This window comes from Hyperolius riggenbachi, chromosome 4 (assembly GCF_040937935.1).
Source record: "Hyperolius riggenbachi isolate aHypRig1 chromosome 4, aHypRig1.pri, whole genome shotgun sequence".
Classification (NCBI taxonomy): Eukaryota; Metazoa; Chordata; class Amphibia; order Anura; family Hyperoliidae; genus Hyperolius; species Hyperolius riggenbachi.
Genome location: NC_090649.1, coordinates 299,669,851 through 299,741,939, shown reverse-complemented (window position 1 = coordinate 299,741,939; position 72,089 = coordinate 299,669,851). Strand labels below are relative to the sequence as shown.

The following is a 72,089-nucleotide window of genomic DNA, read 5'->3' as shown; positions in this document are numbered from 1 at the left end:
GCAGAGAGGGGCCTGGAGGGGGGAGATGCATCACAGAACCACAACACTGAAGAACTTGGCAGCCTTCCAGACACAGGGCGACAAATCCGACAGGGGAGAGATAAGCTGATTTATTACAGAGATGGTAATAGAAGAAAGTGCTGCAGTAAGCCAGAGCACATTAGAATGGGTATAGGAACTTGTAGGATGGTAGAAAATAGGATTAAATTTTTGTTACGGAGTCTCTTTAAAAGGCCTCATATTGACAATGTGTGAAAATATTAACTCAGAGAAAACTCAGGAAACAAAGTTAATTACAAGTTGGCCAGAGACCCATATTCAATTCACTTTTTCTTTTAAGTTTTCTTCTAGTTTATATTTTCATATGTGTCAATAAAATGCCTTTGAAGCCACCAGCAAGTAAGAAAATACTCATAATAATTTTGAAAGTACAGAACTTTTTCACCTACATTTTGGTACTTTTTCAATCGCAAAGTGCTGAAAATTTATTTTAAAGAAAAGATGGAAAATTATCTCCTAGGAGAAAACTTAGCCCCATCCAGCAAAACTTTGATGGGGCCCCCTTAATGTTCACAACCCATCAGGATCTTCACACCAATAAAATGTGTAGCCAGAAAACCTCCTGAACTGGAGTATCAGAGCAAAGGAATGTAAGTAGTTGGGACTCACACACACCAAGGAGAAAACTTAAAGGGAACCTGTACTGAGTAAAATTATTTAAAATAAACACATGAGGTAACTTCAAATGAACATTAAATAGTTACCTTGCCATCAGTTCCTCTCAGAAGCGCACCATTTTCTTTTGACAATGATCCCTTCCAGTTCTGACAACATTTTGTCAAAACTGAAATAAATCAGTTGCTGTCAGTTATATATCAGTTGCTGTCAGTTATAGCTGAGTTGACAACTGATGTGCCTGGTAATGTCCATGTTTTCCTATGGCTCAAGTGGATGATGTTACAGTTTAACAGTGTGCTGACCAGAAAGCTGTTATGGGGTAATGGCTATTTTCAAAATGGAGGACGGAGAATTCCCTTGATCACAGTGGACAAACAGGACGCGGCAGAAGAGAAAGAGATTGAGGAGTAGACTACACAGGAGGTAAGTATGACTTGTGTATGGTTATTTTGACTTTTAATTTTCAGTTTAAAGGGATACTGTAGGGGGGTCGGGGGAAAATGAGCTTAACTTACCCGGGGCTTCTAATGGTCCCCCGCAGACATCCTGTGCCCGCGCAGCCGCTCAACGATGCTCCGGCCCCGCCTCCGGTTCACTTCTGGAATTTCTGACTTTAAAGTCAGAAAACCACTGCGCCTGCGTTGCCGTGTCCTTGATCCCGCTGATGTCATCAAGAGCGCACAGCGCAGGCCCAGTATGGTCTGTGTCTGCGCAGTACACTCCTGGTGACATCAGCGGGAGCGAGGACACGGCAACGCAGGCGCAGTGGTTTTCTGACTTTAAAGTCAGAAATTCCAGAAGTGAATCGGAGGCGGGGCCGGAGCATTGGGGAGTGGCTGCGCCAACACAGGATGTCTGCGGGGGACCATTAGAAGCCCCGGGTAAGTTCAGCTCATTTTCCCCTGACCCCCCTACAGTATCCCTTTAAGTTTTCTTTAAGAGAAAAAGTGAATTGACAAAAGACTTGAGTCGGAAGTTTTTTTCTGCTAAGTTTTCTCAGGTGCAAGGGCGTAGCAATAGGGGTTGCAGAGGTTGTGACCGCATCGGGGTCCTTGGGCCAGAGGGGCCCCGAGGGGCCCTCCCTCAACTACAGTATTACCTCTCTATTGGTCCTGTGCTCATAAAAATCACTTCTATAGATACTTTGAATAGTGGTAATCATTAAAAAACTCCTCCCCATCCCCTTCTTGCACCTCTGACACTGTAGTTGCCATTGGCAGATTTTGGTGTGTCGTATAAATTGTTATGTATAGAGTGTTTGGGGGGCCCCATTGTAAAACTTGAATCGGGGCCTACAGCTCCTTAGCTACGCCACTGCTCAGGTGATATTTTCACAACTCATCAATAAAATGTCTTTGGAATCCTAAGCAAGAAAGTACTCAAAATAATTATGATAGTAATTGTTCACCTACTTTTCAGCACTGCAAAGTGCGGAAAAATAATTTTAAAGAGAACATGAAATATTATCTTCTAGGAGAAAACTCAGGAGAAAAAGTGAATTATGTAATGAATGAATCAGAATATGCAAAACCAGTGGTGTAGGAATAATGGTTGTATAATTTACTATTGTGGCAAGGCCAATGCTCCAGGCAACCACACACTTACAAGCCCTTAATAAGTCCAGAGCTGTCAGTAATGTGCTATCCCACTGCTAGGCCCTTCACCATGCAGAGTATCTTAGGGAGTATGTTTGGAGGAGGTAACCTTGCAATGGTATGGTGACGGGGATGGTGCACTTCAGCTTGTAGCATCACCACTATACAAAACTGTTCAAAGTGTGGCATGCCAGTGTAGGTAGCCAAACTTCTACACACATGGGTGGCATACTGCCACGGAATGTATTCTGCATCGGGACAGAAAGGGTATGTGCTCAGAGGAAGCAGACCCTGACTTATATATGGATGCAGAGCAGACTTCTCAACCAAATCAACCAAATTAAACGCACATTCTGTGCAATTATGTGCACACTGTCTCATGTTCTCTCCTAACCACTCTCTCGAGTTATTCAATATACTATAATAGGAATAAGTATGCTAATTGAATTGGAAGCTACATACAAGACAAAAAGAGAGCTGCACACTCATGAAGACATAAGTGGATGCATCCTATTCCAGTTGCATGCTGGACTCAGATACCCTAAAGACTGTTGTCCCTACATTGTTGTGCAGTGATAGTTGAAGAAAATGCCAATCAACCAAAAACAGAAAATATGGCTGACTTTTTAATTCAAATGTATGTACATGTTCTACTCAAGATCAAGATTGTATACACATTTTTACTTTGTGTCTATAATGTGTTATTCTTGAAATATCCTATTTCCCTTTATCCTTGACCACAGTACAGCAAGGAACAGCTGTCAGTCCCTACTCTACCAAATAAGCATGAAGCGTTTGCTTGTGTGAAGGCTGGTGTACATTGAGTACTAGTAACCAAAAGGTAACTTCAACGCTGGTGAATTGGTCCAATACAAAATGAATGTAGTCCATTTTGGAAGCTAGGATCCTCCATTTTTACAAACTAGTGTTTATTTAACCCATTCGCGTTCCATCGTTTTCACTTGAGAAATTTTCACCTCCCATTCATTAGCCTATAACTTTATCACTACTTATCACAATGAACTGATCTACATCTTGTTTTTTCCGCCACCAATTAGGCTTTCTTTGGGGGGTACATTTTGCTAAGAGCCACTTTACTGTAAATGCATTTTAACAGGAAGAATAAGAAAAAAACAGAAAAAATTGATTATTTCTCAGTTTTCAGCCATTATAGTTTTAAAATAATACATGCCTCCATAATTAAAACTCACGTATTGTATTTGCCCATATGTCCCGGTTATTACACCGTTAAAATTATGTCCCTATCACAATGTATGGCGACAATATTTTATTTGGAAATAAAGGTGCATTTTTTCCGTTTTGCATCTATCACTATTTACAAGTTTAAAATAATAAAAATATAGAAATATTTCATCTTTACATTGATATTCAACCAATTTACCCCCGGCGGTACGAATTTCTCCGTCCCTTTTTCCATCCTTTAACCCCCAGGGACGGAGAAATCCGTACCTTCCGCGCTACCGCCGCTGTCCCCGCTCCCGCCGCTCGTGCGCACGCACCTGCCGCTCGTGCACGCCACCGCTCGCTCGCCCGGAGATCAATGAACAGGAAAATCCATTCCCGTTCGTTGATCTAAGCCCCCGCAATGATCCGGTGCTTCTATTAGAAACAGCGCGATCATTGTGATTCTCCCAGCCTCCTACTGCTTCCTGTAAGCGTCCTTCCGGACGCTTACAGGTCGCATGTAAACAGACTCACTGTGGCCATCTTGTGGCCAAATAGTAAACTACACCCTAAAGTATTTTACACATACAAATACATTGTATTACACAATAAATTAACTCATTACCTCCCACACTCCCCAATTTTTATTTTTTTTTGTTATTTAAAAAAAAAATACAGTAAAAAAATAAACAAAATAGTTACCTTAGGGACTAAACTTTTTAAATATTTATGTCAAGAGGGTATAACACTGTTACTTTATAAACTACGGGCTTGTAATTAGGGATGGACGCAAAACTGAAAAAAATGCACCTTTATTTCCAAATAAAATATTGGCGCCAAACATTGTGATAGGGACATAATTTAAACGGTTTTATAACCGGGACAAATGGGCAAATACATTTCATGGATTTTAATTACAGTAGCATGCATTATTTCAAAACTATAATGGCCGAAAACTGAAAAATAATATTTTTTCCCACATTTTTTCCTATTTTCCCATTAAAACACATTACGAATAAAATAATTCTTGGCATAATGTCCCACCTAAAGAAAGCCTAATTGGTGGCGAAAAAAACAAGATATAGTTCATTTAATTGCGATAAGTAATAATAAAGTTATAGACGAATAAATGGATGGAGCGCTGAAAGGTGAAAATTGCTCTGGTGTTCAAGGGGTAAAACCCCTGAGTGGTGAAGTGGTTAAAAAGTTTAGACCCTTAGGTAAATATTTACATGTTGTTTTTTTTATTGTAATGTTTTTTTCTTTTTTATATTAAACATTTTATTTGGGTAGTTTTGGGAGGGTGGGAGGTAAACAATATGTTTATAATGTAAATGTGTGTTGATTTTCATTTTTTTAACTTTAAGTTGTAGTATTACTTTTTGGCCACAAGATGAGTTTGTTTACATGATGTCACTCTAAGTGTAACACACGCTTAGAGCGACGCATGGGGGAGTTAACAGCCAGAAAAGGCGCAGCTTCCGAGAGAAGCTGTCGCTTTTTCAGCGGGGGAGAGGAATCAGTGATCGGGCTCCATAGCCGAATTCACTGATTGCCTGGCTAACGAACCACGGGCCGGGAGCGCGCGTGCACGCGCGATCGGCCGCGGGAGTGCGCGGTAGCGCGCATGGTTCCTGGACGTAGTTTCTACGTCCAGGAACTAAAATGGGTTAAGCTTGCTGGGTGTGAGTTTTGAGTGCATAGGGTTAATCATTGCTTTTGATTAGGTATGAAGAACATAGAACAGATGAGATCAACTGAACATTGATAGTGTAAGGATTCTCGGGTCTGCCTGTCATTGCAGCGATAAGCTAGCGATGAATTTCATCCCTTTTGCATATGTATGTGTAAAGGCTCTCTGCGGCTGCAGACATCAGCTAGCAGCAGGGTTGATCCTATTTGCATATGCATGGGAGTGTTCCATCACCTGCAGGGTAACTGCTCAATTAGTGGAAGCATTTAGCATCCTGAGTTCCCAGCAGGCTTTGCTGGTGCATTGCATTGTCTAAGCCTAGCTCAGTGTAGTTAGACTTCAGCTTCCCCTTATAGCTGATTCATGTCTCTAGTGTCCTGTCATGCATTCCTGTATCCTTGTTCCTGTTCCGAGTGTTCGGCTTCCAAGCCTGTGTTCCTGTTCATGTCCTGAGTACCTGGATTGCATGCCTGTATGCCTGCTCTTGCTCTGAGCATCTGGACTTCAATTCCTGCATACCTGTTTTTAGGGATGGTCGTAGTCAGCCAACTTCGCTACACTGGAACTATGCATTGTTTTATGCAATTACGCTTCGCCAAACTACGGCTTCGAAAGCAAATATTTGTTTCGTATGCATTTCGTACACTACGCGTTAAACTATGCAATTACGCGTAGTGTATGCGGATGCTTATGCCCGTATGCAGAAAATTGTATGCTGCATTAATTCCTCTTTAATGCTTATACCGGTAACTCTTCTATGCGTACATTCCCCTTTCCAATGCGTAAATTTGTAAGCATACAATCGTATGCGGAAAATTAGCCGCGAGTAATGCATTCGTAGTTCACTACGCAACACACTTGTTAGCTACGCATAGTGGGCGTAAAGCTATACGTAGTGGTACTTCACTGCGCGTAAATTCGTAAGCGCAGTTTTGAAACTTCACCTACGAACTACGATGCGTAGATGCGAACTACGATGCATAAATTCGCACTGGCGTAGTTTCTGCTCATCCCTGCTGTTCATGTCCTGAGTACCTGGATTCCTTGCCTGAATGTGTGTTCCTGGTTCACCTGTATACCTGCTCCTGGATTACCTGCTCCTGGATTACCTGCATGCTTGTTCCTGGTGCAACCTGCATATCTGTTCCTGGACTTGTATCCCTTTGCCAGTCTCTGGGTAATATTCCTGCATATTGTTCTTGAACTTGTGTTGCAAAACCTGTTTTTGCATTATGTCCTGGAAACCCTTCTTTGAATATTGCATGTACCTTTCACAGTAAATAAACATCACTTGCATCAAATCCTGGATATCTGCATATATTTGGGAGTTACCGACTGCACAGAGTATGGCCGAGCCTGACAGGCAGGTAGACTCCATAATTCCTGGACTATACCAACTTTCCTGGGGGACAAGGTAGAGGGGGTGAATATATGCATACATGGAAAAAAAGGCACCTGGAAAAAAGGGCACAGGAAATTGCAGCTAGTAAAATATTGCTAAACTTAGCTTAGCGATATTCTACTAATGTATTTTGAAGTAAAATACTGATAATATTTACTAGTATTTTACTATGGCTAAACCTAACCCTGCTCTCACACAGAACCCTTCCCTTGAGGTGCCTAACCCTAAGACCACCCCCCCCCCCCCATGGTGCCTAACCCTAAGACCCTACCTGGTGGTGCCTAACCCTAAGACTCTCTAACCAATCGAGCGATTATTTTTCAATATGCTGGGATCGGGGGAGAGGCAAAATTGAGAATCTCAGGATATGTATTACTCAAAATGTGCCAATGTATCCAAATAATAAATTGTGTCTTCCGAGGCCATGATACTGACATACGAAAAGGTATTCTCTTGCCTCGATCTGGTCTCGAATCATATAAGAGATCTGAAGGATAGCCTCTCTCTACAAACTTCTCCACCATCTGCTTTCTCCGCACCATGGCTACCTCAGCATTAGTACCAATTCTGTTGATCCTCAACATTTGTCTCTTTGTCACTGAGCAGAAAAAAGCAGGTGGATTATGATTATTAGATTATATACTTACCTGGGGGGAGTTTTAAAAGTGTGTTTTAAGAAAGATTTCAAAGGTTGGAGTATAACATATCTAATGTGAAAGCCAATACCAGAGAATGACACAAAGGGCCATATCCTATTCAAGGTGATAAGTAGCTTGCAGATGCGAGCTACTTATCACCTTGCCATCGCGCGAGGATTACCGGCAAATCCTATTGCCCATATCCTTCGCGCGATGGCCGATCGTTAGGGAGCATTACTCAGGCGAAAGCCTGAGCGATGCTCCCTTTTACCGAGTGATGGGGAGTGAGGTTTACGCTGTGGTGCTGTCCATCAGCACCACGGCCTCACTCCCCACACATGCGCACTCGCCGCCATCTTCCGCCACAGCATCTGGGGGTCTCCTTTAATAAGGAGACCCCCAGAGCTCCCCGTCGGGTCGCCGCACAGTTTTGAAGCCCCCGCGCAGCTCTGCACCGGCACCCCTGTTGGCATACATACCGCCGCAGATCACCCGCCGCCTCTCGACGCAAAATCCGTCGCGTAATTACAGTGTATCTAACACTGTAATTACTGTCCACATAGAAGGAGCCCGGGCAAAGCATCGTTGAATCTGCGTCTGGGTTCCCCATTGGTCCGCTGCCTGGTCCGCCGCGGGTGATCTGCGGCGGTATGTATGCCAACAGGGGTGCCGGTGCAGAGCTGCGTGGGGGCTTCTAAACTGTGCGGCGACCCGACGGGGAGCTCTGGGGGTCTCCTTATTAAAGGAGACCCCCAGATGCTTCGGCGACGACGTGCGTTAGCTAGTTTAGACCTGCTTTTTGCAGGTCTAAGCTGACGCTCATGTCTGCCGGGAAGCATCGCTTCCCGGAGACATGATAAGGGTAATTGGATTCGGTGTTAAGAACTCGCTGGGCGATTATATCGCCCAAGCGAGTTCTTTTCCGCCTGGGGGGGGGTCTAAAGTTTAATTAGATTAGGCGATGCCCCCATCACCTAAGTTAAGAACTCGCCAGTGCTTAGCGCTGGCGAGTTCAGCAATAGAATATGGCCCAAAGTGGTTAGTGTGTGGATTCATATTTTTTATTTTTTGTTTTACTTCCTCTAGAATTTTATACAAATGGCTTTTAAAGGAGCAACTGAGTGTTTTTCAGGCCATAAAAGGAAGAAGTAAATAACAAAATTAAAAACACTCAAAAACATAATACTCTACATTAGACATGGTACTCTTCTAAACACTAAGATAAAGAATATTGTTTATGATGAATCTTAAGCAGTCAAACCCAAAATATCATCTATGGCAGTATGTAATTCTCAGTGAATTTTAATAGATGCCTGCCTTTTATTACAAAGCCTTTGAATTTCTCATCAAAATACATGGCTTGAGAGTTCAGACAAGAATATATTTACTCAGGCTTTTGGTTATTTCACTCCTGCAGATAAACACATTGTTCTGCCAAGTTCAAGATCTGACCTGAATTGAACTGATTCAGTGAGTCAGTCAGTGGCTACTCCTATATCAACCTGTGTCACGGACATTCAACTGACTTAATTAGAGAACATCATTGCAATACTGGCTGTCTGGCACTATTCACTATGGTATGACTGCACCATGTAAGTACTGCTAAGAGTGACCAAGCTGCAAAGTGTGTTTGTCCTGCCTTCAGGGGCATAACTAGGGGGGAAGAGCCCCTGCTATAGCAGAGGAGCCCAGAGCTGTGGGGGGTCCCAAATACTAACCTTCCCTTCATAAGATGCAGGGGGTTATACAACCGATCAGGTGTTTCTGTGGCTACATTTGTTATGGGTGTGAAGATCGTTTTGGTCTCACTTGTTCTATGAGTCCCTTGTGAGAAGGGCCCCAAGGCTATGAAGGGCACCAAGGGGAGGCAAGGGAAGGTGTGTAAACATTGGAGGAGCCCCATCAAAGTTTTGCTAAGGGCCCCATGCATTGTAGTTACACCACTCAGAAAAGGATAAAGATGAAGGCAAGATGGCAGTTTTTGCCTTCTGCTTATGATCACCAGGCTTTGGTGGGGACAAGCATCCACCAGGCCCCTAGATTCTCAGGCCCTAAGCAACTGCCTAGGTTTAATAAAATACACAAAAACTTGCGCTGATAGAAAAGTGTGCAACAGTGTGGTGCGCTGGCCACAACCACCAGTATAAGTGAAAAATTATTGAATAGAATCAAATGGCCGTGCTCACAGTTCACAATTTGAGGAAAGTACAAAAATAATAAATGTCACCGTCCACAAAAGTCCTATTACTCCACTCAAGAATCAGGAAATTGGGATATGAGACACTCCAGGAGCTGTATACAATCCTCCAAATCGAACCATCACAACATGCATGTAAAAGAAAAGAACATTGAAGGGATCATAGCGCGATCAGCTTAAACAGCACATCCCTCCACCTTCCTAGTGCCAGAATCCACCTTCACCGTGTTTCTCTCCGTGCCAGGACACACTCCCCCTATGTGCCCGCACTCACCTAACTGGCCTCCAATTTCTCCGGATGTAGGATTCTATCGCATATGGGGGGTGCACAAGTTCGCGTTGATCCGTTAGTCACTGCCTAGGTTTGCCTAGTGGGTGATCCCGGACTTCACTGCCTGCCTCCTTGCCCAGATCATGTTCTTTGCTGACTTTCTCTCCCCCTTGTGATATCGCTCCCATTTGTTTGCAAGTTGTGGACTGATGTGCCCAAAACCTAACAGCCTCCTAGCTTATTGCATGTGAAGGTGTCATCATGTGTACATTGTGGCCTGATGGAAGAAGAGGGAGCTGTAAAAGCTGTGAGAGGCAGTAGTGAGTCACAGTAAGGATGATCAGATGCAGCTTTACTTTTCACTCTAGTTGTTTGGGTATCATTTTTTATAGCCATTCGGTGTTGTAAAATAGTAAAATCTAGTAAAATGAAAAAGTATGTACTGCAATGTTTTGAATAGACAGGGAACTGCTAGATCCCTTACCTGTGCATTATAAAGATTACTAACGCTTGCCTTCCACACATACTCACAAACCTGCCTCCGTGTGTTTTTCAGCGGAACATGGCCCACACACCAGTTCAGCAATGTAGCTATAATTCTAACCCTCTTAAACCAATGTCTGCAACACCCAATTCCAAAGGAAGATTGCACTCCAGATGGAAAAACAGAACTGAAGTCCAGGGATTTCCAGTTCCAGCAAAGTCACCAGTTCCTTGCAATGCAAATGTAAATCAACAAAAAAACCTCTTTCTCAAATTAATTCCCACTACAGCGGTGTAGAAGGACAACCCTGTAAAAACAATTAAAATTTGCACATAGTGCCTAATACTGTTTGCATAAAAACAATGCTCAACACCAGAGGCACTCCACCAGGATGTGCAAACCACCAGGAAAGGCAATCACTACAATTGATAACCAAGAAGAAAAGCAGGTCCGGCACCAGTCTCAATGCTTCAGTGATAATTTATTCCAACAGGTACAGTAAGGTCATATGAGGGTACAGAAAGGCGGCCTGACGGCCTTTCGCAGGTCCCCCTGCTTCGTCAGAGGCCAATAGTGGCCTCTGACAAAGCAGGGGGACCTGTGAAACGGCTGACAGGCCGCCTTTCTGTATCCTCATATGACCTTACTGTACCTGTTGGAATAAATTATCACTGAAGCATTTAGACTGGTGCCGGACCTGCTTTTCTTCTTGGTTATCAAAGTTATCAAACGTGAGTTCATCAAGGTAGAGAGCACAGTTTGCTCAGCTTCCAACTGCATATAGCCAGTGTGCAACGAGTGCCAGTCATTCTTTGCTCTCTATCTTCTGCAATCACTACAATCTCCCCCTTTGTGGATTCGCCATCCACTCAGTCCAAGTAGGGATAAAACAGTTTTATTGCACAAATTCTGGCATAACAGTTCACAGCAGGTATACGGCTGTATGGTGGAATACAGTCACCACTTCCATGCTGCTGCCAATTTCCCAGTATGTCAGCGTGCCTGCAGGGTCCTCACTAGGTGTTTTGTCATGCAATGACTCATCAGACACAATGTCTGCAGCACCTACTGTCTAGCTTCTGATGCAGTGGCGCAGAGTTGCAAGCTAGATTATCCCTAGTTTAACACTCCAGTTTTTCACTAAAAATATGTTTGGTTCATATTTCCTTGTGGAAAACTGTAAAATAAATGCAGGTGAGAAAATGTGAACTTCCTTAAACTGTGCCTTTCAGACAGTTCACATACTTTTTTGCTTGGAGTTGTAGTTCCATAGAAAGATTATAAATTATTTTCTTGGTGATTTTAAAGGTTAGAAGGATGGTTCTTGATGTCATCAGTAGCTTACAGAGATTTGGAATATGTGATCTGCTCATCTAGTAGTACTGGGATGAGCTTTATAAGAGATTGTTTAATCTTTCTCAAAACTACAGTGAATGAAAGGCCACAAAAAGACTAGCCAGTTCTGACTTTTAACACTGAGGCCCATATGCAATTTACTTTTTCTCCTGAGCTTTCTCCTAGGTGATATTTTTACACCTTATCAATACTCAAAATAATCTCGATAGTACTTTTCACCTATTTTTGGTTCTTTTTCAATTGCAAAGAGCTAAAAAGTTATTTTAAAGAGAAGGTGAAAAATTATCTCCTATGTGAAAACTCAGGAGAAAAAGTGAATTAGACATAGGCCTCAATTCACTAAGCTTATCTCCTGTCTTTAATAACTCTTCTAGAGTTGTTACCATGGAGATAAGGCATTTAGTATTCAGGAAACATTTTACCTCAGGCAAACCTAAAGTTAACTCTTCTGTCTTTAAGTTAACTCTTTAATCCTTAAAATAACTCCAGAGTTAAAGACAGGCTGTTCATTAACTGCGTCTGAAAATAACTACAGAGGAGGTAAAATAACTACAGAGGAGGTAAAATAACTACAGAGGAGGTAACTTAAGGAATGAAGAGATAAGATAACTCTCTCTTATGTGGAGGTAAGTTTTATCTTGCCTTATTATCTCCAGCATGATCTTAGTGAATTGAGGCCATAGTCCTCAGTGTCTGTATGTTTATCTGAAGTGTCTGACTGTCTGTATGTTTTTCTGAAGTGACTAAATGGGAAAACAATGACAACATGATTTGTAAATGAATGTTGTAAAAAATAAGCAATTTTATTAATTTCAGTATTTTCTCTACACTCTTCAAGCATTTATCATATTTTTAAAAGGTTTTCAATCCCTTTGCTGTAGTAGCTTCACACTCCACCTATGAGTTGGAAGTGATTGGGGATGGAGGGTTCATGTTTATGCTGTTGAACAGTTACCAATATTCTGCAGTCATATGTCAAGCAGGGCAGGGAGAGAAGATGTTAACCCAACAGATGCAAGTTAAATTACACAGAAAGAATACCTTGCATGGCAGATACAAGCAAACAGTTGTTACTTCCTAAACAACCCTCATATATTGTACTTTGGAATGAAACTGAAGCCATTATCTGTAGCAACCAACCAAACATTAGTATTCACATTCAGTCCTGCACTGAATGAATTCTTGCTTTAATTGAATTTGCTGCAGGAACTATTTATGACCTGCAAATACATACAGTGATCAAAAACATCATAAAACTCTCTTTTTAAACAGCTACATTTTATTTAGCTATTTTATTATCCATGCTATACATTCTTTTTGTTTGCTCCTTATTAGGGGAAGGTATTTCAATGCCTCAGATTCTGTTCAAATAACAAGAGTAGCGCTGTCTTTAAATTTCATATAACTCAGGCAAGTAATGAATGCATCCGATGCTATTTCAGACGTCACAGAAGATCGCTAGTCATACATCATATGTAAGTGTGTGCATAACTTGGACTGATTTGCAGGGGTAGCGCAAGTATGCATGTTTTGGGCAAACTGAGGCTTGGTTGGCGCATCAGCTTGACACACATTATGAACCATCCGTGACAGTGCTGGAATATTTACAGCCTACTAACCAATTTGCTGATTTAGTTTGCATTAATAGAAATAGCCTGAATTTTGATTGCGCATTTCATTATGTTCTCTTAGCCTACTGATATTCAAAAAGGCAGAGAAACAACATTACTATTTTGTATTATTATGTTTTGTGGTAAAGGGTAAATTTACTTAAAATTATGCTATAATTTTCTAGAGACATATTATGGTATAAATGAATGCTTCCTTTTTCTTTCATCTACTGGATGCAAAAAAACACTAACATCACAGTGACTAAGTAATGTGCGAACCTGGTGACTGAGAATTAAGCCTCCTGTTCATTATGGAGTTATCTTAACTATACTATACAGCAATAAAGCTGTAAATGTTTTTCTAGCTACTAAACATGCTAGTTAAATAAGCATGTGGTGTCCCAAAAATATGAAAAACAGTAGATTCCTGCTATCTACTTATTTTTGCCTGATTGGGAGATATCTGTCATGATCTCACATGTAGCATGTCCTGTTAGTTGCAGCTGAACTGCTTCCAGGCAGTTGTGAATTCCATGCACACAAACTACTGCAAAGTGTTACATGCATTTGCAATGAATGTCCCAATCATCTGCAATCAGCCTGCAGTCTTCAATCAGAGTAGTACAGGACTGAGTGATTTTGAGTTGATTTCCATGTCTTCTCTCATTGGTGGAGGTCCACATAAAAGCCTCTTCTTGCTGCATTGCTTTACCTGTCATAGTGATAAGCTTACCCCATAGCTGCATTACTGGGTCTTGTGTGATTACTGTTTGATGTCTTGTCTTGCCTTGCTCCTTTGGGAATGTGTGCTATTGTGGAGAATAGCAGAGTTCCCTCTTACTTGTCTGGACGTTGCTATCACTGTGGTTGTGATTGGCAGACACTCCTTCCAGTCCTGTGTGGATGTTACAATAGTTGTGGTTGCTATTGGTAACGCTCCTTCTAGTCTTGCCTGTCTGGACATTGCCTTCCCTGTGGTGGTGATTGTTAGACACTCCTTCTAGTTCTTTGGTGTGGACATTACAATAGCCGTGGTTGCCATCGATACGCTTCTTCCGGTCTATTCCAGTATTGTCACTTCTATGCAGATGTTTACCATCGCTATGGTAGCGACTGGATTGGTAAATGCTCTGTCCTGTGTGTCTTGTCTTGTTCAGTTTGGTGGTTACCAGAAGCTCAGAGCTGCGGTCGCTCTGATCAACCATCCTTGTCTTGTATACTGTGGCGGTTACCAGAAGCTCAGAGCTGCGGTTGCTCTGAGCAACCATCCTCCCTGTTGCTAGTCTACTACTCCTGTTTTGATCTGTGCTGTCTCCTCCACGAGTGCAACCTGCACTGCTTATTGATATTACCCATTCATACCTGTCTTTGTCTAGTGGGTTCTGGTAGTTCTCCAGCCTTTCCGGCCTTAGTCTCTATACCTTGCATGCTGAAGTCCTGGGGATAAGGAGGAGCAGGAAACAGTTTTTAACATCTTGAAGTGGCAGGTATATATTTGAATGCTTGCATCTTCTGGAACAGTAATCTCAGTGGTGTTTATAAACTAGTTAGAGGTCTCTGCTGCAGAAGAGATAGTTAGTTTTGAAGAGGAAAGCAATGGCTTGCAGGATGCTGATTAGTGCTGGTAGGTCTGGACGCCTTTAGGGGGAGTAGTTTGAACAGTCAACAGCTGTGTGTTTGGCCAAGCACTCTGCTTGTTAGGCCCTGGAAGACAATTTTGCAAACCCAGGCAGCCAGGTAATAAAAAAAAAAAATGTAAAATGGTTAATGTACAATGCACAAAACTGTATGCATAGCAAAGTATAATATATTCCATACAATATGCATAAAAAAACAGCAGGCTGGGCCATAAGGTTTAACAGTCCCAAAAGAAGCAGTGTCTCTTCACTCCTGTATATGAAAGGAGGCATACGTTCCATCCTAAACGGAGTTTGTGTATAGCAGTATATCCTAGTTAGCTGTTCTGTACAGGGCCTTCATTAATGTTCATTAAGAATCTTGAGAATTCAGTCCATTTTCTGGGGCTATTGTGCTTACTCCATGTGCAGGGTGTCTATATTGAATATACTATATATATATATATATATATATATATATATATATATATATATATATATATATAATGTGTATATATATATGTATATATATATATATATATATATATATATGTGTATATGTGTATATATATATATATATGTGTGTATATATATATATGTGTGTATACACTGTATATATATATATATATATATATATATATATACACACACATATATATATATATATACACACATATATATATATATATATATATATATATATATATATATATATATATATATATATATATATATATATATATACATACATATTAAAAAACAATAACTGTTCTTTGAAATGTTATGGCTCTTCATAAATAAATAAATAGCATTCCTGGTTTTACAATTAAATGATTAATACAGGATGGAGCAACCATAATCAGCTGGCAAACCTCATGGGTAATTTAATAAAGCGCAGCAGCAGCTTGTTCCTTGGAGGGACAATATATTAGCATTAGTTACAATGAGGAACATTGACAGTTTTCTGTATGGTTTAGCTGACTCACTTTGCATTGACTGCTGACTTGTTCTCACACTTGTACAAAAACGAGACAGCTAATTTCGACGATGATTTGGGCGCTGCCATAGGCTAGAATGTGAATTAAGGCTATAGCGGCGGTCAGTGACTAATTTGGGCACCGGTAATTGCCAGAGCAAATATTAGGAAAAAAAGAGGTAATTCAGTTACCAGCAATAGCTGTTGCCCAACTTTTGTGCCCCCCCCCCCTTCCCTTTGAGTTGCTACAACTTGGAGGGGGTTAGCATTAACACCACCCTCGAATTTAAGTGTGTGCAGGGTGAGACGTCTTTCAGCTTCACCATGGCTGTGACAAAGTTTGGCCAAGGCAAATTTAAATGTACGCCTAGAAAGTAAATATTTTATGTTTACTTCATTTGTTCCTATTTTCAGTCAGGTAAGCACTCATGTTGCTGTTTTGGTTTGGGCCAAAGGACAAACTGATATAAATGTAAAAAAAAATAAAAAAATGATTAGGTCCAACCATTGCCAATTTGGATGCACTTGTCAGACTCAGACTGCACCATACTGAGAAAAATGTGCAGCTAAGGACTAAGGAGGAGCAGGATACAGTTTTTAACATCTTGAAGTGGCAGATATATCTTTGAATGCTTTCATCTTCTGGAACAGCAATCTCAGTGGTGTTTATAAACAAGTTAGAGGTCTCTGCTGCAGACGAGATGGGTAGTTTTGAAGAGGAAAGCAATGGCTTCTTGCAGTATGCTGATTAGTGCTGGTAGGTCTGTGTCGGTCAGACAGGGGCTACAGAGCTAATGTAATGTGGACCTGGATCATCTTTATCTTAAAGTGTACCTGAGACAAAAATGTAAAGAAGATTTATACATACCTGGGGCTTCCTCCAGCCCCCTCCATGCAGATCTCTCCCTCGCCGCTGTCCTCCATCTCCTAGATGATCTGGCAGATACTGTGTTCTTTAGGCAGTCGGTATTCTGAAACTGAGTTGGGGCTTCCGCAGGCCCCCTCCGCGCAGATCCCTCCCTCGCTGTCGTCCTCCGCATCCTGGATGATCTGGTAGATGCCCCATGTTCTCCGGCCAGTCGGTATTCTGAGACTGAGTACTTTCTTGCTTGCTGGTGGTTAAATGGGCATTTTATTGGGGAGGTGTCAAAATATCATCTAGAAAAAAACTTGGGGGGAAAAGTGAATTGAATCAGAGCCATAAAACCTATACAACTGGGACTATATAAACTAAATGTAAGCTTGCAAATCTAATGAGGAAAAGTTTGTTAGGGCAAACTGTGCTACTAGTGCATATAATTATTTGTCTAAAATGAGTAGCAATGTGCAAATACAATATACAGGGTGGGCCATTTATATGGATTTACCTTTATAAAATGGGAATGGTGATATTAACTTTCTGTTTTTTAGCACATTAGCATATGTGAGGGGGGAAACTTTTCAAGATGGGTGGTGACCATGGCTGCCATTTCGAAGTTGGTCATTTTGAATCCAACTTTTGTTTTTTCAATAGAAAGAGGGTCATGTGACACATCAAACTTATTGGGAATTTCACAAGAAAAACAATGGTGTTCCTGGTTTTAACGTAACTGTATTCTTTCATGAGTTATTTACAAGTTTCTGACCACTTATAAAATGTGTTCAATGTGCTGCCCATTGTTTTGGGTTGTCAATGCAACCCTCTTCTCCCACTCCTGACACACTGATAACAACACCACAGGAGAAATGCTAGCACAGGCTTCCAGTATCCATAGTTTCAGGTGCTGCACATCTCATATCTTTACAGCATATACAATTGCCTTCAGAAGATCCCAAAGATAAAAGTCTAAGGGGGTCAGACCTTGGGGGCCATTCAACTGGCCCACGATGACCAATCCACTTTCCAGGAAACTGTTCATCTAGAAATGCTCGGACCTGACACCCATAATGTGGTGGTGCACCATCTTGCTGGAAAAACTCAGGGAATGTGCCAGCTTCAGTGCATAAAGAGGAAAACACATCATTATGTAACAATTTTGCATATCCAGTGGCCTTGAGGTTTCCATTGATGAAGAATGGCCCCACTATCTTTGTACCCCATATACCACACCGGCATCTCAAGGCAATTTTCTGTGCTGTGAAGATACGAGATATGCAGCACCTGCAACTACGGACACTGGAAGCCTGTGCTAGCATTTCTCCTGTGGTGTTGCTATCAGTGTGTGAAGAGTGGGAGAAAAGGGTTGCATTGACAACCCAAAACAATGGGCAACACATTGAACACATTTTATAAGTTGTTAGAAACTTGTAATAATTGAAAAAACAAAAGTTGGATTCAAAATGGCCGCCATGTCACCATCCATCTTGAAAAGTTTCCCCCCTCACATATACTAATGTGCCACAAACAGGAAGTTAATATCACCAACCATTCCCATTTTATTAAGGTGTATCCATATAACTTGCTCACTCTGTATATCTACTGACACCTACAGAATACAGTAAGGCAATGCAAGTGCAAACTAAACTGAGAGCAATGATAAATATAGTAATACCAAATCATGTCAATCATGCCAGCCTGGGAGGCAGCAGCAGAGAATAGGGAAGACAAAAAGGACAAAAAGATGTCCGATGCATTATGCAGTGACTGCTAGTACAGGCAAATAATATGATTCACACATGCAGATCATGCAGATAATATCAACAACAGGGAGACAATATCAGTCACAAGTAAATAATACTTATAGTAGGCAGACATAGATAGATAGATAGATAGATAGATAGATAGATAGATAGATAGATAGATAGATAGATAGATAGATAGATAGATTCTAGTCAGAGGCTGGTAGTAATAAGTAAGTTCAAGTGACTGTCATATATTGGTAGTTTCTAGTGATCAGGGTTAGGTAAGGTCAGAAATGCCCATTTCCGACTCCACAGAAATTCCGTTTTCCAATATTCCTTTTTCAGATTTCTGATTTCCCTTTTTTTTCCGATTTCTGAGTAGTATTTTATTATTCATTTTTTTTCATTAGAGAATGCAGAAAATGAGAAAAAAAATGGAATCGTTTGCCCCAAAAATGTTCTGTAAAAAAAATTACAATTAAAAGAAAATACATAAAAAGTTACCATAGGGACTGAACTTTTTTAATATGTATGTCAAGAGAGTATATTACTGTTACTTTATAAATTATGGGCTTGTAATTAGGGATGGACACACTACTGAAAAAATGCACCTTTATTTCCAAATAAAATATTGGCGCCATACATTGTACTAGGGAAAAATTTTAAACGTTGCAATAACTGGGAACAATGGACAAATAAAATGTGTGGGTTTTAGTTATGGTAGTATGTATTATTTTAAAACTATAATGGGCGAAAACTGATAAATCATTTTTTCAAATTTTTTTTTCTTATTTTTCCTGTTTAAACACATATAGAATAAAATGATTCGTAGAAAAAAGTACCCCCAAGGAAAGCCTAATTGGTGGTTAAAAAAACAAGGTATAGATCATTTTGCTGTGATAAGTAGTAATATAGTTATAGGCAAATAAATGGAAGGAGCACTGACAGGTGCAAATTACTCTGGTTTTTTTTTAAGGGGAAAAACCCTTGGATCACCCTTGGAGTAATTTTCAAGTGATTTTTAAGTGAAATGAAGTTTATTGGGTTTACAGAAAGTGTGCAATAATTGTTTAAATAGAATTAGGCAGGTGCATAAATTTGGGCACTGTTGTCATTGTATTGATTCCAAAACCTTTAGAACTAATTATTGGAACTCAAATTGCTTTGGTAAGCTCAGTGACCCCTGACTTACATACACAGGTGAATCCAGTTATGAGAAAGAATATTTAAGGGGGTCACTTGTAAGTTTCCTTCCTCTTTAAATTTTCTCTGAAGAGTAGCAACATGGGGGTCTCAAAACAACTCTTAAGTGACCTGAAGACAAAGATTGTTCACCAGCATGGTTTAGGGGAAGGATACAGAAAGCTGTCTCAAAGATTTCAGCTGTCTGTTTCCACGGTTAGGAACATACTGGGGAGGTGAAAAACCACAGGCTCAGTTTAAGTTAAGGCTCGAAGTGGCAGACCAAGAAAAATCTCGGATAGACAGAAGCAACGATTGGTGAGGAATCAGAGTCAACCCACAGACCAGCACCAAAGACCTACAAAATCATCTTGCTGCAGATGGAGTCACAACCATGCGGCGCATGCCTTTTCTCTGCCCACAGCGCAAACAGAGCCACTTGAGGTATGATAAAGCACATTTGGACAAGCCAGCTTCATTTTGGAATAAGGTGCTGTGGTCTGATGAAACTAAAATTGAGTTATTTGGGCATAACAAGGGGCGTTATGCAGAACACAGCATTCCAAGGAAAAGACCTGCTACCTACAGTAAAATATGGTGGTGGCTCCATCATGCTGTGGGGCTGTGTGGCCAGTGCAGGGACTGGGAATCTTGTCAAAGTTGAGGGACGCATGGATTCCACTCAGTATCAGCAGATTCTGGAGACCAATGTCCAGGAATCAGTGACAAAGCTGAAGCTGCGCTGGGGCTGGATCTTTCAACAAGACAATGACCCTAAACACTGCTCAAAATCAACTAAGGCATTCATGCAGAGGAACAAGTACAACGTTCTGGAATGGCCATCTCAGTCCCCAGACCTGAATATAATTGAAAATCTGTGGTGTGAGTTAAAGAGAGCTGTCCATGCTCGGAAACCATCAAACTTGAATGAACTAGAGATGTTTTGTAAAGAGGAATGGTCCAAAATACCTTCAACCAGAATCCAGACTCTCATTGGAACCTACAGGAAGTGTTTAGAGGCTGTAATTTCTGCAAAAGGAGGATCTACTAAATATTGATTTCATTTCTTTTTGTGGTGCCCAGATTTATGCAACTGCCTAATTTCGTTTAAACAATTATTGCAAACTTTCTGTAAATCCAATAAACTTAATTTCACTTCTAAAATATCACTGTGTGTGTCTCCTATACGATATATTTAACTGACATTTTTTATTGGAACAACCAACAATTTATACAGGTAAATCATGACGATTAACAAGGTTGCCCAAACTTTCGCATCCCACTGGAAGTAGCTAGAGGTGCCCTCAAGTATTAGGTAGCTAGAGGTACTCTCAATATTAATTAACTGGAGGAGCCCCAGACTGAAGGGAGAGCTTGTCAGTGGAATGCCGAGAGCAGAATGAGTAACCTCATTTACACTCTCATCAGGACTCTGCACTGGGAAAGAGGAAGGGAGGCACTTGGGGAGAGGAGTGAGCCGCCTTTCCATCATCAGGCGCCTGCAGGCATGTGCCTACAGTGCCTTATAGTAAATCCAGCCCTGGTTATATATCTGACACTTGGAATATCTCATGTAACCAGGAACCTACTCCAGCAAACAGTCCGACTGACCGTAGCCAACATTAGATCAGCAGTTGGTGCACATTCTCGCAGTCTTCTGAATCCATGTGTAGCTGGGTCACCAACCAAGAAGAGGAGATGCACTAAGAGGGAGAAAGGGAAAAATTACATTGGTTGCACCACAGACTAATTTGCATCAATGAAAGCAGGTAAGGTGCTATTTTTTTAATTGAAAAAAAAAAACAAAAAAAAAACAGCAACAGCTTCTCTTGATGAACAATCTATATTGTACTCTATATTGCTTCTTTGCTTATGTACTTAACAAGAGGTTGCTGTTTGGAATATTGGCCCAACACATCAGTCATGAGGTTGTATTAGCTTTTTTATTGGCCCGACACATCAATCATTTGTTGGTATTGGCTTTCTATCAGACATGTACTGTATGCTTTAATTATTCCCCACTGATATTTGTGTATGCTTATTTTGCTGTAACAGCTTTGTTTTTACCTACTGACATGTACAATTGGTCTTGATCACTAAGAATTGTTTTTTCAGTGATTTACCTGTAACCGTTTTTTTTACAATATAAGCAACATTTAGCAAAGCTCTTTTTTTAGTGTCCTTTGTTTTTTATCTACTTGAGGCAGCTGATTATTAGCCAGGAAACCAAGTCAAGTACTAATAGGTTATATTAGATGCAGCTGTGACCAGGTCAACAGAAACACTTAGAGGAAGAAAATGCAGTAGGACAGGAGACAAATGTGCCTAAAGATCAAGCAGAAAGTCAGGGAAGGTGGCAACCAGGCACAAAGCTGATTTAAGATCAGCTAAAGTAACAACAACCAGCAACAGTGTTAGTAATAATTAGTCATAAGTGTAATCCTCAGATTCTACACCATGGAAATTCCAGTGGCAAATACAACATTTCTGTACAGTGTGTGGACTGCTACAAGAGCACTTAAGAACCTCTATGGAACACCCAGTAGGTCTTCCTGTAACTGTGACCTGGAAGTTATTATAGATGGTTATCATTTACTGGGCTTGATTCACTAAATCGTGATAAGTCATATTACGGCCAGTTTTGCATGCATTTTCGTATTTTGAGTGCAATCACGAATTTCAGCGTGAAAATTTGTGATTGCGTGCGAAAATTAGGATAATAAGTCGCTGTCTGTAGGTAGAGAGAAATATGGAAAATTTCTGCCCTTCCACCAGGGGTGGATTGGTACTGTAATTAAGGTAGAACAGAGGCACCAGCAGAATAAAACAAGATAAAACTTTTAAAACATGGAAGTGGTGGAGGTGGATCCATACCCACTCCAAAGGACAAAACAGGAAGGAACGTGTTGTAATATAACACAAACATTTATTCATACACTCCACAAGGGTTTGCAACACGTTTCATGAGCATGACCCCGCTTCTTCAGGCAGTAAGGTAAGGAGTATACAACATAAGTAGTCCTGTGTTAGGTGCTCTTCCTAGACTTGGACTACTTATGCTGTATACTCCTTCCCTCCCATGTTTTAAAAGATTTATCTTTTTTTATCCTACTGGCGCCTCTGTTCTACCTTAATTATAGACAGGCAATTAGGTAAAACCTTAAATCACACTGGTAAAATTCTAAAGCAACCCCAGCAGGCCTGCAAATAATTCACTGTCTCTAACTGTCATTAAAAACAGGATTAGTCTACGCATAAACAAATCCACATTAATCCACATTAAAAAGAATCTGTATTGTTAAAATCGCACAAAAGTAAACATACCAGTGCGTTAGGGGACATCTCCTATTACCCTCTGTCACAATTTCGCTGCTCCTCGCCGCATTAAAAGTGGTTAAAAACAGTTTTAAAAAGTTTGTTTATAAACAAACAAAATGGCCACCAAAACAGGAAGTAGGTTGATGTACAGTATGTCCACACATAGAAAATACATTCATACACAAGCAGGCTGTATACATCCTTCCTTTTGTATCTCATGAGATCATTATACACAGGCAGTGTGCATAGAGGGGCCAGGAGGGGGGAGATTCATCACAGAACCACAACACTGAAGAACTTGGCAGCCTTCCAGACACAGGCTGACAAGTCTGACAAGAGAGAGATAAGTTGATTTATTACAGAGATGGTGATAGTAGAACGTGCTGCAGTAAGCCAGAACACATTATAATAGCTTTAGGAACATGTAGGATGATAAAAAACAGGATGCAATTTTTGTTACGGAGTCTCTTTAAGACACGTCCCGCTTCCAGGTTACACCATGGTCACTACTGTAGTGTCCTTCCAGTAGAAGGTGCATTACAATGAATGATCATGCCAGTCCAAATACTCACATGGAGGCTGCCTACTACTCAAAGGACACAGCAGCAAAGGACAAAAACAAACATGATTCTCTGGACAAGCTTATAAGCCCTGCTGAGGGTGACACCCAGACAGGAAATTACGATAAGCAGGGCCGGATTTACAGCTCAGGAGCCTATAGGCACAGAAGTTCTGGCGCCCTAAGCCCCTCCCACCCACACAGACCACACCCCCAAGTCACGCCCCCTTACATAAAGTAATATAGATATTACCAAAGACAAGTGCAGATATTATCAGTGACATGCAGATTTTACCAAACATTACCGACAGCAAGCAGATAATACAAATCACAAGGAAGTAATACTAACAACACAAAAATTGTGAAAGGTAATTTCTAATTACAGGCAGGTACTAATAAGTAAATGTTTGTGATTTATAGATTCTAGTGACAGGAAGGTGGTGGTAGGCAATATGGATGGTGAGTGAGTTGATGCAAATTTGATTGCAATTAATCTGCAGGTTAAAAGTGAACCCAATCAAAATCAGCTGCACTCTGATCTGACTCCATGGCCTGTATAGTGCCAGTATAAAGTGCTATCAAGCGCTCAGACGGTGCAGTACAATATCCCCTCGATTCTAGCGTCATGTCGGTAGTGATCGGTCGATTCTAGCGTCATGCCGGTAGTGATCGGTCGATTCTAGCGTCATGCCGGTAGTGATCGGTCGATTCTAGCGTCATGCCGGTAGTGATCGGTCGATTCTAGCGTCAGGCCGGTAGTGATCGGTCGATTCTAGCGTCAGGCCGGTAGTGATTGGTCGATTCTAGCGTCAGGCCGGTAGTGATCGATCGATTCAAGTGTCCGGCCGGTAGTGATCGGTCTATTCTAGCGTCAGGCCGGTAGTGATCGGTCGATTCTAGCGTCAGGCCGGTAGTGATCGGTCGATTCTAGTGTCCGGCCGGTAGTTATCGGTCGATTCTAGCGTCAGGCCGGTAGTGATCGGTCGATTCTAGCGTCAGGCCGGTAGTGATCGGTCGATTCTAGTGTCCGGCCGGTAGTTATCGGTCGATTCTAGCGTCAGGCCGGTAGTGATCGGTCGATTCTAGCGTCAGGCCGGTAGTGATCGGTCGATTCTAGTGTCCGGCCGGTAGTGATCGGTCGATTCTAGTGTCTGGCCGGTAGTGATCGGTCGATTCTAGCATCAGGCCGGTAGTGATCGGTCGATTCTAGCATCAGGCCGGTAGTGATCGGTCGATTCTAGCGTCAGGCCGGTAGTGATCGGTCGATTCTAGCGTCAGGCCGGTAGTGATCGGTCGATTCTAGTGTCTGGCCGGTAGTGATCGGTCGATTCTAGCGTCAGGCCGGTAGTGATCGGTCGATTCTAGCGTCAGGCCGGTAGTGATCGGTCGATTCTAGTGTCCGGCCGGTAGTGATCGGTCAGTTCTAGTGTCCAGCCGGTAGTGATCGGTCGATTCTAGCGTCAGGCCGGTAGTGATCGGTCGATTCTAGTGTCCGGCCGGTAGTGATCGGTCGATTCTAGTGTCCGGCAAACAGTAATTGGTTGATTGTATTAACAGTCAGGAAGTACACTAGTGCATTATTTCCCTCCTCCCAGCCAGTGGGAAGCTTCTTTATTGTGCCTCCTCCCCACTCCATAGAAACAGCACACTGTTCAGGTATACCCAAGTGATGTTGCGCTAAGGATTAAAGGATTGAGCTTACAGGTGCCTCATGAGTCCTTAAAGTGTACCTGATATATAAGAAAATAAAAGTTTTATACATACCTGGGTCTCCCTCCAGCCTGTCCACGCAGATCGCTCCCTCCGCCTCCTTGTTTGCTTGGTAGAAGCCTCATTCACTTGGCAAGTCAGGGCCAGGCGGCCCAGTGCAGCGGGAGCACAGTGGGGCGCACGCAGGCGGCTGGGCCACGCATATGCAGTATGCCCTGACTGACCAAGCTACCGGGGCTTTTACCGAGGAAATGAGGAGACGAAGGAAGATGGTGAGGGAGTGATCTGCGCAGAGGAACTGGAGGAAGACCCAGGTATGTATAAAACTCTTATTGTCTTACATCACTGGTACACTTTAACCCTAACTGATCTCCCCACTTTTCTGAACTGTGTCCCCTGCTAAGGCAATCTTATTATGCTTCCCTTTAGTCTTTCAAATGGTTCCCTTCCCTATTTGACACCTATGACCTGGCTTCCATCAGTGTTTCCTAGGAGGACACCTCAGCACTGACCATCTGTCACCTGACCTGATCAGAGCAGCAAATACATCTGATCAGGTCAGGTGACAGCTGGACAGAGCTGAGGTTTCACTCTATGGAGAAACTGGGCAGCATAAGCGATGGTTCACTTACTTATCAATGTAGCTGGCTGCAGAGCTCTCTGTACAAGGCAACACTTCTGTGTAACTGAAAAGCTGGCTGTGAAAAGTACAATAAGTGGAGCAGTAACGGCATGGCCAGCAGGGCCGGGCCGAGGCAGAGGCTGAAGAGGCTCCAGCCTCGGGGCGCAGTGTAGGAGGGGGCGCACAATTCATTCAGCTGTCATTCCCACTTGTGTTTGAAGCACAAAGAAATAAGAAAAGGGCATACATAGCAGTGACTGCAAGCCAGATAACTAGAGATTAAGGTGTTGGGGATGTTGGGGCCCTGGGGTGCCCCTTAGTCTAATAGCAATTAGTGTGTAACGGCTGGGGTGGGAGGGATGGAGGGGCGCACTTTGCTGTCTCAGCCTTGGGTGCTGAAGGACCTTGTCCCGGCTCTCCCTGGATAAGTATCTATTGTTATATGAAGGAATCAAGACACGCTGGAAAAGCAATTCTACACAATGATGGAGTTCTTGTAAGAAATATGTATGCATCAAGGGGTACCTCCAGATGATATTGCTCACATTAGAGGGAGCTTGGCCAACACAGTCTCTAGGAAAGTGGCACATGCTATAATAATGTTGACAGATTTAGAAGAAAATCTTCGCAAGATTAATCTTGAATTTTACCTACCATACCTCCATTTCTCACATCTGCTTTTTTGTGAGTGAATGATTGGTATGCTTGCAAAATTAATCATTTTCTAGTAAACAGTTTAGTATTTTGGTTCAGTGTCGGCAGTATGTTTTAAATTAAGCAATGGGCAATAGCCTGTTACCTTTCCAACTGAGTTTTCTCCAAGGAGATCATTTTTCACCTTGAAAAGCACATTTTTTGGTACTACGCCATTGAAAGATTACTAAAAAAGTAGGTAAAGGGGTAATATTAAACTCATTTTGAGTAATTTCTTGCTTGGTGGGAGTCTTAAAGTATTTTATTGATAAGGTTTGAAAATATTTACTTGGAGAAAACTCAGGAGAAAAATTAATAGGATATGGCCCAATGCACCTATTCCTGAAAGAGTCCTTCCTGTTGGCTGTTGCTGTCTTTTTTAACTGGCCCATCAATTATGCAGGAAGTGCTGGGGCCGTCCTGATGCATGCAGAAGTCGGTCGCCGCTGGTTTAGGGGGAACTATACTAGCTATCTATACTGGGGCAACTAAGCTACCTATACAGGGGCAACTATACTACCTTTACTGGGGGCAACTATACTAGCTATTTATATGGGGGCAATTATACTACTTATCTATACAGGGACAACTATACTAACTATACTGGGGGCAACTAAGCTACCTATACAGGGAAAAGTATACTACCTATACTGGGGGCATCTATACTAGCTATCTATACTGGGGGCAACTATAATACCTATACTTATGGAAACTATACAACCTATACAAGGGCAAATATACTACCTATACTGGGGCAACTATACTAGCTATCTATACTGGGGGCAACTCTACTAGCTATCTATACTGGGGGCTGGGGCAACTATACTACCTATACTGGGGCATCTTTACTAACTACCTATACTGAGGCAACTATGCTACCTATACTGGGGCAAGTATATTACCTCTACTGGGGCAACTATACTAGCTACCTGCCTATGCTGGGGCAACTATACTACCTATACTGGGGGCAACTATACTAGCTACCTATACTTGGGGCAACTTGACTACCCCGACTGGGGGCAACTATAGCTGGCTACCCTATACAGGGGGCACCTATACCTGTCGGACTACCTATACTGAGGGTGAACGTTTTTGGGTGCTGTACCATCATTCCAAATCGGGTGGGCATCCTCACAAGTTTGCTTCAGGCAGCAAAAAGTCTACAACCAGCCCTAGATATAGGGGATACAGTGCAAGGACCACTATAATGGGGACACTACACAGGGACCACTACAGGGAGTCACAGCACAGTAGCAGTTACAAGAGGGGCACAACATGGGGGCACACAGTAAAGGGACCACTATAAGGGGACATTACATATAAAGATTCACTAAGGGGAACACTAAGCGCTCATTCCCATTAAACAATGCAGAGCCCTGCACTATGCCCTATGTGGAGCTGCTCAAATCCGGAACCGGGAGATACCCGGAAATTTGCTATCCGGATATCTCCCAGTAAACCTGTGCGGGGTGGGCGGGGAGGTCAATCTTACCTGTCTGACGTCTTCTTTGTCCGTCCCTCGGCACCTCCCACAATGCGCTCCACGTGCGTCACGTGATTACAAACACTTCCTCCTTCAACCCGGAAGGAGGAAGTGTTTGTAATCACGTGACCGCTGCTTGGTCTGCATCGTGGTAGGCGCCGATGGACGGACAGAAGAAGACGTCAGACAGGTAAGATTGACCCCCCGCCCACCCCGCACAGGTAACTGGGAGATATCCGAATAGAACTATCCGGATGTCTCCCGGTTCCGGAATTGAGCAGCTCTAGCCCTATGCACTCAGGCTTTGAATACACTAGGCGGTGCGTCAAAGGTTACGTTTTGCTGCATATGTGTTTGTGCGGGGTTTTTTTGTCATAATGAAGTGCGTTTTGAGTGTGTTTGTGTTTCATACATGCATTTTGCACATGCCTTTTGCTTGCGTTTTACTGCGTTTTGCACATATGAATGGCAAGTGTGGTTTTGTGTGTTTTGTATACTGGATAGTTTAATGGTTAAGTGGTGGCTGGATAGTGTAATGGTCAAGGGCTCTGCCTCTGACGCAGGTGACCAAGGTTCGAATCTTGGCTCTGGCTGTTCAATAAGACAGTAGGAGACCTTGGGCAAGTCTCCCTAACACTGCTATTGCCTATAGAGCGTGTCCTAGTGGCTGCAGCTCTGGCGCTTTGAGTCCACCAGGAGAAAAGCGTGATATAAATGTTCCGTGTTTTGATTGTATGCGTTTTTGATATGCGTTTTATGCAAATGTTTTGGAATGTGGCTAGTATAAAAACACATTTCCGTCCTCTCTCACCACTAGGAAATTAACAGGAAACGAAAATACATTATCAAACTTATTTTTTTATACAAAAACGCATAAAAAGGGCAATAAAAACGAAATAAGAAGCTATACCTGTGTGTCCCCGTTGACATACATTGTGTGCGTTTTAAATGCGTTTTGGAAAAATATGCAGCAAGTTTTAAAAAAAAATCACATTGCAAAACGCAAACAAAGGCATTTTTTCATGCGGCAATTGACTTACATTATGCGCGTTAATGCTAGTGTTTTAAGTAATGCTAGTGTTTCTGCTGTGTGTTCCTACCGTCGGTGTCAGTCGGTGCAGCTTGGTAGGATGCGCTACCATTTATTTTCTACTTTGCATAATATTTCCAAATAATATATTGTTGCCATTCAAAATACTAGGAAGATCATTTAAATGTTGTGATAGCCAGGACAAATGGGCAAATGAAATATGTGTTTTTTGTCTACAGTAGCATTGTTTATTTTAAAACTATAGGGAATAGAATGTGAGAAATAGTGATTTTTTTCATTTTTTCCTTGTTTTTCCTTTAAAAATGAATAGAAAATAAAGTAATAACTGCAAACAAGTATCACCCCCAAAAAGCCTAATTTGCAGTGAATAAAATGAGATATAGATCATCTAAGTGTGATAAGCAGTGATAAAGTTATGGCTAAATGAATGGGAATAGGAAATTGCTTCATTACTGCAGCTCGTTGGTCAGCTGACCTGCAGGGGAGGGACAGTTGCCTGGCACATGCAGCTGTGAGTCTGGCCATGAGACTAGCCATGAGATTGGCTGTGAGACTGGCCGTGAGACTTGCCGTGAGACTTGCCGTGAGACTAGCCGTGAGACTAGCCGTGAGACTGGCCGTGAGACTGCCAGTTGATAAAGCAGTTAAGAATGGCAGTTGGTCCTCATTCACATACAAGCCATCGATCAGGAAACATCTCAACGGATTTTCTCCTGCTTCTTTGGTTTTCAGTGAATATTTGTGACTTCCAGTCGATTTTTTTTACTCCAAAGCAACATTTCTAGTGACTCACTATCAACCAGTGACATTTTTAACCAGTTTTGGTCATTTTTGCCCAAGATGAGTGCCAGACAAGACACCGAGAGGTAAGTGGAGCCACAAGAATCAGAATCAGAATCAGAATAGATTTTATTCGCCAAGTACAGGATCGTACAAGGAATTGTTGTTGGCACTACAGAGCAGCAAACCTTCATGGACAGGAACATAACTATGATTGACAGCATACATATAATTACACATAGACTACAGGATTTTAGGAGTACAAAAATACAGTACAAAATACACTGGGCGAATGCCCAAAACAAGCAGTTTTACAGCATCCACTATGCAATATGCGACGCAGCCCCGGTAGCAGTTAGCGTGTCACAGGGATGGCGAAGAGGGACGCTGAGTTGAGGGCCTGGGCAGCTTGGGGGAAGAAAGAGTCCCTGTGTCTGGAGGTCTTGGTGTAGATAGATCTGAGGCGGCGCCCCAGTGGGAGAAGATTGAGGTAGCGATTGCCAGGGCCATCAGAGAGCTGTAGGGGGATGGAAAACCAGTGAGGAGAGCCCTGCTACTAATTCTGGGCTGCATGGGGGCCTTTTATTGCCTGATTGTGGGATATTCATCTTTTGGTGACATGTGGAGTAGGTAGGCCTTAGGACTAGCTTTCTCCTTGGTGACAGTTGGAGTAGCCTAGGTAGGGCTTAGGCCTAGCATCAGAGCTAGATCATCCAAAATGTAAAGCTAGGCAGTTGCCTAGGGCATGGAGAGAGTCTAGGGGCCTGGTGGATGCTAGCCCCCATCAAATCTTACTAAAAAAAGCCAGGTGACCATCTGCGGTGTGTAAAAACAGCTATCTTTCCAAGGGCCCAGTGGCGTAGCTATGGATCTTTAGGCCTCAGTGCAATTTTTACATGGGGCCTGCCAAGCATTCGACAACATAACAATTCTTATCTGCAACAATACCTGGCAAGGGCATCCACAGGGGGACAGTTCATTAATGATCACCACTAGTCAAGGCATCTATAGAAGTGATCAGTAACAGCATAGCACCTTAGAAGGGCAAATACTGTGGATGAGGGAGGGCCCCTAGTGGGCCCCTCTGGTCCTGGGGCCCCCTATTGCTACGCCACTGCTAGAGCCCCATTTCATCTAAATGTATTTCTGGTTACATCAAAAACACAGGAAAAATCATTATATGTTTTTATGACAATGTGATACATGCAATGTTAATTTTAGACTTTATAGTCTGTGAGAGCTCGTTCACATTAGAGACGTTTTTGCCATTTTTTAAACGATTTAGCGGCGTTTCTTGCTGATTATTGCGGACATTTTTCGGCAGAAGGGCATAAGCGTCCGCATGCAGCGAAGTTTCTTGCGGATTATTGCGGACATTTTTCCGCATAAGGGCATAAGCGTCCGCATGCAGCGAAGTTTCTTGCGGATTATTGCGGACATTTTTCGGCAGAAGGGCATAAGCGTCCGCATTTAGCGATGTTTCTTGCGGATTATTGCGGACATTTTTCCGCATAAGGGCATAAGCCTCCACATGCAGCGAAATTTCTTGCGTATTATTGCTGACATTTTTCCGCATAAGGGCATAAGCGTCCGCATACTTCAATGTTTGATGTTGGTCGAAAACGCGAATATTTCTGAAGATTTTCGCGAAAATTCGCCGAATTCAAAAACGGGATTTTTGATGCGAAAATGACTTGGGCGAAAATTCGCAAGCAACAGATGCCCATAAACGATACAATTTTAGCAATCGATCTTCTAATAGACAGGGTTTGGATAGTGTTGATGGTGCCAATCAAAAAAAAAAATGTTCAATTAATAAATCATGTAATTGATCTATTTTGTGGATCGATTCTATTTGAAATGATCAGATTGGTTATATTTTGTATCCCATGTATGGGGCCGATCAATTCCTTCTAAACGATTTGTTCTGGTCACAATTATGGAATTGGAAGGTCGACCATTCGCTAAAATGATATTGTCAATGGGCACCTAAACTGTTTTTTACTACAAGTAGGGTCGGCTGTAGGTGAGGAGACGCCGGTGTAGGCAGAACTCTGATCTCTTCACAAGGCTTTATGTTTAGGGATGAGCTCAAAGTAATTGTTGTATCCAAAGTATTTTTTGCATCAAAATTTATATTTTCACCTGGTGCAAAATTTTCAAAAAAAAATGATGGCCAACAAATGTATGTTATATGAAGGTGTTTTCTCATATCTATTGAATTAATTTAGCAACAATTTGCATGTCCATGTATTTTCACATATATTCTCATCTGTGCGCAAATGACATCATCATGAGAGACAAAATCGGAGGGGACTGGAGTGGGTGCAACAGAGGAATAGAAGGCTGAAGAAGCAGAGACTGGGGTAAAGGAGGGAAAGTGGGGAGAGAAGGAGGACAGAGAGAAAAGCAGATGGAAAGCTGCATGCAAAAATCAAGAGTGTGTGGAAGACATGGTTCAGCAATCTGCTATATTGGATAAATAAAAAAGCATCAATAAACAATCACTTTTCATCCTCTCTGGCTCAACACTAGGAAATTACCAGGAAACGAAAATACATTATCAAACTTGTTTTTTTATACAAAAATGCATAAAAAAGGCAATAAAAACGAATTAAGAAGCTATACCTGTGTGTCACCATTGACATACATTGTGTGCGTTTTAAATGCGTTTTAGAAAAATATGCAGCAAGTTTTAAAAAAAAAAATCACATTGCAAAACGCAAACAAAGGCGTTTTTTCATGCGGCAATTGACTTACATTATGCGCGTTAATGCTAGTGTTTTACGCAATGCTAGCGTTTCTGCTGTGCGTTCCTACCGTCGGTGTCAGTCGGTGCAGCTTGGTAAGATGCGCTACCATTTATTTTCTACTTTGCATAATATTTCCAAATAATATATTGTTGCCATTCAAAATACTAGGAAGATCATTTAAATGTTGTGATAGCCAGGACAAATGGGCAAATAAAATATGTGTTTTTTGTCTGCAGTAGCATTGTTTATTTTAAAACTATAGGGAATAGAATGTGAGAAATAGTGAATTTTTTCATTTTTTCCTTGTTTTTTCTTTAAAAATAAAGTAATAACTGCAAACAAGTATCACCCCCAAAAAGCCTAATTTGCAGTGAATAAAATGAGATATAGATCATCTAAGTGTGATAAGCAGTGATAAAGTTATGGCTAAATGAATGGGAATAGGAAATTGCTTCATTACTGCAGCTCGTTGGTCAGCTGACCTGCAGGGGAGGGACAGTTGCCTGGCACATGCAGCTGTGAGTCTGGCCATGAGACTAGCCATGAGATTGGCTGTGAGACTGGCCGTGAGACTTGCCGTGAGACTTGCCGTGAGACTAGCCGTGAGACTAGCCGTGAGACTGGCCGTGAGACTGCCAGTTGATAAAGCAGTTAAGAATGGCAGTTGGTCCTCATTCACATGCAAGCCATCGATCAGGAAACATCTCAACGGATTTTCTCCTGCTTCTTTGGTTTTCAGTGAATATTTGTGACTTCCAGTCGATTTTTTTTACTCCAAAGCAACATTTCTAGTGACTCACTATCAACCAGTGACATTTTTAACCAGTTTTGGTCATTTTTGCCCAAGATGAGTGCCAGACAAGACACCGAGAGGTAAGTGGAGCCACCAGAGGCCATCAGAGAGCTTTAGGGGGATGGAAAACCAGTGAGGTTTTAACCCTGCTACTAATTCTGGGCTGCATAGGGACCTTTTATTGCCTGATTGTGGGATATTCATCTTTTGGTGACATGTGGAGTAGGTAGGCCTTAGGACTAGCTTTCTCCTTGGTGACAGTTGGAGTAGCCTAGGTAGGGCTTAGGCCTAGCATCAGAGCTAGATCATCCAAAATGTAAAGCTAGGCAGTTGCCTAGGGCATGGAGAGAGTCTAGGGGCCTGGTGGATGCTAGCCCCCATCAAATCTTACTAAAAAAAGCCAGGTGACCATCTGCGGTGTGTAAAAACAGCTATCTTTCCAAGGGCCCAGTGGCGTAGCTATGGATCTTTAGGCCTCAGTGCAATTTTTACATGGGGCCTGCCAAGCATTCGACAACATAACAATTCTTATCTGCAACAATACCTGGCAAGGGCATCCACAGGGGGACAGTTCATTAATGATCACCACTAGTCAAGGCATCTATAGAAGTGATCAGTAACAGCAGAGCACCTTAGAAGGGCAAATACTGTGGTTGAGGCAGGGCCCCTAGTGGGCCCCTCTGGTCCTGGGGCCCCAGTGCAGTCGCAGCCCTTTTCACCCCCTATTGCTACGCCACTGCTAGGGCCCCATTTCATCTAAATGTATTTCTGGTTATATCAAAAACACAGGAAAAATCATGATATGTTTTTATGACAATGTGATACATGCAATGTTAATTTTAGACTTTATATTCTCTTTGAGAGCTCGTTCACATTAGAGGCATTTTTGCCATTTTTTAAGCGCTGGCGATTTTCAAAATCGCCCTGAAAGCGCTTGTGCAATGATTTCCTATGAGACAGTTCACATCTGAGCGGTTAATTTCCGATCCGCTCAGAAAAGCGGTGCCGGTACCATTTTGCGATTTTGCCTCAATGGAAGGTATAGGAAAAATGCAAACGCTCACAATATCGCTTTGTGCAGCAATTGCGTGAGCGTCTTTGAGAATAAATACATTGTATTTATTGTTTTCCGGATCAAAGAGTTGACTTCCTGACTGACGTCGGGAAGTGAAAAAACGCAGTCGCTGTGCAAAAGCAAAATCGCTTAACAAAAACGTCCAACGTATAGATATCGGGAAAAAAATTGTATCAAAAAAAGGCCAACGCGAATGGCCACGTGGACGGAACACAATGTCTAAAGGAAATGTAGAAATGTACCGTATGTACTAAACTTTGGCAACAGTCATGAAATGCCCAGCAGTGACACAACAAATATAACAGCTGTAACCAGTATTCACACACATAACAGTGCACATAACATGCATATCTGTTCACTACACCAAAGCATCAGTCATGTATGGAGGTTTTACACCACGCCCCCTCTGCTGTGGCCTGCACCCCCCATTTCTAATTGCCCCTCTGCTGTAACCTGCAATCTCCCCCTCCATATTTTACAAGTATCATGTAGTATAAAGATAAGAGGAGGGGGATTTTGCTGTAGAATGAAATAGCAATCAACCAAACAAATCTAATATGACTTCAGATCAGTGATGAGCGAAAATGCAAAAATTATTTTCGCGTTCATTTTCGCCTAATGCCCGTTATTTTTGCGTTAAATTCGTAGTTCATCACGTATGTATTTCTGCATAGTCGTAGTACCAATATGCGAAGCTTCGCCACGCATGTATTAGCGGATTATTGCGGACATTTTTCCGCATAAGAGCATAAGCGTCCGCATTTAGCGATGTTTCTTGCGGATAATTGCGGACATTTTTCCGCATAAGGGCATAAGCCTCAACATGCAGCGAAATTTCTTGCGGATTATTGCGGACATTTTTCCGCATACGGGCATAAGCGTCCGCATACTTCAATTTTCAATGCTGGTATAAAACGCAAATATTTCTGAAGATTTTCGCAAAAATTCGCCGAATTCAAAAACGGGATTTTCGATGTGAAAATGACTTGGGCGAAAATTCGCAAGCAACGCTGCTTCAGATGCCCATAAACGATACAATTTTAGCAATCGATCTTCCAATAGACAGGGTTTGGATAGTGTTGATGGTGCCAATCGAAAAAAAAATGTTCAATTAATAAATCATTTAATTGATCTATTTTGTGGATCGATTCTATTTAAAATGATCAGATTGGTTATATTTTGTATCCCATGTATGGGGCCGATCAATTCCTTCTAAACGATTTGTTCTGGTCACAATTATGGAATTGGAAGGTCGACCATTCGCTAAAAAATGATATTGTCATTGGGCACCTAAACTGTTTTTTACTACAAGTAGGGTCGGCTGTAGGTGAGGAGACGCCGGTGTAGGCAGAACTCTGATCTCTTCACAAGGCTTTATGTTTAGGGATGAGCTCAAACTAATTGTTGTATCCAAAGTATTTTTTGCATCAAAATTTATATTTTTACCTGGTGCAAAATTTTCAAAAAAATGATGGCCAACAAATGTATGTTATATGAAGGTGTTTTCTCATATCTATTGACTTCAATGAATTTAGCAACAATGTGCATGTCCATGTATTTTCACATATATTTTCATCTGTGCACAAATGTCATCATCATGAGAGACAAAATCGGAGGGGACTGGAGTGGGTGCAACAGAGGAATAGAAGGCTGAAGAAGCAGAGACTGGGGTAAAGGAGGGAAAGTGGGGAGAGAAGGAGGGCAGAGAGAAAAGCAGATGGAAAGCTGCATGCAAAAATCAAGAGTGTGTGGAAGACATGGTTCAGCAATCTGCTATATTCATGGCCGGATTTCAGGCAAGGCCACATAGGCCATGGCCTAGGGCACCAGGAGAGCAAGGGGCGTCTGTGGGCAGCATGGAGGCAGTAGCAGTTAGCCTGCCAAACATTTGACTTGCTACAAAGAGTTTGCACATAGCATTGCGCGGCTACAAACAGCTGGATCTGGTACTCGGGGGATGAAGGGGCAGTGAATGGGCACTTACAGTGATCTCTGAGCCGCCTGTCACTCACTAACTGACCTCAGAGGAGCCTACAATCTAATCCCTGCCATGTTGGGAGGAAGTGGGGTTAGGATGCTGCCGGTCAGGGGCAGCTGCTGATAGTTGGCCTTGGGCGGTAAAAACTATAAATCCGGCCCTGGCTATATTGGATAAATAAAAAAGCATCAATAAACAATCACTAATGTTCTGCGCCTCCTGCTCACTTGTCATCACCCTTCCCCTCTCTATAGAGCAGAATGGGTTAAAGCCGACCAGCATCTCTGTACAGCGATCATCAAAATCCAAGAAATACAGTGCTCAACTTCATGTGAAGTAAAAGGAAAATTGATCACCCAATCACAGCAACAGTATCTTCCCACAGAGCAGGGAGTACCCCACTCTAAAAGCATGAATCTGGGGGACCCCTTGACCTAATGGCTAAGCCCTACAATGGAGACCGGTCTCCCACACACCACACAGCCCCATCACGCATAGCTCCCCAACTGTCCCTCTTTCGGAAGCCCTGTCCCTTTGTCCCTGTTTCCTCCTCATTTGTGCATCTTTCAGGACATTGTCCCTCTTTCTATGTAAATATATATATATTTCTCTACTAAAAATGCATTTGATCGACTCTAAATTTTATTCCCATCCGTTAAATTGATATATTACTTAATTTTAAATTTTAAAATGTTAATTTTAATTTTAAAATATTAAAATAAAGGAAAATGAGCCAGGATAGAAAGGACCAGTGTGGTTTGAATTATAAAACAACATATTTTTCTTATGAAATCTTTACAGTATGCGTGACTAGGGGTGTAGTGGGCGTGATCAGGGGTGTGGCAGTGGCTTAAGTTTCCCTCTTTCTCATCTCCAAAAAGTTGGGAGGTATGCACAACACAAGCCGGGCAACGCATACAGTGTGTTGAGCCCAGCGCTAGGTAGATTGCAGATGCCAGTGAACTGTGTGTGCACAGCAGCACGGAGGACATACGGATCTCACCGCTCTTCAACAACCGCTGTCTGCAGGACAGTAGAGTGTGTATCCACAAGCCAAGTGACGGTGACTCCAGTGGCGAAAGGATGGTAAGGGCAGCTCACATGCCCACCACAAACACAGAGCTCCGTGTTTCAACCACATGGGTTGCGAGGTCCAGCCGTATGTAAATGTATGCAGCTTAAACAGGAACCAATCAAATCCTGCTGAGCTAAAATTTGAATGGACCATTTTCAAGCTGCATACTTACTACATACAAAATGTACATAATTTTTCAAGCTGCATACTTACTACATACAAAATGTACATAATTTTACATCAACTCAAAATGATGTGCATCTCATTGACCATTGCTACTCCCCACATCAAATTTACCTGAAGACAGTTGCATACTGGGCTCTAGACTCCTGACTGGGCCTCATCATCGCTGGCGCTGCACTTCAGACAAAAAAGCCCACATATACAGCTTTAAAAAATTATTTCTGACTCTGATTTAAGTTAATAAGCTGCAAGGTTCAATGCAAAATGCAATCACTATGTAAAGTATTCTGCTGTCTGCCTCCTGCCCAGTGCAGTGCTAATCAATCACAGTCAGTGTGTCAATCATCATTCTCACTCTCACATACATGTAATTTGTCAGACTCAGTCACTAGTGGCACAGCACCACGTCACCAGCTCAGGGCGGTTGTATGTCGGTGTATGTCACCCAGTCAGTCATCAGCCTGCCAGCCAATGATCGGCCTGACCAGCCAATTTATTTATTTTAGTATTTAAATAGCGCCAACATCTTGCCATTAACTGTCTCTCAGAGTGTATGCATCTTAAGGTGCGTACACACATGCGACTATAGTCGTTTGTAACGATCGTTCCCCGATCTTTACCAACGACGATCGTTACAAAAACGAACCACCGACTATTAAGGCAAACGACGAACGAGCCAAATCGCTACAAAAGAAAGTTCTGTCTCGGCTGATTTTTTCCAACGACGATCGTTTGCAAAAGTAGTACATCGTTGGAAATGGTCGTTCGTACCAGGCTTGACATGCGCATTTCACAATTTCTCCGTGAAACTTCTCATTTTTATGCGCAGGCGCAATAGTTGCTTTACGTAATGTAACGTTCGTTTTAACGATCAGATTGTTACACACCTTTTAACACTAACTTTACTTAGGTCGTTCTTTCATCAATTAAAAGTTTGTTCGTCGTTCTCAACGAACGATCGTTGTCGCATGTGTGTACGTAGCATAAGTCTTGGGCCAATTGGGGGGGGGGGATAAAAAAAGAACATTTTTTTTTTTTTTTACAAAATTTCGGTCTATTTTGATTAATATAATAAAAACTAAAAATAGCAGCATCAATAAATTCCATCAAAAGAAAGCTCTATTTGTGAGAAGAAAAGGAGGTAAAATTCATTTGGGTGCTAAGTTGTATGACCGAGCAATAAACCGTTAAAGTTGTGAAATGCCGAATTATAAAAAGTGGCCTAGTCACTACGGGGGTATAAACCTCTGGGGCTCAAGTGTCTCTGAGGATGTATGATCTGAAAAGGCATGTTTGTTTGTTTTTTTTAAATAAAAACATATTTTAGGGCATAATTCATTTAAAATGATGTTTAATGTTTATACAAACTGTGGCTCAGCTAGGACTTTTGTGGCAGACAGTATTTATTGCCTGCAACCCTTATGATAGCCATACTGGAGAGGATATCTCTGGAGAGGTTTTAGCAAATCACACCTCAGCTAGGACATTTGTAGCAGATAAGGGGGGATTCTCATTGGTTCACTAAGTGATGGATCAATGAGGATTCTCCATGGTGAGGGAGGATTCCCATTGGTCTATTACAATTAAATGGGGATCCTCATAATGCTTCTCCCCTGTAGTGGCCCAGAGGGGCAGTGGCAGCCGTGGTGGGAGACTAAATGGCAGTGACAGCGGGAGATCACATGCACAATGGTGCGTAATATGACACTGCAACGGGGCACAATGCATTAAATCAATATGCACTGTAAATGTAAAATTGTGCATCCGGTGCAGTGTGAACCCAGCCAAAGTTTAAAGCAATCAATGGCCTCAATTCACTAAGATCATGCTGGAGATAATAAGGCAAGAGAAAACTTGCCACCACACAGTGAGAGAGTTATCTTATCTCTTCATTCCTTAAGTTACCTCCTCTGTAGTTAAGTTACCTTCTCTGTAGTTATTTTCAACTTTAACTTTAGAATTCTGGAGTTATTTTAAGGATTGAAGACTTAACATAAAGACAGAAGAGTTAACTTTAGGTTTGCCTGAGATAAAATGTTTCCAGAATACTACATGCCTCATCACCATGGTGATAACTTTAGAAACGTTATTAAAGAGAAACTCCAACCAAGAATTGAACTTTTTCCCAATCAGTAGCTGATACCCCATTTTACATGAGAAAGACAATGATTTTCACAAACAGACCATCAGGGGGCGCTGTGTGACTGATTTTGTGCTGAAACCCCTCCCACAAGAGGCTCTGAATACCGCGGTACTGCTGGCAAACTGCCACAATGTAACAATGTTCAGAGACAGGAAATAGCTGTTATTAGCTATCTGTAACAGACAGAGCAGCTAGAAACAGCTAAATAACCTGCCCACAGTAACAATGTCTCCATGTAATAAATGTCAGAATGTGAATCTGGGAGAGGAAAGATTTTACAATGAGCAAACACTGACTAAATCATTTATACATAATTATTGTAAAAAATGAAGCACTTTTTTTTACTACATTATTTTCACTGGAGTTCCTCTTTAAAGACAGGAGATAAGCTTAGTGAATTGAGGCCACTGGGTAATAGTATAAAGCCAATAATACTAAAATATTGTAGTATATTTAGTTAGAGTATATGGCATGTGAACATCTATGTGTACAGTGCTGCCCATAATTAGTCATACCCCAATAAAGGCTTTTCTATTGATTATTGAGAAGGGTATGAATAATTTTGGACAGTAATGCCTTTTGTACATCGTCTTTTGGGAGACACCTATGTCATTTCCTGTCAAAAAATTACTTGCTGGTTGAATAAAAGTAACTTTAAGTCATAATTTGCCAGGGGTATGAATAATTATGGGCAGCACTGTAAGTACACTTTATTAGATTATAAGATTTAGTTTCAGCTCCACTAGCTCCGGGTGCAATGCGGTTTTCCAGATAACGTGTGCGTTCATATGCGATATACACACGCATTGCCCAGAGCTGTGCTATGTATGTTAATGGACATTATCACAGGAATGCTTTAACTTACACTGTGTATTTTACATCTTCTCCTACAGAGCAAACACTATCAGCTTCTCTCCCTCTGATTCCCAGGATGGGAGCGTCATGTCTGATGGGTCTGGATCCTCCCCAGACTCTGACTTTGCAGTGCCTGCAGTGCCTATCTATTATGCACCTGTGCCAACTGCAAATGAGAGTTTCACCATCCACACTCTCTCCATGGCACAGGTTGCAGAGGCCTTGGATGGGGTTGATGAAACATCTCCATCACCCACCAGTGATCTGACTGCACCAGCTGCAGCAGTCCCATCCAACCCTGCACAGCTTTTAGATAGGCCTGCAGAGACACCTACACCACCAGGCAAAGTCGTTTCTGAATCTGAGTCTGCCAGCACACTCAGAACACCTGAGACTCCGAGTCCCATTGTGTCATCTGAGTCTCCCAGCTCACTCAGTACACATGAGTCTCCGAGTCCCATTGTGTCATCTGAGTCTGCCAGCTCACTCAGAACACAGGAGCCTCCAGACCCATTCAGAACACCTGACAATCCCATCCGAATCAGACAGAGAGGACCTCGCATTCCCTCTCCACTCATCACTCCTGGAAACGAGGATGTGCCGTACAGGAGTGTGAAGTGGGAGAGTGTGACAGACACCGACCAACCAGCCAGAGCCCGTCCATCAGATTCTCAGAAGCCAGCCATCATCACAAGAGAGATGAGGAGAGCCTTCCACAAGCTCCTTGGTGAGATATTTAACCTATTTAACCATTAGACAACGCTTTGAGTCCCCAGGGAGAAAAGCGCTATATAAATATTATTGTTATTGTTATTGTTGTAGAAAAACCATTATCTTCATTACAGCAAAGCCATTTCTATAACATACCACGATTCTCATATTTTACCATTTTGTCTCACACAGATGACCGCGCCATTGAAATCTTCCTGGAACATGATGGATGCAAAAGAGTGTCAGACAAGGTAAATATTAGCAAATGTACCATAGAAGTCTTGGTTTGTCCATCAGTAAAAGCTAATTGTCTCTGTATTTGTGTTTCCCATTACAGTACCTGCTTGCCATGGTGCTCGTCTACTTCAGCAGAGCTGGCCTCTCCATTGCCGAATACAACATCCAGAACTTCTACGCTGCTCTGTAAGTATATGATGTTTTCTTCTCATGCATATTTTCACATAGCTGACAGTAGAGGGGTAACTTATATCGGGGGGCTCCATGACAACCTCCTTCTCTCTTCTGCCATGGGTCTGGTAGCATATAGATATACAGTATACAGCTAGCAATACAAATAGGTATGTTTTTATAGCACATTCGTATTATTCCATCATTTTTTTAGGTTCCTGGCTAACCAGATGGAAGAAGACATCCCTTTCTATTACTCCATCTTCCTGTTCGCCGACTGGTACTTCAGCAGCGAAGAAGACTTCAAGGAGGCCACGAAGACCCTCTTTAGACGGATGAGATTCCGGGCCTGGGTCAGTCGTGAGGAGTGCCGCCATGTAAGTAAAAAAAAATAAAAAATCCTAAACACTAATCTGTCACCACTCAGCTCTACCTCTAGAGCCCGGCATCTCTTCCTGCACTCATCTAATCACCCAATGCAGGAGATGCCGGGCACTAGGGGGAAAACTAAGCGGTGACAGGAGGACACACATTGCTGGACTATGTCGGAGCAGGTGACATTATCATGGCGTCCACCGTACTCTGCATAATGTCAGCTGGGGGGGGGACAGGACAGGACACAGGATGGAGAGAGAGGGGGAAACCACTAAACAGCAGGGAAGCTCTATTCAGGTTTCCTTTAGCCTGTATCTCTGGGAACAGAATTTGAGTATCCCATAGGGTTTTAAGGTTAGGTGTGGGGGGTTAAAGTTAGGCATGCGGGGGGGGGGGGGGGGGTACTTAAAGCAGATCTCCAGCCTAAAATTAAAATCCAGCAGCCTTACTTTAAATGAGTGATAGTTACCTGTGCTTCCTTGTCCTTCAAAGCCATCCTGAAGACCCCTAATAACCCGACTATCACCTAATCACCTGGATATTTTTGGATATTTTATAAACGTGAAGTACTGCTTTTATTTAAAATCGATAAACAAAATTGCACTCACATTTAAAAAAAAGATTCATTAGTTTATTTTATAAACGTCTAACATGTATGTTTGTTTAATTCCCTTAGGTCATGAAGAGACTGAGTCACCGGGGATGGAGAAGAAAGAGAATGGACCATCATGGCCTGGCCCATCGGGATTTCAGGATGACCACAGAGGAATGCACTGCTATGGAACCAGGGAGCGGATATGTCTGTGACCAGTGTTCTAGGTCCAGGCCCCGCGCCTGGTGTTGCATCATGCAGTGATAGTTACCTCCTGCCAGGGCAGTTGCAGCTCCTGTCATCTCCACCCATGTCCTGCAACTCTTTCCATCCTGTCCAGCGACTTCCATCACCTGCAGTGAAGTCATTCATGCAGGCTCTGACATGGAATTCACCATATACCACCTCATACATTTCCATCCTTCTCATGCAGGTCCTGAGAATTCATCCATCTGCTGAAGTTTTTGCTGTCATCTGCTTTTAATATCTTTTTGCCACAGTGTCTGTCAGAGTTTCCATCTCCTCCAGGTCCTGGCTTTTCCTACATTTTTACTCATTTCCTGCAGTACCTGTCATCACCTGCAGTGAGCGACTTCTGCAGCCATCAGCTGCAGCTCCTATCTTTTCCTGCAGTGCCTGTCATCATCTGCAGTGAGCGACTTCTGCAGCTATCACCTGCAGCTCCTATCTTTACCTGCAGTGGCTCCTCTACTGCAGCGAGCGACTCTTACAAATCATTTCCTGCAGTGCCTGTCATCTCTTGCAGTGATCTTCCCCTTTAATTTATTTCCTGCAGTGACTCCTCTACTGCAGTGAGCGACTCATTCAATTCATTTCCTGCTGTGTCTGTCATCTCTTGCAGTGAACTTCTTCTTTAATTCATATTCTGCAGTGTCAGTCATCTCCTGCAGTGAGTGTCTCCTTTGTCCACCGTCATCGATTACAGCCCCAGCCACCTTCAAACATCATTGCTTACATCTTCTACCATCTTGAACCACCTTTGCTTGCAGCTCCTACCATCTTGAACCACCTTTGCTTGCAGCTCCTATCATCTTGAACCACCTTTTCTTGCAGTCCCAGCCATCTTCCACCATCATTGCTTGCAGCTCCTGCCATCTTGAACCACCTTTGCTTGCAACTCCTGCCATCTGAAACCATCTTTGCATGCAGCACCTGCCATCTTGAAACATCTTTTCTTACAGTCCCAGCCATCCTCCACCATCATTGCTTGCAGCTCCTACCATCTTCTGAAAACATTGTAGCGGCAATGGGAAACTGGGAAGGGGGTGGGTGGGGGGGTGGGGGGTGTTAGTGTTAGGAAAGGAGAGGTAAAGGCTAGGATTAGGATTGGGGGGGGGGGGGGGTTAGTGTTAGGAGCAGAGAGGGAAAGGCTAGTGTTAAGAATAGAGAGGGGGGAGTTTAGTGTTAGGATAGGAGAAGGCTAGTGTTAGGTGTAGAAATGGGAGGTTAAAGTTAGGAGAGGGGAAGGCTAGTGTTAGGAGTGGTGGTGGTGGGGGGGGGGGGGTAGTGTTAAGACAGGAGAAGGCTAGGGTTAGGAGTAGAGAGGGGGAGGTTAGTGTTAGGAGTGGAGAAGGTGGAGGTAAGTGTTAGGAGTGCAGAGGGGACAGGTTAGTATTAGGAGAGGGGAAGGCTAGTGTAAGGATTAGAGAGGTGGGAGGTGAGTGTTAGGAGTGGATAGGAGGATGCTAGTGTTTGCAGTAGAGAAGGGGGAGGTTAGTGTTAGGAGTGAAGAGGGGGGAGGTTAGTGTAAGGAGAGGGGAAGGCTAGTGTTAGGAGTGGAGGGGGGGGGTTAGTGTTAAGAGAGGGGAAGGCTAGTGCTAGGACTGGAGAAGGGGAAGGTGGGTGAGAAGAAAGCTAGTGTAAGGAGTGGAGAGGGGGGAGGTGAGTGTTAGGAGTGGAAAGGGCGGAGGCTAGTGTTAGCAGTAGAGAAGGGGAGGTTAGTGTTAGGAATTGTCAGGCTGGTGTTAGGAGGGAAGAGGGGGGAAGTTAGCGTTAGGAGAGGGGAAGGCTAGTGTTAGGAGTGGAGGATGGGAAGGTTAGTGTAGGGAGAGGGGAAGGCTAGTGTTAGGAGTGGAGGGGGGGGGAGGTTAGTGTTAGGAGAGAAGAGGGTGGAGGTTAGTTTTAGGATAAGAAATAGGGGCAGGTTAGTGTTAGGATAAGGGATGGCTAATGTTAGGTGTAGAGGAGGAGGTTAGTGTTAGGAGAGGGGAAGGGAAGTCCAGTGTTAGGAGTGGAGGGGGCGGGTACTGGGTAAAGATGGGAGGTTATTGTTAGGAAAGAACAAGTCTAGTGTTAGGTGTAGAAAGGAGGGAGGTTAGAGTTAGGAGAGGAGAAGGCTAGTGTTAAGAGTGGATGGGGGAGGTTATTGTTAGGAAAAGGGAAAGCTAGTATTAGAAGTAGAGAGGGGGGAGGTTAGTGTAAGGAGAGGAGAGGGTGGAGGTTAGTTTTAGGAGTATAGAGTGGATAGGTTAGTGTTAGTAGAGGGAAAGGCAAGTGTTAAGAGTGGAGAGAAGGGAGATTAGTGTCAGGACAGGGGGAGGCTTTTGTTAGGTGTAGAGAGGGGAGAGGTCAGTGTTAGGAGAGGGGAAGGCTAGTGTTAGGTGTAGAGAGGGGAGAGGTTAGTGTTAGGAGAGGGGAAGGTTAGTGTTACGAGAGGAGAAGGCTAGTGTTAGGAGAGGTGTGAGGGAGGTTAGTGTTAAGAGAGGAGAAGGCTAGTGTTAGGAGAGGAGACGGCTAGTGTTAGGTCTAGAGAGGGGGAAGGTTATTGTTAGTAGAGGGATAGGCTAGGAGAGGATAGGGGTGGTATTGCTTAAAAGCATATTAACTAGTGTAGCACTATTAGGGTGACTAGCACCATTCAGAGTAGGCTAGCATAGTGTAGTGTAGGGACCCACCCTAAAAGAGTCTACCGTGACGTGGTGGGTGGGCTTACAATCCTACTGCTCAAAAAGTTTTACTTTTCTTCAGTTGGATTAACCAAAAGACTCTTAATGTTTGGATCACTAATCATCTTTTTTTACCCTACAGTGACAAATCACAGTTCCATTTACTGGAACTGACCCTGGAAATTGCATAAGGCCACAAGGAACCAACCGTGGCCACCTCCTAGCCATGAAGTCAGGGCCTCTATAAGTTCTGCTGCTCATAGACGATGCACCCTTGGAACAGCTCTTCACTCAATTGAAGGTGCATCACTAGTGGGCTGTAAAACGAATTGAGGACTCAACTTCATGGCTACAATTACCTCAGAGCTCTCTCCAAGACCAGCTCATCTTTGCTTTCCAAACAGGCCCGGGCCGAGGCATAGGCTGGAGAGGCTCCAGCCTCAGGGCGCAGTGTAGGAGGGGGCGCAGAATTCATTCATTCATGGAGGGAGAGATCACTGTGGGTGCTAGGTAGAGGGAGAGGTCACTGTGGGTGCTGGGGGAGGGAGAGGTCACTATGGGTCCTAGGTGGAGGGAGAGGTCACTATGGGTCCTAGGTGGAGGGAGAGATCACTGTGGGTGCTAGGTGGAGGGAGAGGTCACTGTGGTTGCTGGGGAGGGAGAGGTCACTATGGGTCCCAGGTGGAGGGAGAGGTCACTGTGGGTGCTAGGTGGAGGGAGAGGTCACTGTGGGTGCTAGGTGGAGGGAGAGGTCACTGTGGGTGCTGGGTAAGAGAGCGCTCACTGTGGGTGCTAGGTGGAGGGAGAGGTCTCTGTGGGTGCTAGGTGGAGGGAGAGGTCACTGTGGGTGCTGGGGGAGGGAGAGGTCACTGTGGGTGCTGGGGAGGGAGAAGTCACTATGGGTCCCAGGTGGAGGGAGAGGTCACTGTGGGTGCTAGGTGGAGGGAGAGGTCTCTGTGGGTGCTAGGTGGAGGGAGAGGTCTCTGTGGGTGCTAGGTGGAGGGAGAGGTCACTGTGGGTGCTGGGGGAGGGAGAGGTCACTGTGGGTACTGGGTTGGGAGAGGTTAGCATGGGTCCTAGGTGGAGGGAGAGGTCACTGTGACTGCTAGGGAAGGGAGTGGTCACTGGGTACTAGGTGGAGGGAGAGGTCACTATGGGTGCTGGGCAGGGCCGGGCCGAGGCATAGGCTGGAGAGTCTCCAGCCTCAGGGCGCAGTGTAGGAGGGGGTGCAGAATTCATTCAGCTGTCATTCCTAATTGTGTTTGAAGCAGAAATAAATAAGAAAAGGGGATACATGGCAGTGACTGCAAGCCAGATAACTAGATATTAAGGTGTTGGGGAGGTTGTGGGCCCTGTGGCACCTCTTAGTCTAATAGCAATCAGTGTGTGATGGCTAGGGTGGGAGGGATGGGGGGCGCACTTTGGTGTCTCAGCCTTGGGTGCTGGAGGACCTTGTCCCGGCTCTGATGGCCAGCACTGTCATCTTCTAAATACCCGGACTCAGGCTGCACCAATAGACAGGGGGGAGGGAGGCAGAGCTGTAGCCCACACGCTGTGCAGCTAAACTCCTGAGACTACTTGTCACAGCGTTATGTGCTTCCCCCTCATCGCCGCCTGTCACTGTACACTCTGCCCACTTTGAAAAGGGAGGGGGCTGACGGAGCTTCTTGTAGTTAACAAACTCCGCTCACTCCTCTGCCCCACTGCCCTCCACAGCCTTTGAACTAACTCTCTACCCTAAGATCCCCGCGGCCAGAGACAGCGCAATAATAAACAAAGCCAGGAGGCCGCTCCCCCATGCCTACCCTGCAGCAACCTGAAGGAAAGAACCTTCTGAAGACGTGCAGAGCAGCGTTATGACTCCCTACAGGCGGAAATGAATACAGCGGTGGGCGGGGACAGTCTCTGAGCGGCTATCAATTGCAGGAGACAGGACAACTGGCATACGCTGCAGGTGGGCGCTCGGGCTGGTGATATCTCTGCCGCCCTTTTTAATCATGAATGGGGACAGTCTAGCCCCGCCCCTGTCCTATAATGCGCCTGTAGACACGTGCCTATAGTGCCTTATGGCAAATCCGGCCCTGACGATAAGTCAAACTTATAACAGCACAGGAAACAAATTCTGGGAGACTCAGCTCAGCTGTAGAAGTGTGGCACACAAGGATAAAGCTGTCCCAGCACATATCAACTGCAAACATTTGGTAACACTTTCAATGTAATAAAATGATCAATTCATTGTGATTGTTTTCTATGAAATAAAATTTTCTAATAGAATGGTAGAGACTAAAAGCTTTGATCCAATCATTAAGTAATCCTTTTGAAAAAGACCCAAATGGATATTTTAATTCCTAAAGATCGATTTGTGTTCCTAGAGGCCTTCTACTTAAGCTTAAATCTAATTCACCAAGATTAGTAAATCATTACCTTACAGTTGCTTTATGTCTCATTGCTAACACTACATATCTCCTAGCCTACCTTCCTCCTCCATCATCGTAAGTGAAGTACAATGTTTCCATACAATGGAAAACATAATTACGATAGCCAGAATTTATGGTGGTATTTCCCAAGGTGTGGTCCCCAGGCACACTCTTTGTCATAACTGATGTAAAATAAACTGGAATTTTGCTTGACTGTCTCTTACATGTAAAGGAATATTTTTCTTATGCTACTCTCTGTTCCCTTTCCCCTTCTTTTCGCTTCTTTCTCTTTTTGTTTCCTTTCTCTATTTATTTTTACTTATTCTTTTCCTTCTCTTTTTTTACTTCGATTTTTAAGCTTTTGCATTACACATCACAACTAAACAATATACAGGTCCGAGTGGTGTTCAGGTGAATTCAGAGCAATGTTACAAATTTGAATACCAACACTACTGACCAGCTTGTTGTGGTTTTATCTGAGTGATTACCTACTCTATAAACCTTGAACATGGGTCTCAGAAGTGTTTTATTAGATGGATTGGTCCCCAAGAATGCTTCACTCAAAAGTGGGGGTTGGCTTATAAATAGGCCCAGAGGGAAGATGAATGCTGGAGAGATGGCAAGAAAAGAGAACTGGCAGATTTTCATGGTCAATGGGCTGGTACATTGCACCCATAATTCATATTCCATAAACAATAACTGAAGTGCTAAAGATTATTCATTTTGTATAGTTTAAAAATTTAATTTACTAAGATATGATTCACCTAGAATCTTTTCCACAATGCAAGTTTGATGCAAGTTTAATGATTTTTTTTTCATAAAATGTTATACTAATGTTGACATTTTATTAATGTAGACATTCTCCATAAAGCAATGCATCTGTTGTGACAGTCTGCCCTAATTTAGCTTGTTACTGTGATTATCTCTATGATTTAGTTTGCTGTTTTCAATTATGGTTATTTTAATTAACCTTTTTTTTATTTGTGCACAGGAAATCATAATTTAATGAGCAACTTTTAATGCAAGTACTTAATTTAATTCTTAAAGTTCGCTCATATTATGCATAATCACCTAATGCAGATGGTTGAACACTGTTATATATTTTTTTCTTTTTTGGGGGGGGGGGGGGGGGGAGTTGGCAGGGGGTTAAGATAGGATGAAACTTTAAAGCGTACCTGTCACCACAATTAAACTTTTAAAAATAAGTAATCACACAGGTTACACAGATATCTAGCTTCCCGTGGCCAAGTACAGAACTGATAGGACATGCATCTAGTCTCTTTATATAGCAGCTTCATCCTCTCCTCTGGTGATGGAACTTTATCTTTCTTTATCTCTGTCTGGCAAACTATGATGTTACAGCACTTAAAAGTGAATAGAAATGACTTAAGGTAACAGATTGGATTTACTGTACAAAGAGACTGCTAACCTTACTAGGGATAAGAGAGAATTAATTTGTGAAATTTTTCTGCAGAGTGTGTGTGTGTATATACTTAGGATAGGAAAGCCTCTGGATGATGAAGCAGGTGGTTTTTGGCGCACGGAGCTCACTGTTGGGTGACAAAACCCTGCGTCCCATAGCAGCAATGTTATGCTGCACGGGGCGCCTAAGGGTAATTCGGGGCTCCAGCAGCTGCAGGACCCCAAATTACATATTCCTCCGAGTTGCGACAAGTCGAAGGGGGATATCCTCATTTGTCTCTCCCAGCACCCAACTCTCCAGCGACACAACTATAAGTGCGCCTGGATGACCCAGAGACTTCTCCCATCCCGATCTTCCTCGCTGTTCCTCCCCTGTCCTCTCCAAAAATGTGCTTGTCGAACCTTTGTCAATGGCTCGCACATGTGCAGTAGCACAGACTTGCTAGGGCTTTGGCGGAAAAAGCTGAGCCCAATCTGGTTCATTCTACATTTGCATGTGCAAGCTGTCTGTGTTTGCACAGTAGCATGGACTGATCAGGCTCTGTTTTTTTTCTGCCTAAGCCCGAGCGGGTCCGTATTACTGTGCATGCTCAGTGTGGCTGTTTCGGGGATCCCTGCTCGTGAACTGCTTGGTGGAGGAAGACAAGGGAAGCCAGAATATCTGTTTTTTTCCCTTGCTCAACCTCACAGATTTGATTGAACTAGCCTAAACCACCAGCTCCCTATCGAAACCATTCCAAACCTTCAGATGTGCAAAAAGGTGAAACGCAGCTTGGAAAGCATCGGAAGGGAGGGGGCGACTTAGGTTAATTAACCCTTGTGTGCACAACCCGTGCCCCCAGGGGCGTACTTGGGTAATATAGAGCCTATGGCAAACACAGAAATTGTGCCCCTCCATTAGAGCCCCCTTCCCCTCCTTTCTTGCATAGATGTGTGATGGTTGCCTGTGTTTTTTTGGCTCAGGGCATTGCTGAAGTTACTTATTTTGGTAGGTCTTCTTATTCCCTTCTGTGTCTTTTCTAACAATAAGCCAAGTGTGCCCTACATACATACGTTAAGTAGCCATGTTCCCCAGATAACAGAATTAATCTGATTTGAGTTCTGAGTGATGGGGCAAGCATGGTGGAGCAGCACGGTGGCAGGCATGAAGCACAGTACAGGGGCAGGCTTGGCAGTGCAGCACAGGTGCAGGAATGGCGCCCATGGTGCTGTGGCGCCCATGGCTTGAGCCACGCCTGCACCCCTCTAGATACGCCTCTGCGTGCCCCCGCATACTGCAGGACAATTTCACATTTGGTGAAATTGTTCTTGTTCATCCCTAAAAATTACAAGCAAGTGGAACTCTTATTAAAGTAAGGGCTAGCAGAATACAGACACTGTTCTGAGGATAAAGTGCGCATTATATTCTGCTAACTAATTTTTTTTTTTCATTTTGATGCTATTTTTACTGTTCAGTTTTTGTTATAAGCTCATTTCAGTAAGGATCCTGTCCTTGTCCTTTTTCCTTGGATCCCAAGCTTTCTGCTGATACAGGTTACATGCGTAAGGTATTTAGCAAGTAGCAAACCCACAGTTCTGTTGAATAAAACATATGGTACAGAAGAAGGGGAGCAGCTAAGGTTTTGGTGGCCCCAAGCAGCCCATGACTTGAGCCCCCCCCCCAAATGCCTGAAGTTAGCTGCGGCAAAAATATGGTTGTGGCTCCAACACCAAAATGGGCATGGCCAAGGTGTAATGTGGGTGGAGCCAAATACTAGCAGAATACAGGTATTCCCCAGTTAACAAATGAGATAGCGTACAGGTGGTGCCATCAATTTAGGTAGTGAGCTATAGATGCTGCAGTATAGTTAGCCAGGTACAGGTCCTGGGAGATCTGGGGCAACCCCGGACACCAAGAGGGAATGAATGTGTGGCGCGCACAGCGCACCGTGGCAAAAAATGGGCGTGGTCAAATGTACATGAACAAGCAGTAGTGTAACTTAAATATATAAAATAGTCAGTATTTCACATAAATAAGCCCCTCACCTGGCTTCTGTCTTGTCTTTGGCTGGCTGGCCTGTGTGCTGTACCCTGGCAGTTATGCTGGGCTTGCGTGCTCCGTGTCCGCGGGTAGCATGCGCCTGTCTGGTCGCTGCCGATCTGAGGTCTGAGTGCAGAGGCAGCAGGTACTGGAAGCCGACACACTGTGGGGGGAGGGTAGGGCAGTTTCTAGTCTAAATTGCACCCATGGCGAGGGTGTATAATTCACCCCCAGGTATAAGTTCCCCCCCAGTATAGGTAGCCAGGCATAGTTGCCTCCACTACAGGGTAGCCCATATAGTTGCCATGAGTATAGGTTAGGTAGGTAGGTGCCTCCAGTATAGGTTAGATAGGTGGCCCCAGTATAGACTAGATAGGTAGGTTCCCCCTGTATAGGTTAGATAAGCAGGTGCCTCCAGTGTATGTTAGATAGATAGGTGGCCCCACTATGGTTAGATAGATAGATAGATAGATAGATAGATAGATAGATAGATAGATAGATGGCCCCACTGTAGATTAGATAGACAGGTGGCCCCAGTGTAGGTAAGATAGGTTAGGTAGGTGGCTCCAGCGTAGGATAGATGGCACCAGACTCCAGTGTGTAGGTCGGACTCACCTTCCTCCGATCCTTGCGCCGCACAGCCACGCAGCCCCCAGCTTTGTCTTCCTACTTCCTCTCCCGGTGTCTGCTGTGATGACATGTGGTTACGTCATCACAGGAGGAGGAGGCGCTGTAACCAGACGCCGGGAGAGGTAGTAGCCCCCTAGCGACGCACCTCCTCAGTACCCGGCTGCTTGCGTGTCATCGCTGGCACACAAGCTGAGCCGGTCTGCAGGAGGGGAGACGAGCCAGCGAGGACCCCCACAAAGTGAGGCCCCAAGCGGCCACTTGGCTCCCTTGCATACTGGTGGCGCCCCTGGTACAGAAAGAAAGATATGCCACCCTACTTGTTATCGTTGAGCATTTTAGTTATAACTGTCTAGGAATAAAAATTGCAAGATAAATAAGTAGAAACAAATATTTTTCAGCTATTCCATCAAGTGCCCCAATTAGTATGTAGGAAGAGAGAATTATAGCAGAAGCCAGTACAATAGTCTCCTTCTTTGTATTTAATCAAGTAGCGGACATTACCCCTTTTTGTTTTTTATTTTTACTATTCATAGAAGTCTAAGGAGCCAGGGGCAGAGCTGCATTTTAATGTACACACATCTAGATCACCCTAAAGATCACCCTAAAGATAAATATACCTTTCTTCTGTTTAGATATGGATGGATAAACTAAACAGACAAGGAAATGGGAAAAATGCTTTTTGCTTTCTAATGAAAACAGGAAAGAATTTGTGAAGAATAATGAGAGTCAAATAAGGTCTGGCCAGCTTCTCATTCTGGAGACATGATCTGAAATGAAAAAAAAAAATCTGATTTTCTATTTGATCTGAGAAAAAAATGCATCAGTACTGTGCTTAGGGAGATATGGAATACATGTAATCTCCAGGAGGATCTAGCATCAGAAATGAATTAAAGCCAAACTAGGCCTCAGGTAAAGTAATAGCTTTGATCTCCTCCCTTCCTCTGGTTGTCAGTTAGGCTGCATTCACACATATGTTATAGACAGGGTTAAATATGGATAATTTAACACTCTGTAAAATGTCATTACAAATGATTGCACAGCAATTGCAGCAATACAGAGTGGCTGCACAGCCATCACTTAAAGCTAATCTGAACTGAAAATGAAAAGTTGAAATAAACATAAACACGTCATACTTTCCTTCCGTGTAGTCTACTAATCAATCTCTTTCTACTCTACCACGTCTTGTTTGTTCACTGTGATCAATGGAATTTTCCGTCCTCCATTTTAAAAATGGTGATGATCCTGTAACAGCTTCCCTGTCAGCACACTGTTAAACTGTAATATCGCCCACATGGGCCATAGGGAAACATAGACATTAACTTGCACATCAGTTGTAACTGACAGCAACTGATATATTTCAGTTCTGACAAAATCATGTCAGAACTGGAAGGAATCATTGTTAGAAGAAATTGGTGAGCTTCTGAGAGGAATTGATGATGAGGTAAGTATGTAATATTTATTTGCAGGTACATCATGTGTTTATTTAAAAAAATGTACTCTGTTCAGGTTCCCTTTAATATTACTTCAGTGGGAAAAACAATGATGCATACATTATGTTTGAGGACAGTTTGGCGTCACCAGAAGATGAATGCAGCTACTACAATAACTGCTCTCCATCTTCACACCCTCAGCTGTGTACAGGCACACATGTCTGTTGGAAATCATGGTGGATTTTTTAGAGAGCGTATACGTGCCCATATTTAACTATGGGAGAACTAATACAACTGGTGTGGGGGCAAAGTCACCTAAGTGGCCTTTGTTCAATGTGGGTATGAGGATATAGGAGTAGAGCTACATGCAGAAAATATGGTCTGCTTAATTTCCAATACCTCCAGTAGATGCATAGCTTTCCAGTGCCCTTTGTCACATCTTTCTAGTAGGCAAGAGCACATGGATTTTGCATGTACTACTTTGTTTACAGATTTGCTTTAAATAGTGTACAATAAATTATACAATTACATTGCTTTAAAAGTCACTAAAACGTTTAAAATAAAGCACATATAATAATAAATCCAAATGTTCCATAAACCTACATAACATCAAATAAACCTTGAGTATCTTAATGCTGATTTGTAAGGTACTATTTTAGTAAGTGAAATTCTACCAATCACTAGTCATGAGCTAAACTGAAGAATACTGCCCGTTATCTACCCATTGGGGTCTGGTCCCAGGTACCCAACAAATGACAATCAAAGGAGATACAACTCTTTAGAAGTTTATATTTTCAGGACTTTAAGCAATTACATACCTGTAAGTCGTCAACAGACTAACATACCACTGCGAGAGGTTGCCTTAAATTTTGATGTGAAACGCCAAACAAAACACAGCGTAAAAATGATATATTTATCTATATTTTCCTTTGCTTCTACCAGCATGCTTAGTGCTATATTGGCAAAGGCTGACTTCCTTGATATGAAAGTTGAAATTATATCACTTCCCTTCCTAAGGTGTGAGCAGAGCCGTCCACCGGGGGCTCCCTCCACCGCTCTCCACACACACCTGATCCATTTTCCATCTGCTGCTTGATCTGGGTATAGTATTGCTCTCCTCTGCTCGCACCTTCCCATTCCCTGGGATCATAGTCACCCAGGTTTCACAGCACTTTGCCACTTATTCATATAGCATTAGCGTGTATGTCTTGTATATGTTTATTGTATGCATTTTGCACTATATTGCATTGATTGTATTGCACTTTTTTGTCCTTTAGGGAAACTTTATACCGACCAATACTTTTAGAACCCGGGTTCTTCACCCTAAGGAAGCTCAATATGTGAGCACCTTGGGGCGTATTCACTACTGTTTTCCCACAATATGGTATAATATAGCAGCTTCATATGATGATATATAATTCATGGTTGATAATATAATCTAATCCACAATTTCCACTGCGTTCAATCGGGAAACAGCTTCCACATGAATCACATCAAGCATCCAATAAGTGCTGCTCCTTTATTACTCTGGGACTATAGTAAATGCTCTGTTGAAAGGCCCAAAAAAAAAGGGAAAGAAAAGGAGCGCTCTCTGGTGCATTACCTTTTTTTAATGTGCTTCTTTAATAAATAGAATAAAACTCACAATGTTTATATAAGAACAAGGCTTATCACACTAAGAAGTGTACATCACCGGGTCCCACAGTTGGTGTCACCGCCAAAGTCGCCTCCGCACTGTGGCTAATAGTGAGGGAGAATCAAAGGATCCAAAGTGCCAGCGGGTTCAGGGACTCAGAGTACTAACGGCAGCTGCCCTGCGCCTATTGCGTCATGACGCGTTTCGGCGTTCCACGCCTTCGTCAGATCATGATCTGACTATTGCCCACAGTGCGGAGGCGACTTTGGTGGTGACACCAACTGTGGGACCCGGTGATGTACACTTCTTAGTGTGATAAGCCTTGTTCTTATATAAACATGGTGACATATCCACCACTACCATGGACAAGGTCTCCTCCTGCCTATCAGCCATCTCCTCCTGGATGTCCGCTAGGTTCCTGAAACTAAATCTAGACAAAACGGAATTTATGATCTTCCCACCCCGGCCATCCACAAACCTCCCAGATGTGCATGTCACTGTTAACCACACTACCATTCGCCCTACCTCTCAAGCCCGCTGTCTGGGTGTCACCCTGGACTCCGCACTCTCCTTCACTTCCAACATCCAAAACCTCACAAAGTCCTGCAACTTCCACCTTCGTAACATCTGTAAGATTCGCCCTTTCCTGACCTCTGCCACCACCAAACTCCTCATCCATGCCCTCATAATTTCCCGCCTTGACTACTGCAATGCCCTGCTGTCTGGTCTCCCTATGACCCGAACAGCCCCACTGCAGTCCATCATGAATGCGGCAGCCAGAATTATCCACTGTTCCCATCGCTCCACCACGGCAGATCCCCTCCTAGAATCCCTCCACTGGCTTCCTATCCAGTCCAGAATCAAATTCAAGTTACTGTGTCTGACCTACAAATCTGTCCACAAAACTTGTCCAACCTACATTTCCGATCTTACTCAGAGGTACACACCTAGCCGCTCACTCCGCTCTTCCAATGAACTTCGCCTAACCGCCCCCCGCATCACCCAGTCCCATGCACGCCTCCAGGACTTCTCAAGAGCTGCTCCAACACTATGGAACTCCCTACCTCCACCCATTAGGGCAGCCCCCTCCTTCAACATCTTCAAGAAAGCCCTCAAAACTCACCTTTTCACTCTGGCCTACTACCCCTCACAAGTGCTCTAAACCTACAGCTGAACTCTGGTCCCCTACCGTTCGTGTCCTTACCTCTCCCTCTAGATTGTAAGCCTTTGGGCAGGGTCCTCCTCCTTTTGTGTCCTACCTGATCATGCACCTCCATTACTGTGAACCCATGCTATGCATCTGAGTGAACCTAACTTGCCTAATCTACATGCTCAATCCAATGACTAGGCATTACCTGGCACTCATACTGTGCCGTGTGATCTGGTTTTCTATTATTCCTGTATTGTCATATTGCTGTATGTCACCCCTAAATATTGTCTGTAACCTAAATTAATGTTCAGCGCTGCGTAATATGTTGGCGCTTTATAAATACAATAAATAAATAAATAAATGTATTCTATTTTTTAAAGAAGCAGATTAAAAAAGGTAATGCACCAGAGAGCGCTCCTTTTCTTTCCCTTTTTTTGATAATATAATCTATATGGATTTGTGTCCTTGTGGAGAGGATCATTGTTTTTAATACTTTATTGATAGTGTGATATGATATATGAATACATTTTGATAACATTCGGCTACAATCATGTGTAGTGCTATTTCTGGACCATTATAGTTGTGGTTTTTCATTAGAATATTGCTACACCCTTGATATGGTGGAGAAATGGTCCAAATACAGAGAAGACATACAAATTGTATGTACCATGGCCATCCCCGATATCTATTATTTTTCTACCATCAGGGCGGAGGGCTTTGGAGGTCCGCTCCTATCCCTCTCTTCATCCCCAACAGCCAATGAGCAAGGAAGTATATTTGTTAAAAGAACTCTCCCATTCCCTTAAAAAAAATCCATACCCTAGCATCTCCTCCCATCATGCAAAATAGCGTAGGGAGTAGATGTAATATTTACCTGCACCAGCCCTGTGGGTCTCTTCCATGCGTCACAGCCGAACATTCTCTGCTGCCAGCCTGCCATTGTCCGGCTACTGATCACATGACCGATGTAAGTCACATGACCTATAGCCGGAAAATGGCAGTAGAGTGTGTGTGGCTATAATGCATGGAAGAGACCCACAGGGCTTGTTCAGGTAAATATTACATGCACTCCCTGTGCTAATCTGCATGGAGGAAGGAGGTGGCAGGGGCTCTTGTAAGGGAAAGCAGGAGTTTTTTTTTTTACATATACATATATTTTTTACTCATTGACTGCACTTGCCCCTGCTACAATATTATGAATATGCAGCATTTAAAGGAAACCTTAACTGAGAGGGATATGGATGTTTCCATTTAAACATTACCAGTTGCCTGGCAGTCCTGCTGATGTCTTTAGCAGCAGTAGTGGCTGAATCACACACCTGAAACTAGCATGCAGCTGAGAGTCAGGCAACTGGTATTATTTTAAAAGCAAACATCCCTATCCTTCCTTCTCAGTTTAGGTTCCCTTTAACACCAAATATGGTTCTATTTATACTACTTATGTATTTCCAATTTACATATGGCATGTTTATTTCATCTACCATCAGTGCTATGATGTGAAGACAAACATTTGCTTGAAAAGAAAACCTAGGCCTATTTTGAGTGTAAAGCTACTGCCATATGGCATTGCTGTGATTCCTAATTACATATTTTAAGCTCAACTAAAAATGGTGTAATATATTGAGAGAATTATGTCATGACAGGCAAGATGTTAATTGCAGATGTTCTAACTTATGCTACGTACACACATGCGACAACGATCGTTCGTTGTCAACGACGAACGATCTTTTAATTGACGAAAGAACGAGCGAAGTAAAGTTAGTTGTAAAAAGTGTGTAACGATCACATCGTTAGAACGAACGTTACACCACGTAAAAGCACTTAATGCGCCTGCGCATAAAATTGTAAAGTTCCTTGGAGAAAAAGTGAAATGCGCATGTCCAGCCTGGTACGAACGATCGTTTCCAACGATGTACCACTTTTGCTAACGATCGTCGGTGGTAAAAATCCGCCAAGACAGAACTTTGTTTTGTAGCGATTTGCCTCGTTCGTCGTTTGCCTTAATAGTCGTTGGTTCGTTTTTTGTAACGATCGTCGTTGGTAAAGATCGGGGAACGATCGTTACAAATGACTATAGTCGCATGTGTGTACGCACCTTAAGGAATACTGTCAGCACATTTACTTCCAACACAAATGCTGCAGTCCAACTTGACTTCTTGATTATAATTGCTGCAGTCATCTGTGCTAGCTTTGAAATGTATCCAGGACAGATACATGGGCGCACTTGACCATGGCCAAGTGCTTGGGAGTTCAGACTTGGCGTTTTGTGCCTTTGCTACTCTCAAGATTTCAGCCAAAAACTAGTTTGCCATTTTTAAGTTTTAATGAAAATAGCGTGCTCTTACCCCAGTACATGAGAGCTTTTTTGCTGAATTGCAGTAAGGTTTACTTCATAGAAAAGCACAGCTCTGCTGTGTGTTTTCATTACACATCTGCAGTATGCAGGTCTTAACCACTTGAGGACCCCCCCTTTACCCCTCCTTAAGGACCAGCGCTGTTTTAGCTGATCTGTGCTGGGTGGGCTCTGCAGCCCCCAGCACAGATCAGGGTGCCGGCAGAGCGACCAGATCGCCCCCCTTTTTTCCCCACTAGGGGGATGATGTGCTGGGGGGGTCTGATCGCTCCTGCCTGCCGGGTGTTGCGGGGGGGGGCACCTCAAAGCACCCCTCCGCGGCAAAATCCTCCCCCTCCCTCTCCTACCTGGCCCCCCCTGGTGACCGGGCTGCACAGGACGCTATCCGTCCTGTGCAGCCAGTGACAGGCTGTCCCCTGTCACATGGCGGCGATCCCCGGCCGCTGATTGGCCGGGGATCGCCGATCTGCCTTACGGCGCTGCTGCGCAGCAGCGCCGTACAATGTAAACAAAGCGGATTATTTCCGCTTGTGTTTACATTTAGCCTGCGAGCCGCCATCGGCGGCCCGCAGGCTAATCACGGAGCCCCCCGCCGTGAATTGACAGGAAGCAGACGCTCGCGCGAGCGGCTGCATCCTGATTAATCAGCCTGCAGCTGGCGACGCAATACTGCGTCGCTGGTCCTGCAGCTGCCACTTTGCCGACACACGGTATAAGCGTGCGGTCGGCAAGTGGTTAAAGGACACCTGAAGTGAGAGAGACATGGAGGCTGCCATATTTATTTCCTTTCATACAATACCAATTGCCTGGCTATCCTGCTTAGGGATGATCAATGAGGTGCATGCTTCTGAAATTATGCACATTTTTATGCAAATGTATGCAGTCTGAAAATTAATCAATCAGTTTAAACCCAGGTTTCAACTTATTGGCCCATTTTTAAGCTGCATATATTTGCATAAAAATGTGCATCAACTCAGAAGAATTTGCACATCTTTGATCATCCCTAATCCTGCTGATCCTCTGCCTCTTTCAACCATAAACCCTGAACAAGCTCAGGTGTTTCTGACATTTTTGTCAAATCTGACAAGGTTAGCTGCATGCTTGTTTCTGGTGTGATTCTGACACTACTGCAGCCAAACAATTCAGCAGGACTGCCATGCAACTAATATTGTTTAAAATGAAATAAATATGGCAGCCTCCGTATACTGTTCTTCTTACAGGTTCCCTTTAACCCAGCTGCAAAGTTAAACATGATATTTTGATAACACACTTGGTATTGCAAGAGATGTTAGTTTAATCTATGCATATAACTAGGCATGTAATAAGAAAACTTTGTTCATAGCTATGAAATATTTTATAAAATGAAGACAAAAAAATCCTTAACTTGAAAACTGAAAATTAAAAGTCAAAATAAATAAACCTACACATGTCATACTTACCTCCCATGTATTTACTCATCAATCTCTTTCTTCTCTCCTGCGTGATGAGCGTAAAAACCTAATTACATGAAATTTCTCGTAATTCGCAAAATTATGATTACCGCCGTAATCGGAAATTCATAATTTCCCCAAATTTCGTAATTCCAATGGTTTTCATAATTCCGATCATTTCTGAAAGGGAAAAAAATTGGAAATTCTCTTTGAACGTGTAAATACAGCCGTTCTCGAAACGTGCAGGGACCTTTGCATTATCAGAAGTTGCAAGGCCCAAAACCAAGTGTCTCAGTATGCATGACCGCTAAGTGCACCTTGACAAAGAGCACCTGCCTTAGAAGTGGCTGCATTTAAAGCGACAGCACGTGCAGGGGCCTTTGCATTATCAGTAACTGCAATAAAATGAGTGACTTTCCTGAGTTTAGTAATTACTTAAATTTGCATAATTATTATTAGAAACAAAATGATGTCCATTTTCATAATCAAAATAACTTTGTTTCTATAGAAAACACACAAAATTAGGAAATTTTGTGTTAAACACGAATTTGCGGCAAAGCGCAAAATTACGAGACAGAAATTATACTTATGGAATTCTGAATTACGGTTTGTAATTTGCATCGTAGTGTCAAAATTAGCATCCATAATTATGTAAAAACAAAATTATGCAAATTTCGGCTCCTGCGTCCTGTTTGGCCACTGTGATCAATGGAGTTCTCCAGTTTGAAAATTACCCTTACCCCATAACAGCTTCTGGGTCAGCACACTGTTAAACTGTAATATCGCCCACTTGAGCCATAGGGAAACATGGACATTACCTTGCTTATCAGCTGTCCTTTCAGTTATAACTGACAGCAACTGGTATATAACTGACAGCAACTGATATATTTAAAGAGAACCTGAACTGAGAATAAAAAGTCAAAATAACCTTACACAGGTCATACTTACCTCCTGTGTAGTCTACTCAATCTTTTTCTCCTCTCCTGCGTCCCATTGTCCACTGTAATCAATGGAATTCTCCGTCCTCCATTTTAAAAATGGCCATTACCCCATAACAGCTTCCTGGTCAGCACACTGTGAGGGCTTGTTCACACTAGGGGTGTTTTCGGCCTTTTTAAAATTGCCCACAGAACGCTTGTGCAATGAATCTCTATGAGAAGGTTCATATCAGCGAGGTTCTTGCACTGTGCGTTTAGCAAAGTGGTGCCTGTACCATTTTTGGGGTGTTTTTGCTATGATGGAAGGTAAAGGACTAGTGCTAAATGCTCACAAAACCACTTTATGCTGCAATTGCGTTCGCATTTTTTAGAATAAATACATTGCATTTATTATTTTCCGGGTCAAAGAGTTCACTTCCTGACTGACATCAGGGAGTGAATTACAAAACCGCTCTGGAAAAGCGCTTTTACCAGAAGTGCAGAGCACAGTGGAGCCCCCCAGGGGGGGGGGGGGGAAGGGGAAGTGTGCACACAAATGCAAAACGCTTGCATCTTTGATTTTAGGTGTGAATGAGGCCTTAAACTGTAATATCACCCACTTGAGCCATAAGGAAACATGGACATTACCTTGCACATTCTGGCCTCTTTCACACCAAGACGTTGCGTTTTAGGGGACGTTAAGGTCACATAACATGCTCCTAACGCAACACATGGTGGTGTTGAAGTTGGACGTTAGATTGAGCCGCATTATGCAGCTTTTGGTGCGCCGTTTTCTTTCTATACTGGGAAGTCCGGATCTTTTCAATGATTGAATCATTGAAAAGATCCAGATCTTTGAACCGAATCTTTGAATCATTTTACTAGGGAAGCAGGAAGCAGGGGTGCAGCAGAGTGAGAGGTGTAGGAGAATGAATGCACATTGAGGGTGCTAATGGGGAAGGGAGAGATGCAGCAGGAAGATTGTGCTTGTGCACAGAAGCTGCAGTTCCTGTTTCTTCCAGACATCCACTGTGAACCAAATCCTTCATTGTGATGATCCGGATGATTCGACTCACAAAAAAGATCCGGATCAAAGATCCGAATCGCTCATGATCTGGACAACACTACAGTGCAGTGAATATTAATTAGCCATGTGGCTAGACACAATAGCGACTCTCCCCTCCTCCTCTCCTGACATACATTACTGAGCATGTGCAAACAGTCTAACGCAGCCACAGGAGTATAATGCACAGCATGCTGCACTTTCATTTTAACAGCGTTATACTCCTACTTAACGTGTGCACTGTGAACAGCACATTGATTTTTAATTACTGTGAGTTGGGCTGCGTTACAGGCTGTTGTAACGTGGGACTTTAACGTCCCACTGTGAAAGCAGCCTCAGTTGTAACTGACAGCTGATGATATAACTGGTATATTTCATTTTTGACAAAATTATGTCAGAACTGAAAGGGATCACTGTAAGAAGAAAATGGTGAGCTTCTGAGAGGAACTGGCGGTGAGTTTAGTATGTAATATTCATTTGCAGCTATGTCACACTCACGTGTTTAGTTCTGACAAAATCTTCTAATACTGCTGCATATCTTAACGGGAAACTATGGTTCCGTGTAGATATACACTGGTCAATTTATTTTCATTATTTTTTGAGTGGATAAACACAGTGTTGCTACTGCATGCATTTTCTTTTGTAGGGATTAAGGGAAATATGTACGAGAAAATAAAGAACTGGCTAAACATCAGAAGGCAAAGAATATCAGTAAATGGATCATACTCAACGTGGGCAGCAGCTGTTAGCAGACAGGTCATCCAAGAGTCAGTACCGAGTCTAGTTCACCTCTATTCATGTATTAATTACCTAGTACAGGACTGTACAAATCCAAGAAGGCTGGTAACCAGAGAGCATAAAAACTCACAGTTGGCTTTTTTTCAATGTGTCCCTTGACTGTTGTTACAGGAAACAGTACCTAAAATAATTCTTCTAGAAATATTAACTCCTTAATTCCATACTCATTTATCCACCCTTAACCCTGTAGTTGAGGTAAGCAGTAATGTTGCCACATTTGCAGATAATGCACAACTACATAACATTTTCAACAGCCATCAAGATGGTGACATACTATAGAAATACCATATTTTTTGGACTATAAGACACTTTAGACTATAAGACGCACCTACAGTAGATTTAGAGGGCAATAATCAGGATAAAACACTACTAAACCTGGTGCGTCTGTGGTGCCGTGGTGTCTGATGGACCTTTTCCCCCCAAACTGTCTCTATATAAGTTACACTGTCCAGCTACACTAATGCCTGCTACCCCACTGGCTACGCTAACTATCCTACATTCGCTTTTGCTGCTCCACTAGCTACATTAACTACTCTACACTAACCCCTGATGCCTTACTACCTACACTACCCTAACCCCTGCTGCACTCAAAACCTACACTAAGCCACACTGCCCCACTACCTACACTAAATACAAATGCATTTTTTATACTTACCGATCCTAGGGTAGAGGTAAGCTGCCAGTGACACAAGAACTGTAGGACTGGGCTGCTGTGAATCCTGTGCAGGTGCAGGTCTGGCCTGATGGCTTCCCGGGTCCCCTGCAATCCGGTTCAGAGAGTGGCAGGGGTACACTGTTCTGTCAATATCCTAGGTCCTGGCAGTGGCAGTAGAGAAGCAGGGACAATGGAGGCGAGGTCTGGATCCCTCCTGGAGTCGGAGCAGGAGCCAGAGTCCCATGGACAGCACCAGCTGATGGCCCGTTTTACTCCACGCCACTGATCACAAAGCCTCAATAGGGTGTCTGATGTCCTGGGTCAGGGCAGTGGCAGTAGAAAAGCTAGGACATTGATGGCAAGGAGCAGATTCCTCCTGGAGCCAGAGCCACTACAAGAGCTGGAGTCACTAAAAGAGCTGGCCCACGTGGCTCCAAGCCGCCGACCACAGCGCCTGCACAGGGCGTCTGATGTCCTGGGTCCAGGCAGCGGTGGTGGAGAAGCAGGGACATCAGTGGCAAGGACCGGACCCCTCCTGGAGCTAGAGCCTCTGCAGGATCCAGAATCACGTGGGCAGCACCAGCCCATGTGACTCCAAGCTGCCATTCAGAGAGCATGCTGTTAGGAATATGGTCATGCCACTTCCTGCCTGCTGGTGGTAGCATCGTGTTGAACTCTGATGAACTTCCTTTATTCCACCAGCAGGTGGCTCTAGAGACTTTGCATGACCTGAACTTTCCTTGTTCCACCACTGGGTGGCTCTATGCTGGCTGGAGACAGCTCTGCCACTGCAAGGGTTGCTCTCTATGGACTTTGCTTGTCAATCATGCTGCAGGTGTGTCCTCCTTATTTAAGAGCCCTGCAAGGAGCAACCTTTGCCAGAACTTTGTGCTCGCTAGCTGGAGTATCTGGACAACCCCGGTTCTCTGGTATTCTGTATTTCTGTATCTGTTATCCTGTTACTGAACCTTGATTCTGTCTGACCTCGTTTACTGCCTGCTCCTTTTGTACCGTGATTGCTCGATTGTTGCCGACTTATGCTTTGTTCTGACTGTGATTTTGTGCCTGCCTCCTTGTACTGCGATTGGTGTATATATTGTATATATTTGTCCTGTGTATATGTGTATATATATCCTGTATATATTTAGATAGATAGATAGATAGATGCCACCATATTCTCTGACTGCTGTACATAGTTGTTATGCATGCTGCTGCATTGAAATTGCATAATACTGTATGCACGATTGTAAATAAACCTTCCTGCATAGTATATTCCTGTCTCAGTGTCTGTGTTGCTGCAAACTGCGATCAATCCCAGTTTCTCCGTTCAGGCTCGTAACACATGCACAGGGGGAGCAAGAGTGACACTCATCAGCCTTTCAGAGTGTTAACAGGCTGCACAGGAGGGGAGCTGGTAAACACTGGACGCAGAAGGAGGAAGAAGGATGCAGGACGTGGAGCCCACAGCTGAATAGGGAAGGGCTTCTGGTATATCCGGCATCTGCTTGTGGGGGCTATCTGGCCAGCGGCTGCACATTCAGACTATAAGAGGCACTGACTTTTTTCTCCCACTTTTGGGGCAGAAAAAGAGTGTCTCTTATAGTCCACAAAATATGGTATCTTCTTGACGAGGTGGTTAGATAAGCAGATAAATAGCAGGTGAATTATAATGATGAAAAAAAGTAAGGACATGACTGTGTCATGTATACTGACTAAGAAATAACTGTGGATATCAGACTTAGACCAGAACTTTGGGAGTATTGGTTAACAGGAAGCTTGGCAACCATATTCACTGCCAAGTTGAATTAGCTAAAGCAAATACATTTCTGGGATGAATAAAAAAAGAAAACATGAGATTTAGAATACTAGTGTCTCTAAGTGGTATTGTTCAGATTTGAGTCAACCATAAAATGAATTTGTACTTTGAGTTTGACCTGATATTGGACCCCTAATGTGTGATATTTCACGGGGTAATCACCAGCTTTAATATGTTCCTGTTTTCACCCTATATTCAGAATTTGTGGGTCATCAGAAGTAAACACATCCCCTGAATGGCAATTTCTAGGTCAAATGTGCCCAGAGGCCTTATTTACCTTGAGCACCAACTTCTAGAGGTAAGTCAGCATCATCCCCATTGTAAATAGGCCCTTGAATAGGACGAAAAGCTGCAATGCAAAAATTGGTAAAATTAGACTTTAACGTGAACTGTGGGAGGACCTTTCTCTGTCCCATTTGGTAAAATGACTTGTGCATTCTGCTTTACAAATTGGAGATAGTGGCCATAGGCAGTGTTAGGGGTGTGTAAGCGATGGATGCTGACTTACATAGGTGGTGTGTCTTAGGATATGAATGTGGGTCCCTTGTTTTGAGTGTTGGACTTTTCTTATACATTTTTTTTTTGTGTTGTAGGTGTTGTTTTTAACTTTTTAGTTGTGGTAATGGCTACGAACATGCCTCCATACTCATGTATCGTGTGGAGTGACATTGTTCCAGGGGCGGAGATTATGAGTATAATGAATATCATGTGAAATACCAACCTTTATTGGAAACAAGGGGCAAGTAAAGTCTTGGGGGAGTGGGGTGTACAGGCTAGTATCCTTTGAGATTAATGTAAGCTTATACCTTTAGATCTGGAAAAGGCATAAAGCTAAAAATGCACAATATGGACCTCATTGTTGGTTTATGTATTTTATCATAATTATCACAATTAGAGAAGATTACAAAGACAATGTTAGAACAGCTGTGATATAAATCTTGAGCTAAGAATACATGGCCTATCAACCAGGATAAATCTGATGTACATAAAAAGAAGTGATCTAATTAGAATGAAATTAAATACCTTCATAATTAAATCATATGCACTTTATTTTGTGGCTAATGGATTGCTAATGCAAATGAAATGACTCAGAAATGCACTGATGTATTTTATCCACACTCACATGCGTGCATAAATACACATAAATACACATCTATTTCCTCCATTTTAAATGGAAAGTCAATATGTGTAATATGCTGAACTGCCTTTTTAGAGATGCTAGGCACCATGGTCTATTCTCAGTGGCATAGCAATAGGGGGTGCAGAGGTAGCGACCACATGGGGCCCTGGGACCAGACAGGCACCGTGGGGCCCACCCTCAACCACAGAATTAGCTCTCTATTGGTCCTATGCTGGTAATAATCACTTCTATATGTGATTTTATTAGTATTAATCATTAACAAACTGTTCCCGATCCCCTTCTTGCACTTCTGACACTGTGGTTGTCCTTGGCAGGTTTTGGTGTGCCATTTAAATTGTTATGTATATAGTGCTTAGGGGGGCACAATGTAAACCTTGCACCGTCCGGGGCCCATAGCTCCTTAGAAACACCACTGTCTATTCTGCTCTGTATGTTTTTTTTAATGTCTACTGTATTCAAAGTTGTACTTCATGCAAATGTGGTTTACTGTTTAACCCCTTGCATACCAGCAGTCTTTGGCCCCTTAAGGACCAGAGACTGCTGGTACCACAAAACGGTGCCTCCCAATGAATCGCCGCACATACCCGCCACTCTCGCCAATCACGCCGTTCTCCCATTGACGCATAGAGATGGCAGAGAGAGGGGCCTGCAGAGCCACGCAGCCACCTGCAGGACGCAGATTTCAATCAATGCAGTCCGCAAGCAGTTAAGTTGGTAATCAAGCCTCAGACTTTACCCGGTAATGTTAAGCAGAGCATGGTACTTCCACCACATCTCCCCTCCATGAGACTTTCACCAAATGCACTCTCGTTGAACCACATGATGAGAGACTCACAGGAAACTTGAAGTAAAATGAACTTAGGAGATAGTTAATTGTATGTGTAGTACTAATATTAAATAGAACATTAGTAACACAGAAAAAAAGTCTCATAATTTTATTTTAAGTTGAGTGGCTTCATTTTGAAGACTAAATTCTAATCATGATAGTCTGATCTAAAATCTGCTTTGTTCTAATGCAAAACAAACAGATACAACTTTAAGCAATAAAACCTTTTTAGCTGGCCTTTATCAGGCTAATAAAACAGCTTTTAATCCTATTTTCTTGTCAGGAAACTAAATTAAATTCTGTTATCTGTTCAAAAAGCTTTAGTTTTTTAACAATTGTTCTCCACTAAAACAAAAAAGGACTACAGACAATGTCTTATTAGGCTATTACTGTACGTACCTTTGTTTATCTCATCATGGGGTTGATTCATTAAGGCTCGTACACACGTCTGATGAAAGGCAACGACGAGTCCGTCGTCACCTCCCGCTGGGCGGGTTTTCAGCAGACAGTACAGCGTGTGTACAGTCTGTCGGTGTACTGATAAGGCTGTTTCTGAGCGATCAAACAGCCTTATCAGTCCACCAACAGACTGTACACACGTTGTACTGTCTGCTGAATACCCACCCAGCGGGAGGTGACGACGGACCCGTCGTTGCCTTTCATCAGACGTATGTACGAACCTTAAAGCTTACTTATTCTTCACCTTAGCTGTTATGGTGGGAATACACAATGTGTATTTACAATCGATTTTCCATCCGATCGATTGTCGATTAATTTTTCCGCTAAATTTCCCCCTCCATTCTCTTATGTTTTCTTATCAATTTCCATACACTTCTATGAGAAATCGAGCAGTAAAACGATCGAGAGTAAGATCAGACATGTGGGAAATTATCTATCGAACCATCTATCTGCTGAAAAAACACATGGTGTATTCCCAGCATAAGGAAAGCTAATGCATGAGATTAACAAATAAGGAGAGATAATTCATGAGGTAAACAGATTAGGTCCCATATGCAATTAATGTTTTCTCCTGAGTTATCTCCTTGGAGAAAAATTTCAAAAGTAAATGAAAAATTACTATTAAAATTATTTTGAGTATTTTTTGAGTATTTTCTTGCTTTTTTTATGAGTATGTGTGAAAATATCATGCAGGAGAAAACTCAGGAGAAAAAGTAAAGTCAAAAGTAAAGTAGAGTTAAGTCAAATAAGGAGAAATAAATAATGAATGAAGCCAGTTAAAGGAGTTCCCAGATAAACTAAGTATATGCTTTTTTAGTTACCTGGGGTTTCTTCCATCCCCTAGAAATATCTGTGTCCCTCACCGCAGCTGCAGTTTTCTCCAACATCTTGCTGTCAGGCTGTAATAGATCTTCTGTGCAAGCCAGGAGTGTTGTGTGCATGCACAATACAAGAGGTAAGTAAAAAAGCATATACTTAGTTCACCACATAACTCCTTTAACCCCCCTGGCGGTCTATTAAAAACCGCCAGGGGGCAGCAGAGCAGTCTTTTTTTTTTTCTTTTTTTTTCTAATCATGTAGCGAGCCCTGGCGACGGGCGGCATGACGTCACCGACGTCATCGACGTTGTGACGTCATTGGGAGTCCCGATCTACCCCTCAGCGCTGCCTGGCACTGATTGGCCAGGCAGCGCACAGGGTCTAGGGGGGGGGGGGGTGGCCCGGCGAGCGGCGGCGATCAGAGTGCACACGCAGCTAGCAAAGTGCTAGCTGCGTGTTGCAAATAAAAAGTATGTAAATCGGCCCAGCAGGGCTTACCGCCAGGGAGGTTAAGGAGAGTCCTTTAAAAACTAAGTAAGGTATAATAATGAGGGCTGCCATGATGAGACAGATCGTCCTAGCTTTCTGAATGCTCACTGAGAGACCTGCTCCAGTGCTGATGGCCTAGTAGCAAGGGCTGCCTGTACACAGTTATAAACCTAAAGCTGTTCAGTGATTAACCCATTCACTATCACTACACTATCACTACACTATAGTTAAATTGTTAATTAGCTTGATTTCATTGTGTGTTAGTCAGTCAGAGTGTGTGCTGCAGTGCTGCTGGCCAAGTGTTTACACAGTGATAAAGCTGTTCAGTGAGTAACCCCTTCACTATCACTACACTATTGTTAAATCGTTAATTAGCTTGATTTCATTATGTGACAGACAGTCAGAGTGTGTGCTGTGCTCCAGTGCCGCAGGCAGCTGCTAAGTGTCTGTGTGTGTGCTGTGCACAGACCAGGCCAGCTGCTGCCTGCTGGCCAGCTATTAGCCTTAGCTAGCTACAGTTTAGGTTAGGTTAGGGATTAGGGAATAGGAACACATGCAAAGTGCCAAGCGCAAAGTGCCACATGCAAACACGTGCAAAGAGTAAAGTGCTACGTGCAAAGGGCCACGTGCAAAGTGCCACATGCAAAGTGCCATGTGCAAAGACGTGCAAAGTGCCACGTGCAAAGTGGCACTTTGCCTGTGGCACTTTGCACTTTGCACGTGTGTGCACGTGGAACTTTGCACTTTGCATGTGGCACTTTGCACGTGTTTGCACGTGGCACTTTGCACAAGCCACTTTGCATGTGGCACTTTGCACGTGGCACTTTGCACTTTGCACATGGCACTTTGCACGTGGCACTTTGCGGATGGCACGTTAGGGCACTTTGCACGTGGCACATTAGGGATTAGGGAATAGGAACACGTGCCAAGCGCAAAGTGCCACGTGCAAACACGTGCAAAGTGCCACGTGCAAAGTGCCACATGCAAACACGTGCAAAGTGCCACGTGCAAAGTGCCACATGCAAACACGTGCAAAGTGCAAAGTGCCATGTGCAAAGACGTGCAAACACGTGCAAAGTGCAAAGTGCCACGTTTGCACTTTGCATGTGGAACTTTTCACGTGTTTGCACGTGGCACTTTGCACTTTTCGCATGGCACTATGCACTTTGCACGTGGCACTTTGCACGTGGCACTTTGCACTTTGCACATGGCACTTTACACTTTGCACGTGTTTGCACTTGGCACGTGTTTGCATGTGGCGCTTTGCACTTTGCACGTGGCACTTTGCATGTTTTTGCACGTGGCACTCTGCACTTTGCATGTGGCACTTTGCACTTTGGACTTTGGATACAATGTGGGCTGCACGACCGCTGTCTGGAACCTAGGCCTGATGTTAATTGACAGCCATTTTTTTTGGGGGGGGGGGGGATTTTAAGTCCCCACATAATCAATTAGTGTTCCCCTTTAAAAAATAATGATGCTACATGCCTCATTGACCCTAAAAAACATTTTTAAAGCAATTTAAAGGGCACTTCCGGATTGTCTATCCACATATCCGAATTTGCCGGATATCCTGAATAGTGGGGTCGGATATCAGATCCGGGTCGGATACCAAAATGGCCAAATCCGGATATCCGATCTAGATCCGGATATCTGGGTATCCGGATCTGGCCCAACCCGGATTTTGAAAAGGGGTATCCGAGCACCCCTGTTCTTTAGCCTGCTTTAGTCCCCCATTCTACTCACTCATTTGCTGTCTGTCATCGATCCTACCCTTGCATTAAAACAGCAGGGACATGGTTTATACTGCTCTTTCCCCAAACCATTGCACTACTGATAATGTCACCATGAGTCATGTATGCATTGTTCACCTCTTCTGTTGTTAGTAGAAGTCCTCATCTCTCTCTTACAGCTTCTGACTCCTCACATGATCTACAGATACATGTTATAATTCAAGTAGGCCTCAGTTATTTGGACTGAGTTAGTCAAAAAGGCTTGGAGTGCAGATCGGCCCTTTAAGGGGATTTTCTCTGAGAGAGAGAAAATCTGCAGTTCTGTCAGCAGAACTAGAACATGGTAACAGTAAATTCGGGCGCCTGAGGCTAGTGGACAAATCGGGCGCCGCCATTCACTCCTATAATAAATATCGTTTAATGGGCGCCCGATAGGAAAAAAGGGCGCCGGAGAAAAATAACGTTTTAAAAGCGGCGCCCGGAGACTTAATGTTTTATTACTGCTTCTCATGATTACACATTATTTAATGATTTATACATTTTTAAATATTATTTTTAAACGAAAAACAGTACAATATTTTTTTTCCAACATTATTTTTAAACGAAAAACAGTACATTTTTTTTTTTTTACATTATTTTTAAACGAAAAAACCAACAGGGGGGTCTTAGGTTTAGGCACCAACAGGGGGGTCTTAGGTTTAGGCACCAACAGGGGGGGTCTTAGGTTTAGGCACCAACAGGGGGTCTTAGGTTTAGGCACCAAAAGGGGGGTCTTAGGTTTAGGCACCAACAGGGGGGTCTTAGGTTTAGGCACCAACAGGGGGTCTTAGGTTTAGGCACCAACAGGGGGGTCTTAGGTTTAGGCACCAACAGGGGGGTCTTAGGTTTAGGCACTAACAGGGGGGTCTTAGGTTTAGGCACCAACAGGGAGTCTTAGGTTTAGGCACCAACAGGGGGGTCTTAGGTTTAGGCACCAACAGGGGGGTCTTAGGTTTAGGCACTAACAGGGGGGTCTAGGGGTTAGGGGTAGGTACAGGGAGGGTTACTTAGGCACCAACAGGGGGGGTCTTAGGTTTAGGCATCAACAGGGGGGTCTAGGGGTTAGGGGTAGGTACAGGGAGGGTTACTTAGTAAAAAAAATTTTTAAACGTTATTATACGTTTCACTATTTAAACGAAAGATTAACGTTTTTACAATTGCCGATTTAATGCACATTATTTAATGATTTATAACTTTATAAAACATTAATTTTAAACGAAATACAGTACAATACATTTTTAAACGTTATCCATGCTTATCGTTAAAAACCCGGCGCCCATTTTTCCCAGCGCCCCTTTTT

The 72,089-nt window shown here is 43.2% G+C and overlaps 1 protein-coding gene across 1 annotated transcript; it reads left to right on the top strand.

The window, feature by feature from the left end:
• Positions 1–33,300: 33,300 nt before the first annotated feature.
• Positions 33,301–42,905, top strand: LOC137504787 (speedy protein E4-like). Its single transcript, XM_068233378.1, has 6 exons — positions 33,301–33,326; positions 40,594–41,282; positions 41,459–41,517; positions 41,604–41,689; positions 41,889–42,051; positions 42,726–42,905. Exons 1-6 carry the CDS (start codon positions 33,301–33,303, stop codon positions 42,903–42,905), a joined length of 1,203 nt encoding a protein of 400 aa, XP_068089479.1.
• Positions 42,906–72,089: the final 29,184 nt, after the last annotated feature.

Coding starts and splice junctions, on each gene's coding strand:
- LOC137504787 (XM_068233378.1), top strand. CDS start 33,301: ATGAGTGCCAGACAAGACACCGAGAG. Junction 33,327..40,593: donor GCCAGACAAGACACCGAGAG/GTAAGTGGAGCC, acceptor CTTCTCCTACAG/AGCAAACACTATCAGCTTCT. Junction 41,518..41,603: donor GCAAAAGAGTGTCAGACAAG/GTAAATATTAGC, acceptor TTCCCATTACAG/TACCTGCTTGCCATGGTGCT.